The following is a 71,318-nucleotide window of genomic DNA, read 5'->3' on the forward strand; positions in this document are numbered from 1 at the left end:
GGGCTGCTATCAAGAGAGCCTGCTAAGGTGTGGTTTGGCTGGATGTCCTTTGAGATCCTTCCCGATTTTGAAGCTCCATGATGATGATGGGAGAGGGAGGAAGGTGATGAGGAAGAGGATGATAACAATGACTAGGAGGACACTACTGGAGAACTAGACTAGCTCCCTTAGGAGCATTCGGGCTAGATCCTTCCCTCCAGTTGTCTCCCTTTTGGGTCACATAGGATCTATGTCCTCTTGGCTTCCATTCCTTGCCCTGCTTTTATCCTTCCCCGTCAGAAATGGGGATTCCATCTGCTTGAGCAGGCACCCCAAGCCAAGAAGATGAATGAACGGAGTCACCCGCATTGTGCTTCATTTAATTCAAAGGTAATTGAATTCCTTAGTCATGGGCTCCAGTCATGGAGACTTTCCCAGCTGGAGCCTCCGTTGCCCACGCTCGTTTCCTCTAGAGATGAAATCTGGGTGCTGATATCTAGCCCTGCCCACTCCACCGCCACCGCCACCGCCACCACCACTGCCGCTGTCTTGCTCTCCCCTTCCCACGTAGTGAATGCAAGGACGAGCCCGGCTCCTGCAGCCCACCGATGGCCCCTTCTCTCTTCCCAGGACTCGGCCAACCCCACACGAGACATTCAAGATGGAAACAGCTTCTTCCCAGGCAATCTTTTACCCCAAAGTGCCATGTCAGCTCTGAGATGCCATATGGCGACTCCCCCCATTGAGTAATATTTAGCAGTTTGATGAACAAGGACTGAATCATATCTTAACCATCTTGGCCAAATATTGTGTGTGTTTTGAAATAGCAATCGCATTAGTAATATCCATACGCTCGAGCTAGCTATATGTTTTTTACACTCCTACTTCCTGTTCCACCCACTGCAAAGGAAGATCGAAACCTCCGGCAGCCTGTCGAAATTGACTCAGTCCAAGAGAGCAGCTCCATCTCATTAGGGAAATTCAATATTGTATTGTAAGTCGGATACAGAATGTCTGTTTTTATTTCTCCGGAGCAGCTGTAGCGTATTGAGCAATCGTCCCTGGGAGGAACTCAGCAGGGGAAAACCACTCAAGTGTTTTATTCATAAGCAGGGCTGGCCTTTACCTGGGGTTGTCAAGAAACCTGGGAGAGTTCCAAAACCCGGAGAACAAAGGCTGTTTTCTGAGAGCCCCAGACTCGGAGCCAGGACCCTGGCTTGGAGGCTGAGCCCTGCCCAAGGTCACCCAGCCCTGAGCCCGACTTTCCATGGTCCCCTGAGTCAGACCCATTGCAATTGAATTAGGCTCCATGACAATTTATGAAGGATCTACTTGGTGGAAGGTTGGAGGCTCTGCGGCATCCAGATTAGACACAGGGTCAGTCATGGAGTCATGGAAATCTGGATCTCGGAACCTTGCGGGGCCCTGAACGATTCTCTGAAACCAGAAGTTACGGGGGAGGTGCCCATCATTGGCATTGGTAGAGGGATGATCCATACTGGAAGTTTCCCACTGCTACCAATCAGCAACAGAAGCAGAGGAGTCTTTCTGACTTCAGGCCCTGCTCTATCCACTGAACCACCTGGCTGCCCTAGTCATCACCCCACGACTATTCTTTTATACTTCATGTTCAGAAAATGATTGCCCAGATGAGTCCACAAAATTCCTACTTTGGGGGATTTATTTACTTAAACTCCTCTTCTGTGGGTTATTTAATACAATTGGAGACTGGAGAGCAAGGATTGTATGTATCCTCTTCCATCCCATCAGGCTTTGAGTTCTTTTGCTAGTTCTCTACATTTTCATTCCTTTTAACAGTCAATGAAGCTCAGAGTTTTGAGCATTTGATATGGCCACAGTGATTCAAACTGTTGATTTGAAACTTTGATGGATCTGGGGCAGTCGGGGAGACTGGGGACCACAGTTTTCTCCATGAGAGTGGTTTGGCTTCAGCAAGAGTTCATTTGTGGAATTCTCAAGGACATTTTGAGATCTAGATTTTAATACAGGATTTTTCATCCTTAAGTTTACAAAGGACAGTATGTTTCTAAGGTAAACACTCAGCCACCCAGTTGTGTCTTGGTTGGTATTCAGTAGTCATCACATTTTTTCAACTTGCAAAGATGCATTTTCTGTGGGCAATGGCCCTCTTACATCACTTGTCTGGTGTTTCTTGATCCACATAGCCATAAAGAACATGGAGGGTTAGGAGGAACCTGACTTTATGGAAAAGGAAAGATGATGTGACTCATCCAGAGTGCCCCAGTAGTCAGTAAAAGTCACGACTTGAATCAAGGTGGCCCTTGGAGGCCAGTTGCTGCTTATCCTTTATGAAAGTTCAAGGGGATGTTACCCACTCGGGGTCTTTTGATTCCAGTCTTGGATCCAAATGATTCTGTCAGGAGGTAAATAGAATACTTGAAGTTCAGTTTGACAGATCCAGTAGAGCAGACATCCTGTCTGTCCTTACTTTTGTTTCCGAAGTGCTACTGTTTGTTCCCCCAAAGATCTCTGGAAGATTTTACCTGAAGTATCCCATCTTCTGAGAACATCAGCGATGCTCTTCCTTGTGTCCAATGAGGAGGGTGCATCTTTCAATCTCTCTGCTATGGTGTTTCTTTAATATTGTTTAGGATTTCTTGAGGGTGGCCTCTAACTCTGTTCATGTCCATTTTACATCCCACAAACTGACTTGAAGACTGGGAAGGGAATACCTTGTTTAATCATACTACTGTTATTACTCAGCTGGATGAGATTTCATCTGGGATATTGTGTTCTGTTCTGTGCATCAGTCTAGGAATGACACCGATAAGTTGGGGTGTGTCTGCAGGAGGGCATGCTGGGTGCCATGATGATGGCCATGATGCAACCGAGGGATGGTGATGGACCTTGAGTTCATGTCATAGGGGTGTCAGCCGATGCCTAGAGAAGCTTAAGAAGGACTTGGCACAGGGCCTGGCACATGGTAAATGCTTAATGAAAAATGCTCTTTCATTGATCCACCTAAAAGCCATCTTTAAGTATTTAAAAGGTTATCAATGGGAGAGTCATTCTGCTTCTCCCCAGTGGGTGAAAGTAGGAATAATAACATTGTTATTGATAATGAGTTATTTTATATTTTCTTTATTTTTTATAAAAATAATGATTATAACTAACACTTATATACTGCATACTGAATACCAAGTGCTAAGCACCACGCACTTATTATCTCATCTGATCCTCACAACAACCCTGGGAGGAAGATGCTATTGTTACTCCCATTTTACTCATGAGGAAACTGAGGAAAACAGATACTAAGTGACTCACTGAGAGTCACACAGCTAGTAAATATCGGAGGCCAGATTTGAATTCAGATCTTCCTGACTCTATGAAACTGACCAGTTTCATTCTTCTTTAATAATCAAGGCTGTCCAACAATGCAATGGATACCTCCAGATGTAGTGAGTTCTTTGCCACAGCATCTTCCAGAATAAATTGGATGATCATTTGTCAAAGATCTAAAAGAGAGTGTTCTTTTTTCAGGTATGAGCTGGGCTAGAAGGCTTCCAGCAATCCTGTCAACTCTGAAATTGTGGTTGTCTATGACAGTTTGGGGAGGGTGGGAAAAATAAGAATTTCCACATCTGTGAAGCTATCAACCCAGTCAGAAGATGCCAAGACTAACAAATGGCAGGAAGGTCCTTGGGACTGAAAGAGGTTCAGGGGCAAAAGGTTATGTTTTAGACAGAAAATAAGACTCAGAAGAGAATGAGTGGGGATCTGGGTCCAGGTTCATGTAGGGGAAACATCAGATTACCAAGCAAGCCAAATGACAGTCTCAGTTCACCATGATCTGCTCATCCTATCTTTGTGCTCTTGGGCATTTGTTTGTTTGCTTTTTTTCCTGAAGCCACTTCTTGTAGAGTTTGGTCCTCCTGTTCGTGGTGATAGAGGAGAAATATTCTAACTGCTCAGAGTCCCCTCAAACCCAGAGAAGGGCATCGAGTGTCCTGGCTGTGTAGACTGTAGATTTCTTGAAAGCAGGTTTTATAGCAGTTGAGCATTGCTCAGGACATTGCTCATGATAGGGCTTCAGAAAAGGCTTGTTTCTCGGCTTCCATGATATCACTTTGACTTTCTATCCAGTTGCCATTTTCCATAATTTCTATCTGGTTATTTCCATTTAAGTCTCAATTTCTTCATCCATAGAGTGCTTGGGTTGGAATGAATAATGTCTAAGCTCCTCCCAGCTCTGACATTTTATATAATCCCTTCAAAGGTCCTTGTAGCCAGGGCCTGTTCTAGGTCCCTTCCTGCAATGACATAATATATCGTGTGTTCTAAAATCTATTCTAGCTCTGGCATTTGTATTCAATGGTCCCTTCCAAATGGAGACATTCTGTTTCATGAGATAATGTTGGTAAAAGCTTAGCACAGCACTTGGCACATAGTAAGTACTTCATAAATGATTATTCCTTTCTTCTTTCCTTCCTTCCTTTTCCCCTTCCTTCCTTCTTTCCCCTTCCTTCCTTCCATTTCCTTTCCTTCCTTCCTTTCCTCCTTCTTTCCTATCCTCCTTCCTTCCTCCCTCCCTTCCCTTCTTTCCTTCCTTCTTTCCTCCCTTTCTTCCTTCCTTCTCCTCTCTTTCTCCCTCTTTTCTTCCTTCTTCACATCAGTAAGAGATTGTGAATTCCTCGAGGGCACTGATGGTTTTTGTCTTTCTTCATTTCTCCAGTCCTTAGTCCAGAAATCAGGGCCCAGTAGATGTTTAATAAATGCTTGTTAACCTATTGACGTGGCCAGTATACTAGTCAAGTTTGACATTTGGACTTCTATACTTGAATACCCCTCCTACACTCCTAATCCTGGAATCCTACTTTATATTCTCTATTTTATACTTCCTGTCTCACAATGACCCTATATATTCTGATTCTCTGCTGTTCAGAGCTTACTGATGAATTTTGGAACAAGATTCATCCTTTCCAATGGCATTGAAGAATACACTTGTCCTTCCACCAAATCTGCTGCTAGCTAATTTCTGGATCTATGAATATTCTACCTCAGTTTGGCCCCATGGAGAAAGGGGCTGCCCCATTTCTGACTGTAAGCCCTCTTAGTCGAGATAGCAGGGGACCATCATTACAGAACCAAGCGTTTCTTATGGAGACAGAAGGAACATTGAATCATCCTATGTCTTAGAGCCCAATAGAAGCATAACAGTTGGGAAATGGCCATCTTCAGAAGTCTGAGATTCATTGTAGAGATGTCCACAAAGCATAAGGAAATGTTTGCACAAAATTGGCCTCCTCTCTTCCCTCTGGTAACTCTGGTTTAAGGCCCCACAGAGTACAAATTCACTCAGTCAGTCAACAAAGCCTTAGGAAGACTTCAGAACCAAGCCCTGTTCTAGTCCTGGAGAGAGAAAGCCAAAGGAAAACCAGACCCTCCCTGCCCTCAAGGTGCTTACATTCCAAGTGGGAGAGACAGCATATAAAAGACTAGGTTCAAAAGAGACATAAACAGAGCTGAGGTGATCTGAAAAGCCTAGAGGAGGGGAGAAAGTCCTCTTGAAGAGGGTGGGACTTGGGATGAATCTTGAAGGAACTGGGGATATATGAAGAAACAAAGGTTAGGGGGCTGGAAATTCCAAGTATGAAGGACAGCAAGGGGAAAAGTAGGAGATGCTATGTTAAAGGTTGTATTCAGGTAAGAGGAAGGAGGGAAGTGCATCCAGATCCTAGAGAGCATGAAGGAGAATGATGGAGAATTGGTTGGTTGTCTCTCAAACCGAGGATGACGATTGTCGTTGTGCATTTTTGTGCACAAAGACACCTGTGCATGAAGATTTAAGTGGAAAAGTCATTGCACAGAGACAGTCCCACTCTCTCGGCGTTGGAAGCCTGGGTCCAGTGGCACGAAAAGTCGTTACACCTGGAGACTTCCTCAGCTGCACTGGATGGCCCTGTTGTCTTTTGTGCTCCAACACGCCCTGAGCACTCCACAGTGCCTTGCTGCGTCGCCCTCTCAGCCATTGAAACTTCTTGTTGGTTTCTTCCGCCTGTTCCGCCGAAGCAATCTTCACATGCTGGGTGAGCAAAGCCCTGGTTCACCAGGGGTCGACGTTGACCCGATGGATGGCTACCCTTACAAGGTTTAGCCGGCCTGTCGAAGCCATTGCCCGGGGTGTGGCCGCTGCCTCATGCTAGCAGCTACTGGGAGCCACACGTGAGAGCTGGGTGTCAGGTGGGGGTCAGAGGCTGGAGAGCTGCCCTAGAAGGGCACGACAAGCCTTCCATACCAGAGATATTACCCCTCCCTGAGCACCCCATACACCCCAATGGAGAATTAGACAACTGGAAAGATAGGGAGGAGACAAGCAGTAATAGCTTTGCAGGTTGAACAAAGGAGCTGGAGAGGTAATAGGGAGCCCCTAGAGCTGAGGGAGGGGATGATGTAGTCAGGCTTGTTTTTAGAAAATCACTTTGGGACCAGAGAGACAGGACAGAACCAATTAGGAGGCTGCTGCTGTAGCCCAGGTGAGAGAACGTGGGCATGAGAGATGTGAGAAGGGTCAAGACTTGCTATGTGAAGTAAGAGAAGGAAACTGTGCTAGGACTGAAAGAGGGGTTGTCAAAGAAAACCAAGGAAACCCTTGTCTTTGCTACAGTAATGTCCCAGCTGCTATTTGAAGCTGTATGAAAGGAGAACATATTCTCTTCTCCCCATTCTACAGATGAGTAAACTCAGACTTAGAAGGGAAAGGAGCAGGGAACATGACATTCTCTTAAATGGAACAAATAGGGGGCAGCTGGGTGGCTCAGTGGATTAAGCGCTAGGCCCAGAGATGGGAGGTTCTAGGTTCAAATCTGACCTCAAATATGTCTTACACAATACACGGTATTAATTTTAAGACAGACGGTAAGGGTTTTAAAAAAAGAAACAAATAGAAAGATGATGGTTTACCCATTAATGAGGCTGCTATTTAGAGCAGGGTGGCATAGATCCCTGGCTGGGTCTATTAAATGAAATAGAAAAGTCCTAACCCTGAAGGCTAGGGGGGCCCAAATCTCATTCTGTTTATAGCCTTAGAATCAGACTTGTGCTGGAACCAGCTCCAATGGGCTTTTGCTTAGAATTACCTTTTCGGTCGGAGCATTTACACCTCTGCAATTGTTTGTTGATTAGATGACTTAAGAAAGTGAGGAAGGATACTACTAATAATATAGATTAAACTGAAAAGTGTGCTCTGTAACAATTTTTTAATGGAGGGCTGATTGTTAAACATTTTTCTAACCATTGCTGCTTAGAATCACAAACTTTCACATCTAGAGTCTAAAAATACAGAAAGCAGAAGATCCTTAGAATATAACAAGTCAGAGCTGGGAGGGGGATTAGGATACATAATATTGAGTACCAGGGCTCTTGCCTGCCATTTTATAGGCCCAGAGAGGAAGGGATGGTGTGGTAGGAAGGATATGGGCGTGCATTTTGAATCACAGGACCTGACCTCAAGGATGCTGGGTTTGAAAGGTCTCTCCCAGCCCTTGGTCCTATTGGGAATTTGAGTAGAGCCTGGAACCAGGGAAGAAATTCCACCTCAAACACTTACTGGCCATGTAAGTCTGGGTGGGTCACTTAACCCCCCTTTGCCTCAGTTTCATCACATGTAATAAGTGGAATAAAACAGCATCTCCCTCCCAGGGTTGTTGGGAAAAGCCATTGAAATAATGCAAAAGCACCTAGCATAGAGTAAGTACTATTTTAATGGTAATTATTATTATCGTTTCTTCTTTAGAAGAAGTGATCACATGTATATGTCACTTTGGCTTTGTCATGTGAGGTGGCCAGTTTCAGGGACTGGATGTTCTGGCTTCTGTTCTTTCAGCCAGTGAAATCATTCCTTGCATCTGAGTGACTATATTATCAAGGCGTCAGTCCAGGGTCACCACTACAAAACTATGGACCTCTTCTCCCCTCTACGCTCCCACCAGTAATCCTCTCCACTGACCAAATGACTTAATAATGATAGCATTAGTCACTCAAACTGAGCTCATTCCTGGACTATTTCCCTTTCTTCTTGCAGAGATTCCTTTCAATACGTTAAACTTTTCTAAAAAATGGTGAAAAATCTAATGATATATATATATATAATGTACATCTATCTATCTATCTGTCTATCTATCTATCTATTTGTCTGTCTGTCTCTGTCTCCATCTATCCATCTATCTATCTACCTATCCATCTCTATCTGTCTGTCTGTCTGTCTGTCTGTATCTATCCATCTCTATCATCTGTCTCTCTATATCTATCTGTCTGTCTCTACCTATCTATCTATCTGTCTGTCTGTCTGTCTGTCTCTCTCTCTGTCTGTCTGTTTGTCTATCTGTCTGTCTCTATCTGTCTGTCTGTCTGTCTATCTGTCTGTCTGTCTCTATCTATATATCTATCTGTCTGTCTGTCTATCTATCTGTCTGTCTGTCTCTGTCTATCTATCTATCCATCTCTATTATCTGTCTCTCTCTATCTGTCTGTCTCTATCTATCTGTCTGTCTGTCTGTCTACCTATCTGTCTGTCTGTCTATATATCTGTCTGTCTGTCTCTGTTTATCTATCCATCTATCTATCCATCTCTATTATCTGTCTCTCTATATCTATCTGTCTGTCTCTATCTGCCTATCTATCTGTCTGTCTGTCTATCTATCTATCTGTCTGTCTGTCTCTGTCTCTATCTATCCATCTATCTATCCATCTCTATTATCTGTCTCTATCTATCTGTCTGTCTCTATCTGTCTATCTATCTGTCTGTCTGTCTCTCTATCTATCTGTCTGTCTGTCTATCTATCTGTCTGTCTATCTATCTATCTGTCTGTCTGTCTGTCTCTGTCTATCTATCCATCTATCTATCCATCTCTATTATCTGTCTCTCTATATCTATCTGTCTGTCTCTATCTGTCTATCTATCTGTTTGTCTGTCTCTCTATCTATCTGTCTGTCTGTCTGTCTCTCTATCTATCTATCTGTCTGTCTATCTATCTATCTGTTTGTCTGTCTATCTATCTATCTGTCTGTCTGTCTGTCTCTCTATCTATCTGTCTGTCTGTCTATCTATCTGTCTGTCTGTCTATCTATCTATCTATCTGTCTGTCTGTCTATCTAACCTATGCTTCAGAACCAAAGTTTGGGGTTTTCGGGGGTTTGTTTCAATCTTGAGGGGGAAGGGGCTCCCTACTTCATAGTCTTTGTACTTATAGCCCCATTCAGGATTTCCTCTAGGCATTTTCGAATTTGGCTTGTGTCTAAGTTCCTATAAAAAAGGTAAAATGACCCTTTGCCCCTATGCAAGTACTTGGGTTAACAGCCCATTGAATCTAGAAACATTCTATTTGCTCTGACAACGAGTGTAAAATGACCATCGTGTGAGTCCATAAAGACTCATGACATTCTCCTTGGGATTATTAAAGACTCCAATAACTCAATCTTTAGTGAGATATACCTCCCCTAGGGATCTATGCAGATTTAGGTTGCTACCCTGAAGTTGATGTTTTTCCATTAGGAGAAAGCACGTGGGGGCAATGGAAACACTGCCCCTCTCTCCAGCCCTGCACAGTCTATACAAGTCATATTACCAGTGAAAGACAAGGTTCGGGATTACTCCTCCTCATTGTGGCTTTGTCTCCTGCTTTTCCTTGCTTTTAGGTTGTATTGGCCCAAGAATTCTTCTGTTGAATGGGGGGGGAGTGTTGGGGGGGTGATTGATCCAGTAATTTCTCATTTTCTCTGCTACTGCCATTCCAGTGCTACTGGTTTCCATTCCCACACCTCCCTACTAGAACTAGAAACTGGTCCCACATAGTTGTTTGTATGTAGATTCCCTCATTAAATCGTGAATCCTTGTGAGCAGGGATCTTCTACCTTTCCTTGAATCTCTAGTGCTTAGCATAGCGCCTAATGTTTAGTAGATGTTTAAGAAATGTTTGTTGACTGCCACTGTTTCTCAGTTCTGTCAGTTCTATGATCGTATGTTATGGATCTTATAGATGTGAAGCTTTCTCTTCCAGAAGACTAAGCTTGAGTCTCTGTGTAGTTCCTCCCTCAACGTCTTCATCTTCATTTCACTGGCTCCTTGTATCGCTCTGCTGGGCCTTATGAAGACCAAGTATAAGAGTGTAGTTGGGGGTCAGTACTAGCTGTGAATTAATCCGCCATGCTTGATGAATGAGCCTGCTTAGGCGTGTTGGTGATTGCAGACATCAACCAATGAAGACATCAAGGTTTCAAGGTTGGGGTTCTAGAGCTGCAAGTGTTAAATCTTTTAGGGCATAGTCTATGGTTTATGAAGCCAGATGTGGGCCAAAGATAGGGGGGCATTACCAAAAAGCAGTCCATAACTTGTGGAAGAAACAACTTTGCCAAGGACACTTTGACATAGAGTTAAGTAGGCTTCAAGAAGGCAGCCAGAAGAGCTGAGGTCGAGAATCCCAGACTAGAAGCTAATCGAGTATTCCATGGAGGTTAAATTACACTTAGACTATTTTGTTCAGATATAAAGGATGGATAGTCTGACTCTATGCAAATAATACCAATCTAATGGCAGAAAGTAAAGAACTCCATTGGAAAAGACCCCAAGGTTAGCAAAGATTGAAGACAAAAAGAGAAGTGGATGGCAGAGGCTGAGATGGAGAAATAATGTCATGGAAAATATGAGCATGAGCTTCGACAGACCTTGAGAGATGATAGAGGATAGACCGTCCTATCATGCTACAGCTCCTAAAGTCCCAAAGAGTCAGACATGAGTAAGAGGCTGAAAAAACAACAACAAAGATCTGGCTCTGCAAAGATAACTGACATGCAAATGAGTCTTACATCAGTAAGCAGTCATTGCCTGACTGAGACACAGTCAACTTGGGGGGGGGGGGTGTCTATGATATCACCAAGCATAGAGCCTTCTGATTTTTCCTGAAGGAAGCTCTTGTGGCCTCTTCCATTTCTTTTTTCTTAAATTTCACTCTATTTCCCATATAGCTTCTACCACCCTCCCATGTGCCATACTATAATTGAAGTCACTGTGAACCTCAATTGGTGGCTTGGGCGACTTTGTTTAGTATGGGGTAGAAAGTCTCTACTCTGTCTAAACCTGCTGGGATTCCATGAGCTGCTTTAATCTTCATGATGATCTTGTGTGTGCTCATCTAGTGGGTTGAAGGGCAGCTGATGATGGGGATATTGACTCACATTGAGAAATAAGCTTAAAATTTGCAAAGTACTTCACTACAGATTATCCCATTCAATCCAGAGTGGAGGTGGGGAGACAGTGGTTCATTAAGTAGTGGACCTGGAAGCAGGAAAAACTGAATTTAAATTCTGAGTCAAACAAGCAGCAAGTAAGTCACTTCTCTTTGGACATCAGTTTCCTCATCTATACAGTGACAGGATTGGACTCAGTGATACCTGAGGCACCTTCCACCTCTGTATCTGTGATCTTCACAAAAACATGGTGAGGTAGACACAACCATTGTCCCCATATTCATGTGAGAAAACTGTCCAGAGGTGCAGAGATGTGCCCAGAGGTATCTGGGTTAAGATTCAGATTTAGGGCTTCCAATTCCAAGTCTAACTCTCTTTCCATTATGCTTCCACAAAATACTTGTGGTTGTCCTCAGACTCCACTAAGTAGTTGATTCAATTCAATTTTTAAAATAAGGCAGCTTCTGTGTGCTAGGCTCTGTGCTATGCCAGGTTCAAGAACTGGACAGGCTTTGCCCCCAGAGAGCTTACATTTTTCTGAGAGGTGAGAAATGTAGAAACAACATGTACACAGGTGAGCATGAGTCAATTAATCAGCAAACATGCAATTACTGAGCACCTAGTTTGCAATGAAGTTCTCTGAACAAAGAATGAAACATCTATTCATATGGAGCCTGTTGCTCTAGTGGGGGAAACCAGGATATAGATAGAGAAATAGAAACTAGATATTCAGATAGACATAGATGTCAGCATAGACGTAGATATTGATACAGATACAGATATATATTAATGTAGAGATGTCAGTATTAATATAAACATAGCTATAGATATAGGCACAGATAGCACTATTGATATAGATATAGAGACTGATGTAGATATAGACACAGATATAGATACAGATTTAGACCTGCATAGAGACATAGACATAGATATAGACATGGATACTGACATAGGCAATGATTTAATAATAGATATAGACACAGACATTGAAAAAGAGAGATACATAGATATAGATACAAGCATAGCTATAGACAGATCCTGACATAGAGAACTTATAGATATGGACATGGATATTGACATAGACATAGAAACTGAAACAGACAAAGATATAGACACAGATATATACATAAATCTATACAGCTATTGATACATGAAATACACACATGTAAATATATATTTGTGTATCTGCATTATATATATGCACATACTTATCTATATATATATTCATATACTTCTCTATAAATATATCTAAGACATATGAAAAGAGTAAATACAAATAAATACAAAGTTGTTGGAGGACAATAAAGTTAATCTGAATATGGTTCAATGTCATAGAATCATAGAATCATTACTTTGCAGTATTACAATTGACCTTAACAACCACCCAGTAATAATCGTAAAATATTGGTCTGCCCTTATCACTTTCTTCTTTACTTAGCAACCCAGGACTTGGAGATCTCTTCAATTTTTTTGTGGTTGCTATGGCCAAAGCCTCCATCATTTAGTGGCCGACCTAAGAGGGGTGAGTCATTTCAAGCTCTGCTAGTTGACATTCAGAACAAAGATCCTATCTGTTTTTGTATTGTGTCATAGGATGTGGGTGAGATATATATATATATTTTTCAGGGCAAGGGTCAGTGGCATGCTTAACTTAGGGTCTTTTTACTTGACCCATATTCTCTGCACACCTATCCATTCTACTGGGCAGAGGAGGAGAGGCAGGAGTTTCTAGAGCTAAGAGTCTTCTCACAGAACCTTTAAGAGCTCAGTGTCACCCCTGACCAGTGTGAGATGTTAGGTATAATCCATATATTTTTTCAGAATTTTCTTCCTCTCCCCACCACACACACACACACACACACACACACACACACACACACACACACACACGGGGGAGGAGTAATGGGAAGAAGAAAAGAAAAACTTGATAACTGAAGTAAATATATTTAATTATATATATGTATATATTTAAAAATAAACAGTATCATCTCCAAATATGAAACTGGGTCAGGATGTTCGAAGAACATGAATGGAAGTAAGCAATGCCACATGGAGGAGAGCTCAGGTTCGCCAAGAGAGTGAAGCAGGACTGAAGCAGGGCTGAAGCAAGGCTGCTTCCCATAGGCATGGCAATGGAGCGTGGCCACCTTTGTGAATGGGTGGGATATGATTTTGAAAGTTAGTTTCTTATGACATACAATGGCTATAATCCCTCCATAGAATCACATAGCAAGCAAAGAGGAAAATGTTTTGGATTTAGAGTCAGCAGACTTGGGTTTAACTACTGGTTCCATTCCTTAACATCCAAGTGACCTCAAGCAGGTAATTTCTCCTCTCTTGTAAGTCTTCACTGGTTTACCTGAGAAATGAGGCAATTAGAGATATTCCTTCCAGCTTTAAAATCCTAGACTCAAAAGTTGGAAGATATTTGAGTCATCTAGTCCAATCTGTAGGGCACAGCTAGATGGTGCAATGGATAGAGTACAGGGCTGGGGATCTAGGAGATTTGAGTTCAAATCTGACTTGAGACATTTAACTGGGTCTTACTAGATGTTTAACCGAGCAAGTCTCTTAACCTCTGTTTGTCTCAGTTTCTTCATTTGTAAAATGGAGATAATAATAGTATCTTATGCCCAGGATTGTTGTGATGTTCAGACAGAATAATAAACACAGTGCTTGACACATAAAAGGTGATTAATAAATCTCTCCTCCCTTCTTTCCTTCCCTCCTTTTCTCCTTCCTTCCCTACTTCCTTCCTCCCTTTTCTCCTTTTTTCCTTCTTTCTTTCCTTCCTTCCTGTCTTCTCTACTTGAGCAGGAATATCCTCTAACATTCTCATGTAAACAGATATTCTCTACTAGTAGACCTCCAGTTCTTTTTCTTATTTCAATAATAATAATCTCTTTGTGTGTACATGTACATACTTATATACATACACATAAATGCATATGTCAATGCATAGATTTCTAAGGTATTTTATTTGTATGTGGACATGTGTGTGAATTTGCATACATACATACATATAGGTATGCACATATATATGTCTATATCTATTTTCTGAGGTCAAGACCATCCATGCGCTGGTAGGAGTTCAATGATTAGCTAGGACTTGTGATCAGGAAACCCTCAAGGAAACCCTGCATTTGATGGTCCGTCCTAGGACTAGATTCAAAGATTTTGAACTGGAAGGGACTACAGAGGTCTCTTGTCCAGGGCTCTCCTGGTGTGGAGGAGAAGCCTGAGATCTAAGCAAGTAGAAGTAGCCAAACCAGGATTATCTGCCCACCCCAATATGCCCCCATCCCTTTCTCTCCCTCTAGCGCTCCAAATCCAGGGCTTGCTCCTGTTAACTAGGAGTAGATGGTATTTCTGTCTCCCCGTGGGGGCTGTTTGCTTGGTTTCTCTTGTACTTTGTGACCTTAATCTTTTGATAAACCAGCAGTTTAGCTCAGGAGAGGGAGGGAATGGAAAAAATGGGCATGAGCATTCCTACAAATAGTTGCACTTGTATTTCATACTTTCCAAGTCTTTGTCGTTTGAATCCTCCCAAACCAAGGGTACCTGAAGAAATTTTGAATACCCTGGGCCCCTGAAGTCATCAGAGGACCTAGAAAGGTGTCAGTGCCTGCGGCTCTACAGTGCCAAAAGGAAATGCAGAGATAAATGGTGAGTGAGAGTAAGCTGCCCAGCAGGCAAAGTGGCAGGATATGCTTTGAAGGAGAAAGCATCAGAAAGATACATGACTTTGGGCAAAGGAGGAGGTAGGGGCTATGGATTATGGATAATGAAGAATTGATGCCAGGCAACCCATATGACCTGGATATACATCCAAGGGACTCAGAGTCCCTAAGGAGGAGCCACAGAAAGACCTGGACAAAAGGCTCATGGGATGGGCAAATGTGGGGGTGTTATTGACCAGAACTGCTGGTGAAAGCATCCATACTGCACAGACCAGATCAGTGCTGAAGCACAGGCAGGGATGGGGATAGGAAGCCTTCAGATGTTCAGTGAGATCCTGACTGACACCCCACCACCACCACTTTGGGTATAGGGAATGTCACTCTGCTGCACCCCAACTTGTCCTTCAGTCAAATTCATGATCACATACCGGCAAGGATTATTCTTTCTGTTTTATAATTGAGACATTTCAGGGCCAAAGAGGGAAGGATACTTATTAAAGGTCCCACTCCAGATCCCAGGTAAGTAAGGATAAGAACCCAAGTCTCTAGTCTCTTCATCTGTAAATAGATTGTAGGCTATTCCTCAGTGGTCTATCCAGGGCCTTACATCATTGTTGAATCATTTTGTTTGTTGCTTCTTTTAAAACAACAGCATTTTACAACTCTGAAAGCCTCTGACCCAAGAAATGTCCTACTTTGACTGCTGAGGACCTCCAGACCGGCAAAGTGATAGACTGCAGGTACAGAGCAAAATACACATATATAGTGGTATCTGTTGGTGATGGAATACTACTGTGCTCAAAGGAATGATGAACTGGAGGGACTCCATGTGAACTTGAACAACCTCCAGGAAGTGATGCAGAGTGAGAGGAGCAGAAGCAGGAGAATGTTGTACACAGAGACTGATACACTGTGGTACAATCGGATGTAACTGACTTCACTACTAGCAGCAATGCAATGATCCAGGATAATTCGGAGGGACTTATGAGACAGAACACTATCCACATCCAGAGAAAGAACTGTGGGAACAGAAACACAGAAGAAAAACAACTGCTTGATCACATGGGTCAATGGGGATATGATTGGGGATGTAGACTTTAAATGATTACTCTAGTACAAATATCAATAATATGGAAATAGGTCAGGATCAATGACACATGTAAAACCCAGTGGAATTGCATGTTGGCTATGGGGGGGGGGAGGGGGAATAAAAGTACATGAGTCATGTAACCATGGAAAAATGTCTAAATTAATTAATACATTTTTCAATTAAAATTTCACACATATAATATATGTTTGAAAAAAGTTTAAAAAATAGTTGTTTTGCCTGACTATACCAACTTGTTATAAGGGTTTGTTTTCTTTTCATTAAAATATGAGTGGGGGGGGGTAAGAGGGAGAGAAAACTGATTTTTGTTCATTAAAATAGATTTTTAAAATAATGTTTTATTGATGCTTTATTGCATATTATTGCCATTTTCTAATTATCTCAACCCCTCTTAGCAACCTCCTAAGTTACAAAGAGAAACAACAAAGCAGAATAAACCTATTGACCAACCTTGGAAGTGTATACAGAATTGCGTATCCAGAACCTCATCTCTTTATTGAGAAAAATGGGTTCCATCATTAGCTTTCTGGAATCAAAATTCATCCTGACAGTAATCTGAATTGTACTGCTTCTTGGAGATGCTTTTCTTTGCTCTGTGGTCACTGTGAAATGGTCTTGTTGGGCTGGATGTTGCATTGGGTGCTGGAGGCTTTCCCAATTATTTATTGTTCTCCACAGCATGACACCTCCTCATTATATCCAGATACCATAGACATTTGTACCTTGGAGAAGACTGGCCAGAGCTGAGGATGGGGGAAAAGATGTCTGTGCTCAAGTATTAGAAAGACTGTCTGGAAGAGAGCAGGGCTTAGCTTTGCTCTGCTTGGCCCTGAGGGTGTAAAGAGGCCAATTTAATTCAGAGAGGGAGGAAAACCTCTTAACCAGAACTATCTGCAAGTGGAATGAGATACCTCTAGAAAGAATGTATTTCCCCATTTAAAAAATCTCCCAGGTATGTGACTGAGTATGCCTGTCACAAGGGAGTCTGGCTGAATTATAGGATCATGGATTTGGAGAGACGTCTCTCTCTGTCTCTCTGTCTTCTCTCCATTTTTATCTTTGTCTCTTTTATTTGGTGGAGGGGAATGATGCCACAGAAAATCATTTTATATTGGCAGCTTTCTTTGAATAATAATGGCACCTTTCTCTAACTAAAGCCTCCTCCCCTTGATAGCCCCTTGGAATAAGTCATAAAACTATTATTTGCCCTAGTATGTATAAATTCCCAGAAGTACCAAGACTTGTGGTCAGTTAACAAACATTTATGAAGAGCTCCATCATGTTCCAGGCTTGTGCTGAGTGCTAGTGATAGCAAGAACAAAAAATTAAAATCAAAAGGAGCTCACATTCTAATGGGTCGCTCCAGCTAAGAACTGTCTGTCTGAATTTGAATCACTGTCCTAACTCCAGCTCCTAAAGAGCTCTAGGACACTTGGCAATTTGTGGCAGCCTCATTGCTTTGTAGCTCACTGTGGCACTTTTCAGGGAATGGAGGGTTTTGGATCTGGTTCTGCAAGGTCAAAAAAGCAGCTCCTTCATCTTCTCAGCTAGGCTGGAGCCTTCTGCTCTGTGGGAGAGTGAGCCAGTGCATATGGGGGAAAAAAGAAAAAAAAAAGCTTAAGAGCCCAAGGTCCTTTTGCTTCTCCATTTCAGGAAGGAAGGAAGGAAGGAAGGAAGGAAGTGAGGGAGGGAGGAAGGAAGGGAGGGAGGGAGGGAGGGAGGGAGGAAGGGAGGGAGGGAGGGAGGAAAGAAGGAAGGAAGGAAGGAAGGAAGGAAGGAAGGAAGGAAGGAAAGAAGGAAGGAAGGAAGGAAAGGAGGGAGGGAGGGAGGGAGGAAAGAAGGAAGGAAGGAAGGAAGGAAGGAAGGAAGGGAGGAAGGAAGGAAGGAAGGAAGGAAGGAAGGAAGGAAGGAAGGAAGGAAGGAAGGAAGGAAGGAAGGAAGGAAGGAAGGAAGGAAGGAAGGGGAAGGCAGTAGGTAGAAAGAAGGGAGGAAGGCAAGTTTTGGGACTCTGGAAAATATTCCTATCCTATTCCTAGGTCAGGAAGTTCTAGGGAGAAGCCATTTCTGACATGGCAAGAGTACAGGTTTTGGAATCGGAAGACCTGAATTTTAATTCTGAGTCTATCATTAATTGACAGAGTGCCCTTGACCAAATCACTTCCCTTTTGTGGGTCTCAGTTGCTTCCTCTATCCAAAAAGGTCAGAGTAGATGAACTTCAGCCTTGTGAAAAAAAGGACTTTGATGTTGCTCATTAAGCCTCTGCTTCATCATCTCTAAGATGGGGATGATAGTACTTTGGGGGGGGGAAGGCATAGAAATCAGAGTAATTCAGCAGTGTAGGTGGAATGGTGGAAGGAGGTCTGAAATGGGAATCAGAAAATGAAGGGGAATTCCAATAAGGATGCTTTTACTTGTGTGATCTGGACTAAATGATTCTGGTCACCGAGCAATAGTAGGTTCTTGCAGAGGTGGCACAGAGGAATGAGTGCTGGGCATGGAGTATGGAAGACCTGATTTCAGATGTAACCTCAGCTGCTTACTAGAAGTTGCCTCAGGCAAGTTAATAAAGCGACCTGCCTCAGTTTCCCCCTCTGTAAAACGAGGCTGACAATAGGTCGGACCACCCCAGGTTTTTTTGAAGATTCAATTTATAAAGTGCTTTGTAATCTTTAAAGCATTATCTAGGGTGTCCCCAGGCTTTCTCTGCCCACTCTTCCATTTAGCCAGTGGCCACTCAAGCTCGCTTGCCCCTGAGTGGCTGGGTTTCTCTTGCCTAACATCAGGCTGGAGCTGAGCACAATCGGAATCCCACCTGCTAATTAATGACTTCAGGTCAGCCACAGGCCCCAAAGTGTGCGGGCGCTGGTTGAGAGGCGTGGGCTAAGCCGCAGGGGCTGCGCCCATTTCTGGGTTTAGTAAAGTAAATGGCCAGATTCTTTCTGTCCCCTCCAGGCTTTAAGGTCCTGCTTCACTAGGGCTCGGAAGCCCAACTCCTACTTAGATTACGTAGGGAAAGGCTGGACTGCAAGTTTTCTCGATTCAAGCTGCGGCAAAAAGCCAGTTTCTCCTTTGAAAGGGAAGAGAAAGACAAAGATCTGACAAAGGAAATGGGCTCAGGTCTTTGCAACCCGCCAGCGGCGGGTGGGCTGGTGGTCCCGATACTATGTGGGGAGCTCGGATCTCAGTCATTCACTCTCTTCCGCTCCTCCCTCCAGAACAAATAGAGCCGGTCCCCGCCCCCACTGGGATGGGTCACTGGCACATCTGGCTAGATGGGAGGGGGCAGCCAGTGGGAGGGCAGCACATGTGCCGAGGCCGCACGCCTGGTGGCTGGGTGCAGGGCAGGTGGGAAGACCCCAAGAGGGAATCAAAAGGCGGAAAAGAAAGGCGGGAAAGAAAGAAGGGAGGCGGAGAGGGGAACAGGGTCAGCAGTTTGCTGCTGGCCTGGCCCCGTGGCCGGCCTCGGCTGCAGTCCCAGCAGGACGGGCAGAGCTGACTGGCCAGGGCACGTGGGCCTTGCTGCATCCCAAACATACCCTTTTCGGCCTCGCACAGAACTGGCAGCGGAAGGATACCTTCCTGGGCTGACCCTGCATGGCTGGACCCGATCCCCCAGCTAGAGCCGGAGCCCGAGCCTGAGCAGGCGGCAGAGTCCCAGGAGCCGGGTGACCCCCCCCTCCTCGGAATTGATTGGCGGGCGAGGCGCTCAATGAACGGCGAGGGCGGGGCGGGGTCGCGGCCAGCCCCCTTGTGCCTGGGAAGCCCCGCGGAGCGGCATGGGCGGGGGAGAGAGGAGTAGGGGCGGGCTGTGCTGGTGACATTGACTAGGGAGCCCCTGGGGGGAGGCCGAGCCAGACTCCCGGGTGCGCGCGCACAGCGGGGCTCCCACCGGCGCGCGCATAGCCTCCCTCACACTCACACTCACACATACACTCACACACAGTCAGCCAAGAGATCCCCGGCCACGTAAGTAGCTGTTAATACGGGCCGTGGCTGCGATGCGGGCTTCCTGAGCTAGGGCTCGGCCCCAGCCACAGTGAGTGCCCCTTCGCCTCTCTCTACACCGCACTCCCCAGCCGAGCCCCCCCAGGGCTCTTGTCTGATTCTCTGCAAATTGTGAAGACCCCCTTCCCTTCCTCCTATTGCTCTCCCCCCAAGAATTTCCGCCTCGGGCTCTGCAGAGGGGAAAAGAGAGAGGAGCTGTGGAGCCCGGTGCCCCGCGGCTGACTGGCAAAGCCACCCTCGCTGAAGAAGAGCCATAGAAACAGTCAGAGGGGGCGAGACCTGCCTAGAGACTCGGATAGCCTTCTGTCCCGTGCCTTCCAGCCCAAGCTAGAGGGGTGGTGCGTGTACGGACCCCAGCTGGAGAACCCAGGAGGGGAGCCTCTGGCTCGCGCCAGCACGGACGCACGCGGAGAGCCCCCACCTCTTCCTGACCCACTCCGGGGAGCTAAAGGCAGCAGCAGAGGAGGCAGCTCCGGCGGCCGGAGCTAAAGGGACATGAGCCTTCCCTGACCGCGAGCTCTCCTTCCCTGGCCGAGGACATCCCCTGGAGGGAGTCGACTCTCCAGGCTCGTCTCCAGACGCAGCTTCCCCAGCCGCTTTTGTTAGCTGCGCTGGGAGTCCTAACGCCAGTCTCTCTGTCCGTCTACTCGCCCTCCTGTCTGTCTATCGGTCTGTCCGCCCGCCCGCCCCAAGTTCAATGCTCCCTTGCTACTTGGTGGAGCGTTGGAGGGGAGCCTTCTTTTGCTGGGAAAAGGTGAAGACGCCATCTACAGTCAAAACGTAGACAAGTTCCCTCCTCGCCTCCCCACGCCCCCCACCAAAAAAAAAATAGAAAAAGAAAAAAACCCAAAAGGAGGAGGGGGCCCGGCTGCTCTGCGCTGCGCCTGGAGTTGCGGAGCCCCGCGGGCTGCAGCTTTCTTTGGCTTTCGCTCTCTGGCCTCGGACTTGCCTTCCTTCCTTCCTGCCTGCCTGCCTGCCTGCCTGCCTTGTGCTGTAGCCTGTTCCTTGGGCAGCCTGGACCGGGGGCCCGCCGAGCGCCTGGCCTCGGCCCCTGCCTCCCCGGTGCGATCCCGCCCTCCGGCCGCTGCCGCAGCTTGGGCTCGCTCTAGCCGCCTAATCTGCAGCCTCTCCAGGGCTCCCCGGAGGCCTTACTTGGCAGCGGGCTACTTTGTTCCTCCGCCCAGTCCGTTGGGAAGCTTTAAGCCCAGCGGACATCCGAGCGGCGCTGGCAGCCCATCGCCCGCAGCGGCGGCGGCGGCGGCAGCATTCCGGGCTGGGAACAAAAGGGGCCGCTCGCCCAAAGTGCTCGCGGACTGAGCGGCGGCACCCCGGAGCCTGCCCTCCTAGTCCTTGGCGGAGCCTCTGAGCTGCTAAGTCCCGCTGGGTGCCCGCAGCCCCTTCCCCGCCCCCCTCCTCTCCTCTCCTCTCCTCTCTCATCCACCCCCCCCCCACACACACACACACAATCTCTCACACAAAGGCGCCCGCAGCCGGACTCGCCGGTCAGCGCTGTAAGGCGTCCCCAGCGGCTCCGGGCGTTCGCGTGTGATCGCCACCCTCATGAACATACAAAGGTCCACCCCGATCACGATCTCACGCTATGGCCGAGCGCGGACCAAGACCCAGGATTTCGAGGAGCTGTCGTCCCTGAGGTCCGCCGAGCCCAGCCCCAGCTTCAGCCCCAACCTCGGCTCCCCGAGCCCGCCCGAGGCGCCCAACTTGTCGCATTGCGTTTCCTGCATCGGGAAATACCTGCTGCTGGAGCCTCTGGAGGGGGACCACGTCTTTCGGGCCGTGCATCTGCACAGCGGGGAAGAGCTGGTGTGCAAGGTAAAGCCCTGGGAGCCCCGACCACCCCCCCCCCCCGACCCTGACCGGTGTCCTGGCTTTGGGGAAGAGGCCCGAAGCCGCCACCCCTTGCGGACTGCCCGCTCTCTAGCTTGGGCAGCGGCTTTAGGGTTCTTTCCTTGGAACGCTCGGGGCTAACTTTCCAGCCACTTCAGACAATAGGGCTGGCGGGCGAGCTGGCGGGCGGGCTCTCCCCCCGGGGGCGCTCGGGCGACACTGGCAGGCTGCGGGCGCGAGCCAGCCTCAGCAACGATAGTGCCAAAGTACCAGCAGACGCCTGCTGCAGGACGGAGCCTGGAAGCCAATCCCCCCGCCCCACCTCCGGACACCTTTCCCTCGCCACCTCCATATGGGAGGGAATCCCCTAATCAATGGAGGAATCGGAAGGTGTCCAAGCTGGAGGGGCCCCTGATCACTCTCTGGGCCGGTACCTCGCCTTTTACACCTGGGGAAACCGGGGCATAGAACGTGGGAAGGGACTTGCCCAAGGCTCTGAATTGGCGCTCCCCCCCCCACCCCCCAACACACACACACACACACACCGGTCTCTTGTAGCAGGCAGTACGGGTGGGAGAGCTTTGTCTGAGAGCAGCTAAGAAAGGGAACCCGCAGGGCTGGCTTTTGAGTTGGCCGGGGCCCTCCCTCCCTCCCTCCCTCTCTGGGGAGGGAGTTTACCAAATCCTCCCGTCCCCCCTGCACAAAGGGGCAGGGATGAAAGCCCCAGGCACACCTCCGTTTATGAAGAAGCTAAGGCTGCAGCAGCCACCTGCACGCCGCCTCGCGCCCGCCCGCCCGCCTCCCTTTCTTTCCCATTTTACCCCCCCCCCCGGCCCCCCACTTCTGTTCCCTCCCCTGCCGGGAGCAGTTCTCCCAATTCTACCAGCGCCCTTTAAGGTTTAAAGGGAAGTTAGTGGAAAGCCTCGGCGTGGGCACAGCTGGGGAAAGACTGAGCAGGTCTGGCTTGGAGCTCAGTGGAGGGTTTGACCCTGACTGAGGACTCTGTGTGTGTGTGCGTGCGCGTGTGTGCGCGCGTGTGCCTGCCCCAGTAGTCCTGGAAAATACCGAATCCGCAGAACTAGGCTCAGCCGGGATTAACCTGCTGCCGGCCGCGGGCCAGCCTCAGCATTGCATCGGGGTCCAGCCTTGGATTTTTTCCGAACTTCTCGGTTTGGAACTGGAAGCAGGGCTGGGCATTTAGCACTGGCAAGCGGGGATGAGCACACCCCTCCTCCACGTGAACGTGGCCAAGGTAGCCTTTTGCAGCTTACAAAAGAGCTTTTCTCAGAATGCCGCCGCTAGAAGGTACAAAGCCTCCTGTCATTTTCCCCATTTTTGCCAATTGGGGAAACTGAGGCGCAAGGGGAGGCTTGGGCCTTGGAAGACGTAGAAGCTGATGGAACCCGGGTCTCCAGGCTCCCGAGTCCCCGGGTCTATTCCTCCTGCCTTCTGAAAGGGGTTTTGATTGCTCAGAATGTGTGGATTGTGCGCCCCTCCCTCCCCCCAGCTGTATCTGGAATGTTTAGGCAGGTTTTATTGCAGTTAGGGTTGAACCGCCTCCTCCCACCATCTTTGAGGCTGAGGCTCTAACTAACCTCAGTGAAGAGATGGGGAATGTCTGGGCTTTCTGCCTCCCGCAGCCCCTGGCCTGGCCATTGATTTGGGGCTGGAAGGTGCCTCCAGACAGCCCTATCGAGGGGTTCGAGGCAGCCCAGCTCTGTGAACTCCCCAGAGAGTGGAGCCCATGTGGCTCTGGCAGCCTCGGAGGGTCCCAGGTTCTCCAGGACAGCCAATCAGTAAAGGGCCTGGTTCAGATTTTCAGCACAATCGGGGTCGAGAGCCTCCCAAGGAAAGTTCTGTGTGAGAGTCCTTTGTTTCAACCAGAGCTGACCACGTTGCTGACTCAAACTGGAAGGAGCCTTGATGGTTCCTGCCCCCCCCCCCCATTTTGTACAAATGAAGAAACTGAGGCCAGAGCCAGGAAGGTGGCTTCTCACCTCAGGTAACTGGGTTGAGTCCAGCAGCTCCTGGCTGCTGGACCGGACCCCGGAGTGCAGGCTGCTCCCACTGAGGCAGCCCTTTCTGCTCATCCTTTGAATTCGGTCATTCACTGTCCACTTTGTGTAAACCTGTGCCCTGCCATTGGTCTGAGTCCTAACAATACCCTCAAGCTGGGGCTTGGAAGCACAGGCCAGGATCCCCCCGCCAGTGAAAGGGCTCCTTGGTGCCCCCCCAAGGACAGGATGGGTGTTGCTGTTCCGCAGGAGCCGGGAAGGCACGTTTTCCCTGCCTCCTACCTGCTTCCAGACAATGATGCTCAGGGAAGCTCAGACTCCAGGCAGTGGTGGGGCTGCTTAGCCAAGGCTCTCAGCAGAAAGCCGAGGGAAGGGCTGACACCGCCTGGAGGCGCAGCCCCGGAGCCTGGGCTCCTTGGGGAGAGGGGGGGCTCCTTCTGCCTGATTATTTTGGGCCTGAGAACAAAAGCTCCCCAAATGCAGGTCAGCCAAGCAGGAAGCTGCAGTCACAAAGGATAGGCAGAGCAGGGATAATGACGGCGGGCCCCATAAAATACCAGATCCATTGAAGAGGTGACAAGGGGCAGCAGAAAGACGAAGGGAACACCTTTATTATGTGCCTACTGTGTGCCAAGCCCTATGTTAGACACTTTGCAAATAGGATCTCATTTGATCCTCACAACACCCCTGGGAGATAGGTGCCTTTACTACCCCCATTTTATAGTTGAGGAAACTGAGGCCAGCAGATTAAGTGACTTGCCCAGGGTCATGCAGCTAGGAAGTGGCTGAGGCCAGATTTGAACCCAGGACCTCCTGGTTCTCTGTATACTAAGCCACCCACCCTGCAGATGCTCTTAAGAAGTTCTGATCTGTCATTTACCAGAGAATTCTGTTGCCTTCAAACACCAGAATGAATGAGGGCTCGGGAAGAATGTTGAACATCTTAATTTGGCAGGATGGTTTTTCCTCCTTTTCTGCCCTGTGAGGGACTCTTAGTGTGGAAAGGCCTTTCCTTGGGGCAGAATTATCTCAGAAGCACTTTTTGATCTACAATCTTTCTAACTGTTACCAGACCTCTTTGGGGTACACTAACTCACCATTCATGAAGTATGGGGCATGGAAAGAGCTCTAGATCTGCAACCAGGAGAAAGAAGACCTGGGGGGGGGGTCCTGTGGGACAACAAGGACATGCTAGGCCCTTTGGGGGGACACAGAGATAAGAACCCAACCAGATCCTGAATTCAGGGAGCTTACCTCATAGTAAGAGAAAGCAGGGGGCAGCTAAGTGGCTCAGTAATGGAGAGCCAGACTTAGAGGCAGGAGATCTTGAGTTCAGATTTGGCCTCAGGTGCTTCTTGACTGTGTGACCTTGGATAAGTCTCTTAACCCCTTCCTGCTTTTCTTGAATGAATACAAAGTACTGATCCTGAGATGGGTAGGAAGAATGTTTTTAGAAAGCCAGCAGGTACTCTGAAAATGACTTATAAGCTAGATTTAAAAATACAGAAAGGAATTTCTAGCAACTGGTGAGAGAAGGCTAGCCTTCCTGTAGGAGGGGGTGGCCAAGTGGGCCCTTGAAGTAAGCCAGGAAAAGGACTTGGGGGGACTTCTCAGGGCCCTCCCTCTTCTCAGTCTGTGACCCTGTGACTTCCCTCCTCTGGATCTCTGATTCTTCCTCTATAAAATAAGTGGCTTGGACAGACTGGATGACTCCTTTGGGCGCCAGCATTTGGAGAGAGGCCACTGGTCGCTCTCCACAATTCAGGACCCCAAATGAAGAAACCAGACGCACCGAATGCAGGGCCGGGTTTCCTCTTCAGGGGACTGAGGGGGATGGATTGGCAACGCAAGCTCATAAATGGAGTTATTTCCTCTAATAAAAATTGGGCTCTTGCTCCTTTTGGGCCACTCTGTTTTTGTAGACTGCCATCTTGGACTGGGACCCTTCCCTCCTCCCCGCTCCCCCTTCCTGCTGGACTGGCCGATGCTTCCATCTTTGATTTTAGGAAATCTCTCTCCTGCCAAGAGGGATCCCTGCCCCAGGCAGGAAAAACAATGGGCTCCCTGAGCCTTGTCAGATGAGAGGAAGCCTTGGAAGGGACAGTTGGGAGGCAGGCGCTGAGGGCGGCCCGCCAACGTCACTCTCCCACCATCGTCCAGGGGCTTTTTGACCTCATCCGAGCTAGTTCAATCCCACAAACGGGGATCAAACCCTTCATGTCCTAACAAGAGTCGACATTTAATCTCCCAGCCGAAGGCCTGTATTAATTATCTTTTGGATCCTTGTGCTGGAAGCTGTTATCATCATCCCTGTTTTACAAACGAGGCAACTGAGGCTCTGGAACTAATCAAGGTTTTTCTTTTACATCCCATCCTTGCTTTCTGACCTAGTAACTTCTCTCGAGACAGAAGGGCAAAGGCTCAGTGGATGGGGTTCAATAACATTCCCAGGATCATACAACTAGGAAGAGTTGAGGGCATGGAGATTCGAACTCAGGTCCCAGATCCAGACCTGGTGAGCTATTCACTGTGCCATCTAGTTGCCCCTGCAAAGAAAGATATGAAAGGGGAAGGGGGATTCAGCCTGAGCTTTCCTTGACTCCCCTCTGGGGGAGGTCCCGAGGGTCCGGGGTACAATCCTCTAAGCAGCTTCCATCTTTATAAAACGAGGAGATCCTCGGTTCAGAGCTCGAAGCGATGCTAAAGGCCGTCCAGTCTGGTTCCTTCATTTTATACATGAGATCACCCAAAGAGAATCAAGTGACTTGTCTAAAGTCTCTGAGCCGAGATATCTGTCTAGGTCAGCCAACTTTTCTACTGTTCTAGGCTGCTTCATAGCAGAGTTGCTCAGATCCTGGAAAGCCCCCAAACTCTGTTCTCAGGCTTTTCCAACAGCTCTGGCATCAGTGGACAGAACCACAGAGAGAACCCTGCATCAAGTCCAAGGGCCTGAGTTTGAATCCTCCATGGCTACTAACCTGGGTTCCAGAGGCCCAGGTTGCTTCCCTCGCAGGCTGTGCCTCAGTTTCCCCATCTGTGAAATGAAGGTGTGTCATTTTGATTCTAAATCTATGATCCTAAAGTCTTCTCATTCCACCCCTTCATCTGAGAGAGAAGGAAACTGAGGCCCAAAGAGGAAGTGCTAACTGCCAGGCTAGGAAGAATGGCAGATACAGACATGAATGAGCCCAAGGGTTTGGATGCCCAAATTGAGGGTGTTTTTCTACCTTCCCATGTTCACTCCACATTTCTCAAGAATCATCTCCAAAAATTGCTTTTATTAAAAAAGTCCAAAGACAGTCTGCCCCCTCGGAGGGGACAGTCGATTGTAGTCCAGTGCAATTAGGGGGGTGAACCCGAAGCTGCCCACATTGGCCCTCTGGCACTGGCTGGTCCTGTCTGCCATGGCAGAGCTGGGAGTCCCCTGAGACATGGGTGAGGCTGTCCCCAGGTCCCGGAGCCCCATTTGGAGGGTTGCCTCTGAGGGCAGAGCTCCGAGGTCTCCCTGGGTGATTTGTGGTCCTGGCAGGGATGTCCCTGGGTTCATTCTTAAGTTCTTGGGTGGCTTTCCTGAGGGGTACTTTTTAGAGCTTATTCCCCCACAGCCTGAGCCCCCGCATGCTGGCTCGGCGATCTTCGGCTGTCTCAGAGCCTCTGCCCCCCTGGACTGACATCATGGTTTCTCCATTTATTACCCGTGTGCCTTTGGCTAAGTCCCTTCCCCACCATAAGCCTCAGTTTTCTCATCTGAGAAATGAGTACATGGGTCGGACTCTGGAGTCCCTTCCCACTCGGAGTTGAAATCCCAATGCTGATGCTCACCGCCAGTATGACCTTAAAGAAGTCATTTCACCGCTCCCTGCCTCAGTTTCCCTGCATGGTATGTGAATGAATGAGCTCTCTGAGCCCTACATCTTGTCATCTCAGATCCCAGGGAATAACCTCAAAATGCCCTGAGAATCTCAGTGCGTCTTGGGCCAGAGCCACGGACAGACGCCCCAAGTCCTGACTGGCCAGCATTGTTTAGAGGCCCTTTTAGCAGGGCTGCTTTCTAAGGAGCCGTTCCACCTGCCTCTCCTTCCCAGCTCTCCCATGAACGGCATCGCCAGCCTCCTTCCTGGCCACATCTGCCAGGCGCATGGCGAGGCTTCCGCCGGCCTTCCTCGTCTGCATCCCTTCCCATCTAGCTCAGGGCTGGCACGAGGGAGGCGCCGTCTGGCAAGTAGCACCGGATGGAAGCGACACGAGCTCCCAGCCTTGGTCCTGGCCCTCTGCTTCCCTCAGGGGACCCCGCCACGTTCTCTGCCTTCTCCGGCTGTCGGCCTCCGGACCTCCAACGTTCCGTTCAAGGCCAGCATTTTCCTTTGCTTTTAGGGCTTGTTTTCCAGGGTTGCTCCTAGTTAGAACATATTTGTGTTCTGTGTTCTAAGAGACTTCCTAGAGCCGACAGTCCCAGGGTCTTCTCAATGCTCTGAACAGGCTGTGTCCAAAGGCCCCCCCAGCTCAGGTGTTCTGTGTTCCCTGATCAGGTAGTCCACGAGGGGTTCCACAGAGCCTCCTGGCCGTGGCCCCTTCGGGTCCTTGTTCTAGAGCCTCTCTCGGGGCTGACATTCCGCGTGCTCATCCCTCCTGCTCCGACATCCCTAGTCTGGGCCCGCTGACCCTCGGCTGGGGGTTCCACAGAGCCTCCTGGCCGTGGCCGCTTCGGGTCCTTGTTCTAGAGCCTCTCTCGGGGCTGACATTCCGCGTGCTCATCCCTCCTGCTCCGACATCCCTAGTCTGGGCCCGCTGACCCTCGGCTGGGGGTTCCACAGAGCCTCCTGGCCGTGGCCCCTTCGGGTCCTTGTTCTAGAGCCTCTCTCGGGGCTGACATTCCGCGTGCTCATCCCTCCTGCTCCGACATCCCTAGTCTGGGCCCGCTGACCCTCGGCTGGGGGTTCCACAGAGCCTCCTGGCCGTGGCCGCTTCGGGTCCTTGTTCTAGAGCCTCTCTCGGGGCTGACATTCCGCGTGCTCATCCCTCCTGCTCCGACATCCCTAGTCTGGGCCCGCTGACCCTCGGCTGGGGGTTCCACAGAGCCTCCTGGCCGTGGCCGCTTCGGGTCCTTGTTCTAGAGCCTCTCTCGGCGCTGACATTCCGCGTGCTCATCCCTCCTGCTCCGACATCCCTAGTCTGGGCCCGCTGACCCTCGGCTGGGGGTTCCACAGAGCCTCCTGGCCGTGGCCGCTTCGGGTCCTTGTTCTAGAGCCTCTCTCGGCGCTGACATTCCGCGTGCTCATCCCTCCTGCTCCGACATCCCTAGTCTGGGCCCGCTGACCCTCGGCTGGCCAGTCCAGGCGGACCCTGACCCTCTGCTCTTCTGCTTCTGCCTCTCCAGGTGTTCGATGTGGGCTGCTATCAGGAGTCTCTGGCCCCCTGCTTCTGCCTGCCCGCCCACAATAACATCAACCAAATCACCGAAATCCTCCTCGGGGAGACCAAGGCGTACGTGTTCTTTGAACGGAGCTATGGGGACATGCATTCCTTCGTGCGGACCTGCAAGAAGCTGAAGGAGGAGGAGGCCGCCAAACTGTTCTACCAGATCGCTTCGGCTGTGGCTCACTGTCACGACGGGGGGCTGGTCCTTCGGGACCTCAAGCTTCGGAAGTTCATCTTCAAGGACGAGGAAAGGTAAGGCTCTCCCTGTCCCCTGGGGCCGGCCGTAAGGCTGCTTCTGACAGAGGACCCAGAGGTGGGGAGGAGTTGGAGGAGGGCAGGTGGGTTCCCGGAGAGGCCAATCCAGTGGCGAGAGGGCTGGGCTTGGCGTCAGGGAGACCTGACTTGTCTCAGCCTCATCTCAAAACCTCACCAACTACGGGCCTCACTTACCTCCTCTGTAAAAGGAAGAGGGGCGGCTGGATGGCCTCTCAGGCCCCTCCACCTCTACTTAGATCCAGGCTTCCATGAAGGTAGAAAGGGTTAGCGTGATGAAAGGGTTCCAGAAGACGCTGGAGAACTCTGCAAGCGAGGATTTCATCAGAAGCCTGAAAGATGAGGGAGGCAAAATAATACAACCCATTGGGATGGGATAATATTAACAGAGGCAGGGATGGGGGCCAGACGGCTGAGTTCAAGGCGGTGGGGATCTCCCAAGTGAGTAAACACCTTCTACTGGTGCACCTCCGAAAGAAGGTGGAGAAACTGAGGCTGAGAGAGGGCTGGCCCCAATGTCACACACACAGCTCACAAGGAGGGGAGTGTGGACTGGAAACCAGGCCTTCTGAGGCAAAATCCTGGGATTTTCCTACTGTAATGGCTCTCAATCCTCAGTCCCAAACCTTTATGTTCTCTCTTTTTACTTGGCAAATCCAGGTCATCTCCTGTTCTGCTCCTAAATATCCGTGTGACCACGGCACATGCTTGCCCTTCTCTCTAACTTTCCTTATCAGTAAAACAAGGAGGCCCGATCAGGAGGTCTCTGAGGTGACCTTTCAGTTCTCAAGTCAAATGAAATGTGGCAGGCATAGAGCTCAGCAGGACTCACACGTCATCCTGGGTGTTCTGCCAATTAAATGTATTTATTTATTTATTTATTTTTAAGCCCTTACTTTCTGTCTTAAAATCAATGCTGTGTATCGGTTCCAAGGCAGAAGGGAGATAAGGGCTAGGCAATGGTAGTTAAGTGACTTTCCCAGGGTTATTCAACTAGGAAATGTCTGAGGTCAGATTTGAATCCAGGACCTCCCATCTGTAGGCCGCTGAGCCACCTAGCTGCCCCTCTGCCAACTAAATTTAAAGAAAAAATGTTACTTGGTTGAAAAATCATAGTATTTTCAGAGGATATCCTTTGGCTCAGAGGAGGAAAGAATAGAGTGATCAGAGATGCCCTGTTTGTGTTGTGGACCCCTCTGGCAGTCCTTCTGACAAAGCCTCCTCCTCAAATGATGCTTTTAGGTGCCTGCAATAAAACACAGACGCAGCCAACTATGTTTAAAGAGTCCTCAAATCATAAGAAACCAAGTTTGGGACCCCCAAATTCAGAGCCCCTGATTTCATTTAATATTTTCATTTTGGGAAAAGTGTCCTAAAGATGGGAGGTCATTTGCTCAAGGTTCTTCCTCTCAGAACTGACATTTGAATCCTAGAGTCTAGTTCTAGAAGCAATCATCAATCAAGAAACATTCAGGGCTCCCAAGGTGCCATCGGCTGTACCTGTACGATCTTGGGCTAATTGGATGCCCTCTCTGGCCAATGATGGTCAGAACTAAGTGATGGATGAGGATTCTCCTGGCCTGAAATTCCATGGTCTTTGTTCTAAGGCTTTATCATGCTCTTTCTGCTTGGGACAGATCACCCCACCATGGTTGGTGTTGTCTCTTCCCTTAAAAAGATCTGCCCTTACAGGTCCCCCAGAAGTCCTGGCAAAGAGGCAGCATTGTGGCTTATTGGGGTTTGCATTGGGGGATGCAACTGTGGAAGGAGACGAGAGTGGCTGTGTCCATTCTGATGAGCTCACGGCTGCCTTTGGAGCTGCCAAAGTGTTTCTCCGCTTCTCCTTCCATCCCCCAATTGGGAATGAAGCAAGACTTTGGTCCCTGGGGACCACTGGGGGTTTTCGGAGAGCTAGAGATAAGGGGGGCAGGATTCTCTGGAGGCTCAGCACCAGCAGATGGTGAAGCAACATCTGGGACTCTAGGCACTGGCTCGCTTCCGTTTTAGTGGAGGGAAGTGAAGATGCTTCCATGCTACAGCTTCTTGGTGTTGGCAGCTAGGCTGGCGCCTGGAGATCTGGGACGAGTGTGCCCTTAGGAATGGATGCGGTGGTTCAGGAGTGAAGCTGTGGGGAAGGGGATCTCTAAATGGATGGCTTTGCCAGGCCACCACGGGCACTGGAAAGGCTTTTTCCATGGGCTTCAAAGAGCTGGGCTTTGGGAGCCCCGTACGAGGACGGGGAGTTCCCCGCTGTGCAGACTTGTGCCTTGGTCATCGTGCGGAGCCCCAGTGAGGAGCTCCCCTTGTCTTTATGGGCGGTGGGCAGGGATGTGCCCAGTTGGTGACTCTGAAGGGTGTTTCTAGGGTGCATTCAAGGCCTCAGATAAGACGGAGGGGTGTTGTTGTCTGTGAAGGACCCAGACCTGAAAGTCTTATCACTGCAAAGGACCTTGCGCGATAGCCGGCACCCTCTCCTAACTCTAACACGGATGGAGTCAGACCCTTCAGAGAGACAGAGAGAGGTTAGAATTCGGAGTCAGAGGCGCGGGCAGAGCCCAGTCTATACTCAACCTTCTCCGGGTGAGGAAACGGAAGGCTAGAAAGGCTAAAGGCTTTGGACGTCCAGCTATTAGCATAAGAGCCAGGATGAAAACCTGAGCCTCTGTGCCTCCCATTCCTGGGTGCCTCCCCCTCTGGTGCCCGAGTTGGGACCCGACTTTTCACTGGATGTAGGATGTGAGCCATAGGGGGTTTGTGGGATGGGGAGTAGCTGGCCCATGTCCCAACAGGTCCACAAGTAATATCCTCACTGACGCTGCATGCTGTGTGGATACTTCTCACCCACACCTTGTCTCCCACCCATCTCCCACTCTGCTTGGCTTTCTGGGGGCTGGTTTTAGCTTTTCCTGATGCATTCATCCTCCAGGAAGGCCCCTGTTCCTTGTGGCACTGGTCATTAGCCCAGGATCCTAGATTGCTCCATTGGAAAGGAACCTCTAACTGTAGCGTGAAACAACTAGAAGGGAACCTTAGGAATAGAACACACTCCAGGAGAGCCCTCGCAATATAGATTTAAGTGTCGGGCAGAAATCTGGGGTGTGGGATGTCCAAGCTTGGGGGGACCTCAGATCCTCCAATCTCTCCTCTTTTGTCACAGAAGAGAAGAGCAGCTTAGAGGGGGCTCAGATTCATGGACTACATTAATAGCCATGTTTTTCATGCCCCCACTACAGCTGAGAAGACCTGAGTTCAAATTTAGCCTCATCCACTTACCATCTATGTGACTTTGGGCAAATTACTTAGCCTCTGTTTGCCTCAGTTTCCTCCACTATAAGATAAAGATAATAATAGCACCTTCCTCCTAGGGTTGCTGTGAGGATCAAATAGTGCAATAACTGTAAGATGCTATCAAAGAGGGCTTGCTGTCTCAGGAAGGGCAAGAAAGGGAAAGAATCGGTCATTTCAAATTAAAATAAAAAAAGGAATTTTGGGGGCAGCTGGATGACTCAGTGGATTAGGAGCCAGGCCTAGAGATGGGAGGTCCTGGGTTCCAATCTGGCCTCAGACACTTCCCAGCTGTGTGACCCTGGGCAAGTCACTTGACCCCCATTGCCCAGCCCTTACCACTCTTCTGCCTTGGAACCAATACACAGTATTGACTCCAAGACTGAAGGTAAGGGTTTAAAAAGAAAAGGGAATTAAAAAAATTAATTTTGCATGTGATTGGGGAAAAATAAAGTACTAAAAACGAGTTGTAAAATGCCTAGCATGGTCTTTAGTATGTAGCAAGGGCTATATAAATGTTATCTGCTCTTATTAGTATTCTTATTGATTATAGATAGATAGATGGTGGACAGATAGATGATCAGCAGAGATGATAAAATAGATAGATTGATAGATGGGCGGGTGGGTGGATGGATGGATGGATGGATGGATGGATGGATGGATGGATGGATGGACAAATGGATGGATGGATGGATGGATGGATGGATGGATGGATGGATGGATGGACAAATGGATGGATGGATGGATGGATGGATGGATGGATGGATGGATGGATGGATGGACAGACAAATGGATGGATGGATAGATGGACAGATGGATAAATGGATGGATGAATGGGTGGACTGATGGGTGGATGAATGAGTAGAAAAAGACATAGACAAGGAATTTCTCTGTCCTAAGCAATGGAGATAAAAATCCCAGCAAAAGGAAAGCTAGGCTCTGCCCTCCAGGAGCTGGCATTCTAATGGGGAAAGACCACCCATACGAAAAGGTAAGGGAGGAGAAGACCAGATAAGGAGATGTCCACATAGTTAGCGGTGGAAGCCAGAGAGGAATGAACACATCGTGTTGGGTGCTTCTTCACAGGAGGCCCCAGAGAGGAAGATGGGCTGGAGGCATCTTCTAGGGTGAGACAGCTACTGGTTTCCCATTGGACCAGTCCCTCCACCAGACTGAGGGAGCTGCAGAGGCCAAGCTTGAGAAGAAAAGGCTCAGGAGAAACATGACTGTTTTCTTAAAATATCTGAATGGAGATCATGTGGAAGGGAGAAGGGGAGGGAACCAGTACTTGCTAAGTGCCAGGCATTGTGCTAAATACTTCCTAGATATCTAACTTGATTGTCGAAAAGACTCTGGGAATTAGATGCTGGCATTGTCCCCATTTTACAAATGAGAAAACTGAGGGAGTCAGCTGTGAAGTCATTTGCCCAGGGCTACATAGAAACGAAGTATCTGAGGTCAGATTTGAACTCAAACCTTCTAGATTCCAAACCTACCTACAGGGCCAGCTAGCTATTTCCCCAGTAGAGGCCCAGGAACAAAGAGGCTGATTTAGGCTTGTTGTGAGGGTGGGGAGTGGGGAGATCCTGAGAATTACCTAGCTGTGGACTCAGCTTCTGTGGGGGGTCATGGAGCCCCCTTCCTTAGACATTGGCAATCAGGGGCTTCTTGCCCACTTGAAATTCCTTGGGCACCCGGGATGGGGTCCCCAGCTACAGAGGCCCCTTTGGGCTTTCAGATTCTGTGATTCTGTGCCCAAGCGCTCCTGGTGAGTAAAATGGGTCTTGGGTAAAACACTTTGAAGTCCAAAGCCCCTTGCAGGCAGGCATTATCTCATTTCAGCCTCACATCTGGAGAGTGGGTTGACATTTCCATTTTACAGATGAGGAACTTGGAAAAGAGAATGCCTTGCAGCTACTTAGTGCTACAAGTTAGGATTTGAACTCAGGCTTCTTCTGGCTTCCAGTCTGGAGTTTTTGCCCTACAAAGTGCTGGCCTCTTGATCTTCTGTTCTTTTCCAAGCAACTGGATGGATAGAGCACTGGAATTAGGAAGGCCTGAGTTCCAATCCAGTCAGACACCTAATAGCTGCATAACCTGGAGCCAGTTACTGAACCTCAGTTTTGTCCTCTATAAAATGGGTTTAAAATAGTAGCTACCTCCCAGGGTTGTTGTAAGGGGGAAAAAATGAGATCATTGTAAAGTACCTAGAAAGTACCTGACACATAGTAGGTGTTCTGTAAGTATGAGCTGTCATTATTTCTTATTGCTTTTCCAGAGGCTGGAGCGCACTCTGAGGGGGGTGGGTGCTTGTTGGGACCAGTTAAATGGGAAATGTCTCCTTCCTGGCCCCAAACGATGGCCTGATTCTTACCTAAGTCCCGTGCATGTTCCAGGATGCAGGATGAGTGAAATACCTTCTATTAACAGGCGTGCCTGGCAGTCATGTAGGCACTTAATGAATGGGCTTTGGATGAATGGATGAATAGATGAATAATTCATTTATTAGGTGCTTCACATCATAAATTTTGGCGAGCATGCGCTGAGCTGTCATCCAGGCCGATTGTGCCCTCCGGCTGGGTCAGGCATGTGTAGCGTAGCTCAAAAACCACCTTCCCTTCCCTGATGTGGAGCCGCTCCTTCCCGTGGCAGCCAGCGGTGGCTTTGCTAGAAAACTCTTCCTCGCTGGCTGGAGGTGTTTGTTTCTTTGTCTCCTCCCCTGTTGCTCTGTCATTTGCCTCTGGGCGCTTTGCCACATTCTTGGAGGTGGGACTCTGAACCCAGGCAGCCCCCTCCATCCTTCCCCCAACCACGGGCTTCCCCAGGGCTCTGCCTGACCCTTCCGAAGCTTCCGAGGAGGGAGAGCCCATCTCAGCAGTCATTCCCTGGGGGACGCTTTGGATTTTTATCCTTTTTCTCTCTTTGTAACGTCCTCCGGTTGCCTTGGCTCTCTCTTCTGCGGCCGGTCAGGGCAAGGCGAATCCCTTTCAGCCTGGGGGGCCCTCTGGCTCTTACAGAGTAAATGGAATCGGGCTCCTTTAATTCCTCAAAGACGGTGATCGGGCCTCTTGCTTAGATAGTTCTGGGTACGGAGTCGAAAGACACGGGTTCAAATTCCTCTTCTGCCTTTGCTGTATGTGTGACTTTAGGCACGGCCCTTCACCTTCCTGGGCCTGAGTGTCTTAGTTTGGCAGATGCTGGTGGCGGTGAATTCCAGGACCTCTGAGTCTCTGATCCCTGCCATCTTCTTTAACCCAGGTGGAGCATCCCCAGCTCCTTTACAAATCGTTCCTTTGATGAAATGGTGTTGAACCCCCTCACCATGCTCTTGTTTTTCTGAATGTGCTTCAAGGCTTCAATGGGGATCATCTATGGGGAAGGACATTTCCATTCCTTTCAGCATGCTCAGAGAGATAATGGTAGTATAATAGAGCCCTAGCATTGGAGTCAGAGGTCATAGATTCAGATCCTGACTACTTGGGTGATCTTTAACAAATCACTTCCTCTCTCTGGGCCTCAGTTTCCTCTTTTGGAAAATGAGGGGTGGGACAGGATGAACCCAAAGACTCTCCTACCTGTAATATTGGGGCAGCCAGTTCAAATCCAGACTCAGACACTTTCTAGCTAGGTCATCCTGGATCAGTCCCTTAACCCTGTTTCCCTCAGTTTACTTATCTGTAAACGGAGCTGGAGAAGGAAATGACCAACTGCTCCAATGTCAGTCTCAAAGAGTTGGGCCCAACTAATCAACCTAAAAACAACCACCAGAAGCGCCAATGGGACATGAGTCCGAGTCCTTTCGGACATCTCTGCTCTGAAGTACTTTCTCACTCCCGAATTCCGTGTTCTGAGGCCTCTTCCAGCTGGGCATCCTTTCTGGGTCCTCTGCTGGCTCTTCCATCGGGCTGGCAAGTCCTTCCAGGTCTGCAGCACGGGTCCCAGGGGAAGCACTTCACGCCCCCGTCACCGGTTCTAGCACCGCCTTGCCATGTTCTCGGGTTCTGGTGGCTCTGCTCTTCCGGGCTCCGGGGTCCCATCCGGCCCCGAGTCCTGGTCACATGAATTGTGTCCTCCATGGCCAACCCTCGAAAGACTCTGCCTCGGTGCTGTTTGGTCTGAGAGCTGCCCAGGGACAATCTGCCCATGACATCTGTTCTTGGTGACCCTAATACGCACCGCCTCTATAAATAGACCCGGCAGCCTTGGGTAATGCCGGCTCTGCATTCCCTCTCTGGGCAGCTAACGTGGGAAACTCAAGACAAGGTGGAAGAGGATGCAGAGAAAGAGGTCCATCTGCCCCCCCCGCCCCCTCTGCCTGTGCCCGAGCCCTGACCTGGGATTGGGGAGTGCTGGCCCAAACAGCCGCTTTGGGGGTGCTGTGCCTCAGCAGCTCCCTGCTGGCATTCAGTGGGAAGGCCTGGCCAAGACCACCCAAGACCGCATCACCTTTGGGAAAGCCCCCCTGGAGAACTCCCAGAACGTCCCGCCGGACCGTTCTCGGGTGCCCTTTTAGCTCCTGCCACTTTGCTGCTATTCCCTTGAATAAGTTGGCCAGCTACAAAGCTCTCTGGCTGTCTGAGAGGCTGACGGCCTGCCCTTAGTCAGGATCCGGCTTCAAATCCTGACTGATTGATGATCCAACTCACCAAGTCCCATCGCTGCACCCCCACCCCTTAACCTTCCATCTTAGAATCAATACTATTCATTAGTCCCAAGGCAGAAGGGCCATAGGGGCTAGACAAGGAAGATTAAGTGACTTGCCCAGGGTTACACAGCTAGGATGTGTCCAAGGTCAAATTTGAACCCAGAACCTCCAGGCTCCAAGTCTAGGTTCCTATCCACTGAGCCACCTGGCTGTCGTGAGTCCCATCGCCTCTTGTGAGGTGCACTTGCCTGGTCTGTAAAATAGGAATGAGAATACCTGGATTCTCAGCCAGGGAAGCACTTCATCATCCTGACGCATTTTAGGAATTCCATGCAGCAAATATTTTTTAAGTAGCTGCAGGGCTGAAAGAGTCGTGAAGAAGCCTAGTCTGTGACACACGTGAGGCGTGCTGAGCACTAGAATGCCAATGCTGACTGTATATTAGTGCATTGTACCAGGAATGTAAATGGTCACTCCAGGCAAGCCTCTGTTGCCTGCTTACTGGGAGACCTTGGACAGGTCACAGCCTCTCTGGGCCCAGGTTTCTCCATCTGTAAAATATGCGTCTGCACTCTGCGGAGGGTGGGAGCGGAGGGGGGTGGATACAGAGTTCAGGCTAGAAGCTCCCTGCCTTCCGGGGATAATAGAATCCAGAACCGCAGTCCAGCAATCGAAAATCATATCATTCACTCGTTGCCATGTGCCAGAATTGCAAGTGGTCTCCCCGGAGTGGCCAAGAGTCTCACAGGATCGGGAGTCTAAGGTTGGCAGGCACCCCCTGGCCCGCTGGTCCATCCCCCTCCTCAGCACATGAGAGAATCCTGGCCTTGGCATCACAGGGGGCAGAGGAAGGATTTCGGCCCAGATCTCTCTTGCCAATCAGAGGATCATCTATGTCCAATGTGAAGGGCGTCACTGCCTTCTTTTCCAGATGAGGGAGATAGTCCAGTGCTTGTGGCCACATAGGTAGGGACAGACAGACCGGAGATTTGAACTCCAATCCGACTACCTGGCGGATAAGCAGTCGCTGAGACTTTGCTCAATGATGTTCCAGAAGACGGAGCTCCCTCCCTCTGGGGGCAGCTTTGAGCTTGTTCAAAGGACAAGCATTCCAAATCTAGTGAGCCACCATTCTGGCAGCCTCCTCTCGGAGAAGACTCAGGAGTTCAGCCCACTGGCAAGCCTCGGGCCAGAAGCCACATGGGTTCTTTTTCTAGGCACTCACTGCTCATCCCTTGCACAATACGTATCAGGATGTTTCCCGGAATCCAAGTCAAGTTCACTGGCCTCTGGTTCTCAGGCTCTGTTTTCTTCCTCTTCTTTTTCGATTTGAAAACAAATATTTACACTTTTGTTCTTCATCCCCTTCTCCTAATGTCTTTCCCTTTCCAACAGCATGGGGACCGAGAGTGGGATGTGAACCAAACATCTGTGCCAAGGGGAGAAAGTGCATTAGAGAGATGCAAACCAAAGTGCCTCAGGAAGCCTGAGGTGGAAGGTCAGGGCTTACGGAGGGAGGGCTAAGGATGGGTCCAGGAGGAAGTGATCTTGGAGCTGGGCCAAGCTCACTTGGCAGGCAGGGATGGTGGAAAGTAGATCCCAAGGAGGCACAAGCAAAGAAGTAGGTTAGGGACCGAGAGGGCATATATGGAAGGTGTCTTCCCAGGGACTGCTTCCCACCAAAGTACTGGATGGATGATGAAAAAAAGGATGAATAAGGCTGGGGCAAGGGATGCTGGTGCTGTAGCCTGTAGGGCCTTGAGTGCCATGTTAATGGGCCAGGACTTAACTTGTGAGGCAATGGAGAGGCACTGAAGGAAGGGGTTTGAGTGAGGTGTATATAAGGAAGAGGTATCTTGTAGTCTTGTGAAAGATGGAGAGGAGCAAGGAGAGAGGAGAGCCAGGGAGATCTGTGAGGAGGAGGATACTGAAGAAGCAGAGAAGGGAGCAGAGGAGGGGATGCTGGGTTTGGTATCAGAGAAAAGAGTTTGAATTCTCCCTCTGGCACTTCTTAGTTGGGTGAGCAAGTCACTGAGCCTTAGTGTCCTCATTATCAAATCAGAAGACATGTGGATTCTTTTTCTAGGTATTCACTGAGAATCCCTTGCACAGTACATATCACCCTTAGTCTATTACTCCTGCTATTCTTAGCAGCTTAAGTGGATGTAAAGTGAGTGGTCTGGACTGTGCATAAGCAGCCATGTCCTAGCAAGTCCTGAGGATTTCTGTGTTTGGGTCTGGAAAGGCACATCATTACTTACTTAATCTGTAGATTCATCAAGTCATTGATTTGAAGGGCCTTCATATCTCATGTGATCCTGGCCTGTGGGTCAATCAATCAATCAATCAAGTGTTTATTAACCATCTATTATGTGTCAGTTGTGCTCTATGCACTGGCTTACCAAAAAAAAAAAAAGAATAAAATAATCTGTGCTCTCAGCCTGCTTAGCCTCTTACAGGAAACGAATGCTCTGACATATTGGGAGTCAAGAATGAATGAGGTTACCTACATTTGCTGATTCTTCCCTCAGTGCCCAGAGTCATAGCAGCTTACCTTGGGAAGGAGCTGCACAATTCTATACCTAAAACAGGAATTCTCTCTCTAGCATTGCTGTTAGGAAGTAATTGAGCTTCTGCTTGAACTCCTTAAGAGCTAGAGAACCCCCTCCCTATTCAGGTAGCTCATTTGAAGGCTAGATAGCCCAAACTATTAGAAATTTCTTCCATGTAACAAACATCTGTTTCTTTGGCACATCCCTTTATCATTCTTTGTTGTACTCTGTTGGATTAAGCAGGAGACTGATCCCTCTTTTTCGAGATAGTTTTAATATTGCTAGTAGACAGTGCTCTCTACTCCCTCCCCCCACCCCCAAAGGGTTCCTGTTCTCTAGGCAAAATAAACTTCTCTCTTTCCTCTCTCCACAATAGTTGCTCCTGGTGGGAGTGCTTGGGATAAATTTATCCTGCCACTCTCTGGAGGACAATCTCTCAATCAGGGATTGCTTGTAACACCTTCAGGCTTATAGGCAAATAGGATTCCATTTAAACCATTAGTTTTCTTCAAAGATCATCTCTGGCACCACCTCCTACTTGAGAACTTTCCCTCTCCCTTCTAATTGTTAGTGTTTTACCTTCTCTCCCCACCCACCCTAGAGCATGGGGATACAGTTTATTTACTTTGTATAGACTTACATGTGCCCATATTATCTTCCTCCCTAAGCTCCTTGGAGGCTGGGTTTGTTTCATTTTTGTCATTGTATCCTTGGTGCCTATACCTGATGCCGGCTCAAAAAGAGTTGCTTAAAAAATACTTTTCAATTGTTTGATTTATCTATGTAAGAAATAATTTCCTAGAAGTAACATGGTGACAAAAAGAAGGGGAAAAGTATAATAGTCTAGAAGGCCAGAGACCTGGGTGAATGCTTATGCTGTTTTGGCCATTCCCTAGATATGTGACCTTTGCCAAGTCACTTCAGCTGTCTAGCCTTGTTTCCTCATCTGTAAGATGGAGCTTATAGAACTCCCACTATCTTTTCCTCCAGATCCTTGGGAGAAAAGTGTTTGGTAAACCATGAGGGACCATGAAGGTATAACCAGTGCTGAATGAAAGGAAAATACTGAGTGTAGAGCCTGGATAATGTGCATCATAATCTTGCTTCAGACATGGGGAAGCCACTTAATTTTCCTAACCTCACTTTACTCACTTTGACACAGAAAACCTGATAGCTTCTATCTCTGAGTGTTGTTGAGAGAAGAAAATGAGATAATTTTATAAATTTCCTTGGACATCTTGAATCACTATGTGAATATTAATGACTGTTATTAATAATCTAGAGGTGCTCAATGATAGAAGGGACTGTCTTAAAAGGTAGTGAGTCCCTCATCCCTGCAGATATCCAAGCACAATGTGGGTGAGCACTTCACAGGGCTGTTGTGACCAGGATTCCAGTTTCACGGCATAGGACCTGTTGGGTCTTTTTAACCCTTGAGAACCTGTGCAACACTGGACTGTCACCACTCAGCACTCTGCTCCTGGTCCTTCAGGCAGCCTGGTTTCTCTTTGGCCTCTGAGGATGAGGACGGAGTCTGTGAACACTTTATCTGGGGAGTGCTTCCTGCTCCTTGTCCGAAGTTCTCGGCTGCTCACTTTGGAATGTCAGCTGCTCGATTTGCCTTCTTGTCCCCCTGGTCCATGCGTGGAGAGGTCTTTCGCTGGCAGAGTGACTGCCCCTCGCCCTTTGACTGTCCAAAGGGAATCAGCCAGGAAGGTGGGCATCAGGAGAATGAGACCATGTCCTGAGGCCACGGGGAGATAGAAGGCAAAGCCTGGCAGAGATCACATCCCAGAGGAGTCTCCTTTAGTGTCCCCCTCTGTGGGGGAAATGCCTTACTACTGTCTACCTCATTCCACCCGGTCCTCAGAGCATCCTCATGAGGGAGGCAGAGAGTGTTCCACAGGCAGGCAGGCAGGAAGGCAGTCCCCAAACACTGAATCATCTTTTTTTTTGGACTCTGGGCTAAGGGCTTCGGATCCAAAGAGGAAGTGGGAAGGGGGAAGGAACAGTTCCGGTTATCATCCCCATTTCACAGGTAAGAAGAGTGAGGCTGAGAAGACTTTTAAGGTCACAATTCTCAAACTCAAATGGACTTTGGAGGCCATCTTGCCCAACTAACTTATTTTATTGGGAGGCTGAGTAACTTTGTCACAGTTACAAAGCGGGGAATTTGAATCCAGACCTTCTGACCCCAGGACAAGGATTCTTTTTTGTGGACTATAGAAGATGCATCAAGATCACAGAGTTGCCTTGAATCCAGGCCTCTGATCCCCCGTCATGCTCTTCCCACCATACTGTCAAGCCTCAACGTGACTTGTATCATCATCACTGCTATTTACAGAGAGATTTAAAGTTTGCAAAGCGCTTTACATGCATTATCTCATTTTGGCCTTCCGACGGGCTGCTGAGGTGGGCCTCAAAGCTGGATTAGATTGTTTTACAAATGAGCTAGAAGCAAAAAGGTAGCCCCATGGCTAGAGAGCCAGGTCTGGAGTTGAGAAGACCTGAGTTCAAATCCAACCTCAGATACCTCCTAGCTGGGTGATCCTGGACAAGTCATTTTATCTCAGTTTCCTCCACTATAATAGAGTGGCATCTACCTCTCACAGTTTGAGGTTTGAGGATTAAATATGCTAAACTTTGGTGATGTGCTTAGCAAATAACCAACACTATATAAATGCTCCTCATGATTATTCTTATTTAGATGTGTGATCATGGAGGAGTCTTCCTCTGCAGGATGGGGTTAGCCATCCTGCCACGACCTGCCTCCCTCACGAGTGCCTGCTGAGAGCCCAGAGGCTCTCTCCCAATGGCTCTTCCATCTCCTACGAGGCTTGCCCATTGTGCCAGTTAATGAAGAGACTAAGGCAAATTGGAAATGATTTCCCCATTAGTGGGATGGTTTGGGGCACCTTAGGCAGCTTCCTCTCCATCTCTCAGCAGACTGCCCCAATCAGAAAAAGGGCAACAGAGCTCGGTGCCTTCAGAGGTCCTTCCATTGGTGACCATCTCAAAGTCTTGGGCCAGCAGGCTGGAGGAAGAAGGGGCCTTCGAGGTTATCTCTGAGCAGGTTGTAGGTTCAAAACGGACCCAAAGCTGGAAGGGGCCCTTCATATTCCAGATACAAAACTGACCCCCAGAAAGTTTGGAGTTACCTGATCAGGGTCATTCAGGGAGATCACAAAGGCAGGATTGGAACCCAAGTCCGGTTCAGTATCTAGTGGTTGGTCGTCACATAGCCCTGTCTCCGGATCTCATTTTTTTCATCCAGTAGAAGTGCATAGTTATCTGAGATGGAATCATTTAAAAATCTTCTGACACCGAAGTTTGAAGGGGCCGGAGGGGTTGAAGGAAGAGCTAACAGTATTTCACAGAGAGAAGTGGAGAGAAAATCAGAAGGTCCATTGGGAGAGGGTGAGAGAACAGGAAAAACTAAGTCGTCACTCCTTGAAGAGCTCAGGGTCTCCAAGGTCTTGGTGGTATGAGAATCACTCCTGCAGTAGCTGTTTCACGGGGATGGGGATAGTGAGTACACAGAACACTGGACTTCAGGAGCAGGAAGACCTGAGTTCAGATTCTGCGGCCCTCAGGATATTAGGGTAACTTTTTTGTGTCCTAGGACAAGACTCTAAGCCCTGAAGAGATAGAGAAAGGGCTGATCTGTAGAGAATCTACTGGCCCCCCTCCACCTGTATCACAAGAGCCCTGGTGGTCCGGGGTCACCTTCTGTCCCTAGCCCCATCAGTGAAGCCCAGCTGGAATGGCATGGGTGATGGAGAGTGAGAGGACAGATGCTTTCTCTTTCTCTCCATACAGATTTTATCAAATAATGGCATCCTCATCATTCCTGTAATAGACACAGCCCCTCTGAGAGGGAGCTGGGGATTATGGCTCTGGCCTGGAGGTGGAACAGCCAGAATTCCAACAGCATTCCTCCAGACGGGAGTCTAGTCCATGTCCTGGCAGAAAGAGGGGCTCCATTACGTGGTGGGATGGCTCGTCCTCCTGTCCATTCATGCTATCCAGCCTGAGCTAGGCCCTCACCGCAGAAGAGCAGGCCTTTCCTTCAGTCTCCTCCCCTCGCTGGCTGCCTCCCTCCCAGAATCACAAAATTTGGGAGGTAAAGACTAGCAGCCAGCTGGCCCAAAGCAAAGGACTCTGCTCTCTAAACTATGAAGAGGAGCCACTTCCCAAAGGGGTCCTCTCTCATCTACCACCTCTGGGGCAGCCCCTGCTTCTGGACCGCTGGGAATGGCTTCGCCCTCTGATCCTCCATTCCTTATGGGCCAAATGAGGGGCTCTGTAGCTTCCGAAGTCCAAGTCCAAGTCAGTGTGCCTAAAAAGATCTCCTAGCACCTTGAGTGAGAGAGGAGGCTAGCTTTGAACTGGAAGGAGCTTTGAAATAATCTGTCTCGCCCTCTCATTTTGCACATAAGAGAGACCCAGAGAGAGGGACTGATTTTTCCCAGGTTATACAGGCAGTAACAAGAAAACAAAGGCCATATCCCATTTCTCTGATGACCCATTCAGAGATCCCCCAATGGGTACCATATTGCCTCCTAGATTATGTCCTTGAGGGGTAAACACATGGGAATTGTCACATCCATTTTATAGATGAGAAAATCAAGGCCTGGGGCAAGGCAGTGACTTGCCCAGGATGACAGGAAGCTGAGAACAGAAGGAATTTGTGGGTCCTGCTCTGCTTCCTGGGTTCTTTCTGGCACATTGCGGCCATTCTCAGATCCGAGGACTCCCGGCTCTGATTTCTTTGGGGCAAAGGAAGCCTACGGGGCTCGGGCTGGCTTTGAATGAAATTCTGAATCCCTTGCACTGCTTCTCCCAGAAAAGAGCTCCTTTCAGAGCCCCAGGACACAGTGAAGGGGGGGTGGGATTAACTATCCCTTCCACCCTCTGAGAAAAGATTTCTGGGAAAGTGAAGTGTGCTGTGGAGTGGGGGCGGCAGGTATATTTCCCTGGGGAAGGCTCTTGTCATCCCAATTAAAGAGGGGAGATCTTATTCTGAACAAGCGGAAAAGTCCAGGCTAGTGGCGAGGTGGCGATGGGGGCCCAGAGACAGGAAGGCGCTTTCCCAAGGACACACAGCTAGTCTCTGGTCGAGCCCTCCAGCCATTCCACAGACACCTTTCATACATTCCCCGTGTGCCAAGCAGGGAGAGGACTACCTTTTGGACTGGGTTTGAGGTCTTGTTCACGTCCAGTGAGGAAATCTCCTTACCCAGTGTAGACTGGCACCTCCCTGCGGCAGGAGGGACAGAAGAGCGATCCCGTTTGTAGAGTGCTCAGAGTGGTCCTGGCCCACGGGAGGTGCTCTGTGAGGGCTCCTTCCCTTCCCCACCTCCTCCTCTATAGTCTGGGTCAGTGACAGGTTCTGAAGCAGAAGGAATGTTCGGATTACAGGCCAAGTGAACCAGGCGGTGAGGGAGAAAGGAGGCGCTTGAACCCTAGACTTGTGCCTCAGAGGCCACTCCATGTCCTGTCACTGCCTCTCTGGGCCATGCTGGACTCTCCTGGGGGACACAGTCTCCCCAGAAAAGTGGATATAAAGTGTGTCCAAGAGAAAGGTGAGGTGGGGCAGAGGAGAGAGGGCCGTCCCGGGAATTGAGGGGAGCTCGGGGTCAAGCCTTGCCTCTGACCTCTCCGTTTTGGGACCCCAATCAAGTTCTGTAACCTCTCGTGGTTCCTCTGAAAGTTTTCTTAAAGCAGCTTGTCTCTGCTGGTGAAATCACAGGGAAGGGTGAAAAGGCGCAAACTGCCAGGAAATTTGGGGCAAGAGCTTCTCGTGCTGAGTGAGTCTGACCCATTTGTACTTGTCTCCTTGATTGTGGAGGTTCTGTGCCGAAATAAATGACTAGCATGAAAGGTCTGGGGTTGACAAGCTGGATCCTCCCTCCACTGACGCCTTACATATCTAGGCAAGAGGTGAGGTAAATTTGAAGCCAGAAGGCACTAGGTTCGAATTCCAATGTTGCTTATTTAATAGCTGGATGATCCCAGGGGATTCATGTCTATCAATCTCATTTTTCTCATCTGTGAAATGGGGATGATAGATGACATCTGCCTTTCCTCCCTCACTTGTGTGAAGGGTGTGCTTTGGAATCTGGGAAGGGCTGAACAAATAGGATTCACTCATACGTCTGGCTGGCCTGTGTCCCCTGTGTAAAAAAATGAGCAATGAATTAGTGACCTGGGAGCCCTGTCGGCCCCTGATCATAAAGGGATTCCGAATTCCTCTGAAAATCTAGCCCTCAGGAAACCTATCCCCCCCCCCAATCTACTCTGCTTGGTGGGGGATTTTGTGTCTCAGCAGTGAGAACATGCACAGTATAGAATGAACCAAAGACTGCCTAGATGGTCCTAGTGCAGGAATAGGGCGCCTTGAGGAATGATCCAGGGAGGAGACCCACAAAGAGATCTTCACGAGATCCTGAGGCCATGAAGGACAGACAGCATTTCTTGGGAATCCTGGGATCTTTCTGAGCCATGAGCCCAGGCACATGAGATAATCAGTGTGAAGCGCTCAGCAAATTTTAAAGCTCACTCTCTCTTTCCTCTCTCTCTGTCTCTGTTTCTCTCCATCTCTCTGTCTGTGTGTCTCTCTGTCTTTCTCTCTTTTTCTTCTTTCATAGATATACACATGCACAACACATATGCATATATGTATATGCATGTGGTATACATGGATTTGTGCCAGCCAACAAGTACCTATTAAGCTAAACAGTGAAGGCAGTAGCAGCCCTTGCCTACAAGAAGCTGATGGGTTTATCATTGTTGTTGCTGCTGCTGTTCTAAGTGCCTGAGCTCTATTTGCTGATGAATGAATCTCCTTCTTCCAAGCTTTTGCTCATGCTGTGCATCCCCCCACACACACATACACAAACACACACACACACACACACACACACACACACATTCCTAACACTCTCAGCTTGCCCTCCTTGCTTATTTCAATTGTCTCCATCCCTTATGGCTGAGCCTCATTCCTATCTCTTTCAGAAAGTCTCTCCACCCATTCTAACCCACATTGATCTCTATAATAAAAGCATCATAAGAGTCTATAGCACTTACTGTCTGCTAAGCACTCTCTAGACACAGTCTTATTGGAGCCTCCCACTAGCCCTGTGAGGTTGGTATTTTACAAGGCTTTTTACCTCTTTTATATGTAGAGAAATGGAGCTAGTTAATGTTACAGGTGGGATTTGAACCCAAGTCTTCAGAGTCCAAGGCCAGTACTCAGTAATATGTGTAATGAGACCTGACCAGTGTAGGCATTTCTTTTATTTGTTTATATGTAGTCAGGAAGGAAGGAAGGAAGGAAGGAAGGAAGGAAGGAAGGAAGGAAGGAAGGAAGGAAGGAAGGAAGGAAGGAAGGGAGGGAGGAAGGAAGGAAGGAAGGAAGGAAGGAAGGAAGGAAGGAAGGAAGGAAGGAAGGAAGGAAGGAAGGAAGGAAGGAAGGAAGGAAGGAAGGAAGGAAGGAAGGAAGGAAGGAAGGAGGGAAGGAGGGAAGGAGGAAAGGGAAGGATTTGGGGTCAAATTCCATCTGTGCTGTTAACAATAACTCCTTTCTGTGGCTAACAGGGTCTATGTACCGCTGAACAATTCCCTTCACCTCAGTTTGCTCTTCTGTTAAGGGCTCAGGTTGAATTCTATACCTTCTCAGGCCCCTTCCTGATCTAAAGAAGAAAGTTGAGCTAGTCAGAGCCAAGGGGATCCTGGGGATGCTGGAAAGAGCATCTGTGAGCTAGAAGAGTCCTGAGGGCAGAGCCTGAAGGGGCCTTGGAGCCCAGCCCCCCTGGGGGCCCAAGGCAGCAGGAGCCTTCTCATCGGTCTGCAGTGCCTTAGCTCAGTTTTTCACCCCTGCTCACCTCCTGACCATCTCTGCCACGGCTGGAGGGTGGGGGAAGACCATTCTGATCCCCTCCCCCGGGCCCCCTTGGGTGCCAGGAATGGAGGTGGGGGCGATGCCTTGGGGCCCCTGCGAGATTCCATTCAGCCTGGATGCCCTGCATCAGTGAATGGCATATTGATAAGCCCTCGGAGCAGCTTTGCTTTTCCTGGGTTTCCCTGTCTGTTTCTATGGAGACAGCCACGCATTTCTGTCAGAGGAAGGGCCTCCACCACCCTCTGACTGCCTCTGCGGCTCCATTCACCAGCCAGGCGAAGGCATTCGCTGGTCAAACCCCAGCCCCCTCCTTCCCTTCCAGAGCTACAAGGTGTGTGTGTGTGTGTGTGTGTGTGTGTGTGTGTGTGTGTGTGTGTGTGTGTGTGTGTGTGTGTGTGTGTGTGTGTGTGTGTTGGGCAAACAGTTGTCCACCCTAGACAAGTGGCAGAGTTCGGGATCAGTGACCAGACCAGGGTCTCTCTCCCTGTGGCCTCCTTTGCTGTTCCCATGTTATCATTTGAAGGAGGAGCGGGCAGGCGGGCACAGAGCAGGGACATCCTGCGGCGCCCGAAGCTCGCTGGGGTGGGAGGCGGCCGCGCAGCCTCTGAACCTAGCGGAGCCTGTGGTGCCGGTGCCAGACCGCCTGATGGAACTGAGCCTGGAGGCAGCCGTGGCCCGGAACACAGCGTGTGGCTGGGGTGACCTTGGGCTGTGGAAGCTGAAGCAGCGCCGGAGGGCTCAGAACCGCGTCAGACCCAAGTCTGGCACCTAGAAAATGCCGGTTGGAGCGAGGCGGATGGCGAGCTGGAGAAGGCAGAGCGTCAGTCGGACTCTCGGGCGGGGGTCCTGGGAGCCTCTCCTCGGCGAGGCGGCCCCCAGCGTGGGGAAGCAGCTCCAGGCGGAGGCCTTCTTCTCCTTCATCCTCGTGGATGGAGGCCCCAAGAACAGGGTGTTTGCAGAGCCCAGAAAGGGCAGAGAGGGACCTGTGGGTGGGAGCAGCAAGCCCGCCTCCTCCGCCGCCGCCGCCGCCGCCCCCGGCCCTGCTCTTCCGGCTCTCTCCCGCCTCCTTCTGCCTTATTCCTCTCATCTTGGCCACCGGAAGCCCGGCGGGGAGAGCAGCAGCGGTCCGGGGGGCGGAGGCAGGCTGCCACCCGCTGCCCCCAAGGCCCTTTGTGGCTCCCCCCTGCTCATCCTCAGCTTCAGGCAGAAAGGGATGCAGGGGAGCGGCAGGGATGGGGGTGGGGAAGGAGGAGCCGGTGGGCCCGAAGGAGCCACTGAAGGAGGCTTGAGGGGTGCAAGCTGGGCCGGGTTCAGGGCGTCACCCACAATCCCTAGTTTGGTAACATGCCTGTATTCTAAGCACAAGCCGTTGAAGGTCCATTTAGAACCAAAAGGCCTGTAGAGATGGGTCGTCAGGCCTCAGAGGCGCAGGCCTGGAGTCAGGAAGACCCAAAGTCAAATCCGGCTTTGAACTCTCCTAGCCATGACCCTGGCAAGTTACAGCCTATTGATTTGCCTCAGTTTCCTTATCTGTAAAATGGGGGTTATAAGAACTCCTACCTCCCTGGGCTGTTGTGAGGTTCAAAAGAGTTTGTATTTATAGGATGCTTAACCCAGAGCTTGGTGTTATGTAAATGTTAGTTGTTGTTGTTATTATTATTTCTCCACTGCAGCATGGTTGATTTGGGGGAGGGGAGGCTTTATGCCCCAGGAAGTAGAGCCAACCCCGAAGGCTCTGTATTTAATCCATCCAGTTCCCAATCCCGCGTGGAGCTTCTTCCTGTAGCTCGGGGAGGGGAGCCATGCGGATATTGGGGTCATTCTAGAGCCGGGGTGTGCCCAGGGGCTGGATTTCACATAGATGGAATGGACATATTTAAACATATATGTGGATAGAGCTGGTACACATTTAATGAACTCTGCATTGAACATAGAGACGTGTGTCTTAACACGCTTGTGATATGTGCATTAGATAGACCCTCTGCAGCCACGTATACAAGCACACATACACAGGGGCGATCAATCTGAAAGGAGCCGAAAGAATCCTCGTGTTGACCTCCGGCTGTTTCAGGAGACAGAACAGAGCCTCCAAGGTCTTACGAGGCTGGTCTGCAGGCCTGGAGCCTAGTGAGGTCAGAGGCAGCCCCGGCCCGAACCTCCTGGCCCTACCCATGCCCCTTCCTGTCCTCCGTGCCCCTAAGGAAGGGGAGGGCATTGGAGGCTTAAGGGAAATCGACAGGATGCCATCGCTGCTTGTAGACCATCATGATGGATGGCTGTGTATGAGGTGTGGGGCGGGAAAGGACCAAACCGCTCCCCACTTTCAGCTTCGCCTTTTTGGGGGGCTTTGGGAGCCGGGCGGCTTCTTCGCACAACAGTGTGTTCTCAAAGCTGGGGTCATGGCGCCTCTCCAGCCTAATCAGCAGCCTTTCTTTGGGGACTTTCTGTACTTGGTCCCGAGAATGTCGAGATAAAAAAATCCACCCTTCCTGCCCTCCCCGAACGTACAACCTGCACGTCTTCACTTTCCTGGCTAGGAACACCAACCCTTCATCAGCAGGGTCTGGGCCAGCTCATGAGGCTCGTGTTGCCTCAGGATCATATGGGACCCCTTGCTCTGAGTATCCCTTGTTAGCATCTAAGCTATTCTCTGGGGCACACGTGGCTGCTATAGGCAGGTAGAGGGGCTGCACACTCAGGCACTGCATGTCTTCTATAGAGAAGGATCTTAACCTAAGGTCTTTGACTTGTTTAGATGGATGGAAGGAAGGATGGATGGATGGATGGATGGATGGATAGATGGATGGATGGATGGATAGAGGGATGAATGGATGGATAGGTGGACAGATAGACAGGTAAGGAGATAGATAGAGATGGATAGATGGATGGATGGATAGATAAATAGGTAAAGAGATAGTAAGACAGACAGACAGACAGATGGATGGATGCATGGATGGATGGATAGATGGACAGATAGACAGGTAAGGAGATAGAGATGGATGGATGGATGCATGGATGGATGGAAGGATGGATGGACAGATAGACATATAAGGAGATAGATAGAGATGGATGGATGAATGGATGGATGGATAGATAGATAAATAGGTAAAGAGATAGTAAGACAGAGAGATGGATGCATGGGTGGATGGATGGATGGATGCATGGATGCATGGATGGATGGAAAGATGGATGGATGGACAGATAGACATATAAGGAGATAGATAGAGATAGATGGATGAATGGATGGATGGATAGATAGATAAATAGGTAAAGAGATAGTAAGACAGAGAGATGGATGCATGGATGCATGGGTGGATGGATAGATTGACAGATAGGTAAGGAGACAGATAGAGATGGATGGATAGATGGATGCACAGACAGGTAAAGAGATAAATAGACAGATGGATGGATGATGTACAGATAGGTAAAGAGTAAGACAGAGAGATGGATGGATGGATGGACATATTGAAAGATAGACAAATTAATAGATAAAGAGAGAGGTAGAGGGACAGATAGATAAATAATAGATAAGTAGATAGAAGACAGACAACTAGTTAGAGATAGGTGGATAAAATATATTTCTATAAAATTAGTTTCTCTTGAAACTCTATGGACTTCTTTTAGACAATTAAAAACATTCTGAAAAAAAAGGTCCATAGGTTCTCTATATTGTTAAAAAGAGGGATCCATGCCATGGCATGACAGACACCCGCACCCCACCACACAACAAGAGGCTAAGGACCTCTGTTCTACAGTGTCTCTACCATGAGAAATTGGAAGTGGGAGAATTTTGAATATAGGAAAGGCAGGTCTGGAGTGAAAAGATCACTGGGCCAGGTCTCAGGCAGCCTGGATTTGAATTCCAGCCTTATCTTTGGCTCTGCAACTTTGGACAAGTCACTTCCACCCTGTGCCTCAGTTTCTACATCTATAAAATGGAATGTTGGGAATCTGTAATGTTAAACTGCTTTGATTAGAACACAAACAGTATGGCAGAGAAAGAAAGAGGCAGAGACCAAATACAAGAATTTAAAACATTTTTTTCTTACTTCAGTTGGGAACAGATGATAGTATTTATGAAGTGAGATTTATAGAAGGTGTGACTTGTACATTTCATGTCACCTTTGTTTAAAAAAATATGGTGAGGTAGAGGGGACCCACTGGAAAACAGAAAGTGAAGAATTGTGTTGGGAGGGGAGGGTTGTTGAATTATTTTCTCAAATGCTCCTAAAACCATTCAGCTAATTCAGGAAGGGAAATCAGGAGACATTCTTTCCAGGAAAGAAGTGGGATGAATGGGTAGCATATTTCAGTGTAGCACAGGTGATCAGCTCTGCTGATTTGGAGTCAGGGGCCCTGGGTTCTTGTTAATCTAAGTTACCTTTGTAATGGTGGGCAACTCACCTCCCCACTCCAGATCTCAGTTTGCTCAACTATAAAATGATAAGGTTTGAGGAGATGATCCCCAGGGTGCCTGTCAAACCCAGAAAAGATATCTAGTTTAGACTCTACCACCTTTAATGTTCTATACTCTTGGTTCTCAAGCCCTTTCCAAGTTCTGCCCTTCTCTGTTCAAAGAGTCCTTTCTTTCTGACATTCTCTTATCCTATTTCTAAGGTCACTCACACCTCTAACAGTCCATGTTCTGTGTTCTAAAGCCCCTTCCAGCTCCAACACTGTGGTCTAGATTCATTCCAGGTCTGATATCTTTTCTAAGGTCCTTTTTTGGTCATTCTATGCCCTAAGGATATCTTTCAGCTCTAACATTACTTGCTTGAAATTTTCTTCTAACCTAGTAAGTTCCAAACTCCTTTCTGACATTCTCTGTCCTAGATTTTAATCCAGCTGTGGTCTTCTCTGTTTTGAGGTCCCTCCATGCTATGGCATTGCCCATTCTTTAGTCCCTCCATGCTCTGACGTTCTAAGAGAAGAATGGCCTGTGTCCTCATTTTGGATGATGTTGTCCAGAATGACTCTATTCATTTAGAAAAAGGTCATGGCTGTGACAGATTCATTCCAGGTCTTCAGTTTGGGGTTCACCGGGGCTGGCATAGGTCATGCCTAGTTGATGCTTGTAACTTCCTTTTCTTTTTCTGTTCGCTCCATTCCATGGTGCTCTCCTGAAGGTGGTGCTCACATCTCTGCCTCTTCTCCCTCCTGTCTCTGTAGGACCAGAGTAAAACTCGAGAGCCTAGAAGATGCGTACATTCTGCGAGGTGGCGACGATTCCTTGTCTGACAAGCACGGTTGCCCAGCCTACGTGAGTCCGGAGATCCTGAACACAAACGGCAGCTACTCCGGCAAAGCTGCGGACGTTTGGAGCCTGGGTGTCATGCTGTACACCATGCTGGTTGGACGTTACCCTTTCCATGACATTGAGCCCAGCTCCCTCTTCAGCAAGATCCGGCGTGGGCAGTTCAACATTCCAGAGACACTATCGCCCAAGGCTAAATGCCTCATCCGTAGCATCCTGCGGCGGGAGCCCTCCGAGCGGCTAACCTCACAGGAAATTCTGGACCATCCTTGGTTTTCGACAGATTTTAACGTCTCAAATTCGGGATATGGTGCTAAGGAAGTATCTGACCAGCTTGTGCCAGATGTCAACATGGAGGAAGATTTGGACCCTTTTTTTAATTGAGCGCACTTAAAGACTCAGTGTTTCAAAGGTACGCGAGTCACATGAAGGATCCCTTCTTGACTGAATTCTACCTACCACCCACATCGGCCTAGCTTGGTAGCAAAAGAGGGACATACTCACGAATTCTTGGGTACAAGGAAGGAAGATCCACCCAGAGAGAGCTGCCCTACCCCACCACATGTAGCATGGGGCGGGGGGAGGATAACTGAGGTTGAGCCGGGGTGGGGTGGGCCAGGGCAGAACTCTGCTATCAGGGTAGATCGCTGGGAGCAAAGGCAGCAGGGAAAGGTCATGACTCCCTTCGACGTACCTTGGCTCCAAGGAGACGGCACATGTCAACTCTCAATTCTAGGGGCAGCTCTTGACCACTCCGATTTCTGTTTTGTTTCGCAGATCTCGATGGGATAGAATCTTTCTTCTTTTTTTTCCCCCTTTTTTGCATCAGACACACATCTTGGCATCGCACTGTTAGTATTTAATTCCTTGTCATTTTTTCAGGGAAGGGACAATTGGCCGATGATTTTTACTTTTAAAGAAAACAACCAACCTGTCCAATAACTAAAAGGACTCACTCTGACACAAAACAAAAGCCGGTGCCAAATGGGCCGGCGTGTGAAAAGTGGGTGCTAAAATTGAACACAGGAAGAGTTCAGTTCATGTCTGATCTGTTTCTTCTAAGTCAACTAGTTCATATTCCCATCGAGAGTTGACATTCGAGGGCTTTGTTCCCCTTCTGGGGAAGGATCTCTCCTTCAGCAGACCCTTCTGTTTTGTGTTGAATGGGTTGTCACAGGAAGCTATTAGGACTCTGAACTTTCAGGAGCATTACTGCTACGAGAGCTAATTATCGTTTTTTAATAGAAAAAGAGAGGGACGTTGCAAAAGGTTAGAGAAGCTCATATACTTTGTTAATGATGAGAAGTGTTGGGAACGTGGGTTTCCCTCTTTGCTGTGCTTATTGGCAGAAGGGCCAGAGAGATTGGGAAGCCATGAAGTCACTGTGTGACTGTGGTCCAGTCATGTCTCCTCTCGACCTCAGTTTCTTCCTCTGTAAAATGAAAGGGTGATGATTGATAAAGTCCCTTCCGACTCTACCATCCTAGGTTGCAGGCTCCCTCCGGGTCTCACATTGGACTCTTCTGTGATTCTCCACATGACTACATCACAACTGGTTGACCCCAGGGTAAAATACAAGGTCCAGTCCTTGTCGTCTTTCAGAGAAGAGCCCAGCTCTGGTGGAGCCTGTCTGCTGGCCGCCCCACTGGAATGGGGGGGGTCAGTTTGCCTGCAGCTTCTGATTAAAAAAAGAGCTCCTCCTCCTAATACTCACCAGAGAGGAAAGATGCACCTTCGTTTTGTATTGTATTGTCCGGAATCACGCTATTTATTAAGGAAAAAGTCACAGTCATGATCTATTAATGCCAGTATGTCCCTTACGGGTTCCCCGGGATGACGCGTTCCATGCTGTAGCTGACAGTTATCATTTTTTCTTTTCTCCTTTCTCTGGTTGGGTCTTTCTGTCCCTGAAATGCCTGTCCATTTGGCTTTCCTAGGTAGCGAGCTCTCTTTGATTTCGCCTGGCAGATTCCCGCTTTTCTCTTTCTGTATGATAAGGAACTCCCTCAGCCCCCCGTCTTTGTGTTTCCAGTATGTACCTCATTGTTGGGACTTGACTGCCTGTATGTGTGTGTGTGTGTGTGTGTGTGTGTGTGCCCGTGCGTGCGCGCGTGCACGTGTGTGCTTTGTGAAATGGTCACACTTTCTGGGTAGGTAGGATGTAAATGTTACTTGAATTTGTGTTTTGTTAGAGTATGTGGCATGTACATGCAGATGCTTGGATGCTACTACCAACCTGCCCGGCAGGATATAACACAGTCACACTCGCAAGACAACGGTTCCCAGGAGACAGAGCTGCCGCCGACCTGCCCTCGGTTTAATTTGGGTCACTGAGACTCTACAGGAGGATTGTTTTATTTTATTTTATTTTTTACACTCTAAAGATGGTGCTGTGTCAAGAAGGACTTCCCCACCCCACCCCGTCCCCATTTGTTTGTCTGTCTGGTTTCTCCCTCCCCCATTCCCCCCCTGCCTCATTTTTTAAGTCCCTTGTAGGAAGAAAGATCAGTGATGTGCATGGCGGGGCTCTCCAACCTCTGGTGCTCTGTCACAGATTTCGATTTCATGTTTTTGTCCTAATCTCTTCAATAAATAAAGTTGTGCATATTTAACTAAAAGCCATGGACCAGGCTGAAGGGCTCAGTTCTTTTTCTCTCATCCCCTGGTGTGTTAAAGTGTCAGGAGCTATTAAAGATGTGTTTCTGTATCCCTAATGCCTCCTAACACAGTGTCCTAGAAGTCACTCCACAAGTGCTCATTGAAAATGAGAGGCTCATGGGATTCCAGAGCTAGATGGCATCTCAGATGCTGTCTACCCTTGTTTGAAGGAGCAGAACCCCTCCCACCCTCAGCAAATGTCCATCCAACCTTGACTGGAAGGCCTCAAGTGAAGGGGAACCCACCACCTTCTGAAGAAATCCCTGCTGCTCTGGGACAGGTCCACTCGTTAGGAAGGTTTTTCCTGACATCAAGCTTACACCTGCCTCTTTGCAGCTTCTGCCCATTCCTCCACTGATGCCCTCTGTGGCCAAATAGAACCATTGAACTTGGTCCAGTGGAAATAGCGGCACCTTTAGAACTTGTGTGTAGTTCCAAATGTGACAGCCCTTAAGACTTTCCCCTCTTCTGTGTGACCACCCTTCAGTCCCTAGGGGATGGCTCTCTTATTCCCTCTGAGCCTTCTTCTTCCTTGGCAGAACATCTCCAGTTCCTTTGATGTGATTCAGAGGGAAATGAATCATTCGGTTTCTATGGAGGAGCAGGGACAAGTCAGTCGTGATCATGGCGTTCTTTACCAATGATAAATTGTGGCCCTTATTGTTCCAATTTTGGACCATTGGATCAATGGTTTCCTCATTCTACACCTTCTTGGTAGAGAGTTATGGGGATTATCCCCCCATCATGCAGGTAAGGAAGCTAAGGCTCACTGAGGCGACAGGATTTGCCTGAAATGGCCCAGCTAAGAACTGATGGGTAGCAGGATTCAGAGCAAAAAGAGACTCTTGAGCCCATCTAATCACATCTCACATTTCACAAATGAGTAGACTGAGACCCCCAAGCATTTAGCTAACTTGCCCAAGGAGTCATGAGCAGAATGGGACTTGAGACACCCATCTTCTAACTTCAGCTGCCCTACACTAAACTGGGCCTTCTCTCAAGTTCAAATAGTCCCTCCATTAAAGCCTTCGAGGGGGCATCAACATCAACCCAGTGTTGCTCAGAAAAGCTTCCAAAAGAAATACTGCTACTAATATTTGCTGATATTGGTGTTCTCCATTGGACCCAAGAAATCATGGTGAGAGGAAGTATTCTTTCTGGAGGTACTGTGAGATTTAAAATGGTGAAGCCCATAAACTGTAGTGAGTTAAAATGGTGGAAGATATAAATTGTGATAGATATAAGAGAGGGTAAGTAAATTTGACTGCAGAAATATGTTTCACTACAGTGTCTTGGTTTTAAATCAAATATAAGGTGGTCGCCAGGGAAATATTCCCAATTATTCAAATACCCAAGTCAATTGGGTTTTATAGAGATTTTAATTAACAATACAATGAGTAATCAAAGAAAGAGAGAGTAAGAAAGGAATAAGTATGAAGGGCCTCAAGCCAATATGGCCTAGACCTGAGTCTTAAGAGAGAGAGAGAGATCAGTCAGTCAGTCTTTTAACACTCACCACAAGGTCTGACTAAACAAGGATTCTAGTGACACCAGGCCAGCTCCATCTCAGTTGACTTCACCAGAGAGCCTTCCGGCCAGAGACTGTTCCAAAAGGCCTCTCTCCAGAGCCTCCAGAGGGACAGAGTCCCCTTAGAAGAGCTCCAGCGAGACCTCCTTAGAGATTGTCCTCCAAGAGCTTCCCTTCTCCAGAGCCTCTTTCAAGAGATTCTTCCCAAGCGGTCCTCATCAGAGATCCTCCAAAAGGATTTCTCCAAAAGGAATATCCTCAAGAGATTCTGCTTTTCCTTATTTAGGGGTTTTTCTCCTATGTCACCTCCCCTAAGTCCCTACATCTACCAATCACTGTAGACACTTTCGAAAGGACTGCCCATCTAAATTCTTGCTAAGTCGACCAATCTCCTCAGTAAGTCTGAATCAGAAAAAATGCTGCTGTGTTGACCAATCTCCTCAGTAAATCTGAACGAGAGAAAACACAGCTGAGTCAACTAATCTCATCAAGAGAAAACTTGCCCGACCCTTTTAGGTACCTAGCATCCCATTGTATCAATTTTAAAAACAGGCCTGGCTCAAAGAACTCCTTGCTTTATTATAAGCATGGGTCCAAGTACTTTCATTCTTTAGCAAGGAGTTTTCTCTCCTAAATCAGTCTTAAGTATGGGTAGAGTAGGGGTCCACCCATAGCAAGGAGTTTTCTCCCCTAAAGCAGTCTTAAGTACGGGTGGAGTAGAGGTCCTCCCATTTCTGATCCTGGAGAGTTCTCACATCAAAATGGGGAATGTTTCTCAGTAGGGAATTTGTTCCAATTAAGAATTCCCTTAAAAAATGGGGAAATTTTTAACATTCACAAGTCTGAGAGATTTCAAGATTTACAGTACCAATCACCACCTCTCCAAATTTGTACATCCCAGGTGATGTCTCTCCATGATTCCAATAACCTTCCACTGAATGTCTTCTATCATTCAGGCTTTTTAGAGACCACAACTATGAGGATAGCTCTCAAGCTGCCTATGTAACCCTAGTTCTAACTATAGGATGGACCCACTTCTATTTCTGATTCTACATTTCCAAAACAAGATCACAAATGATATTCCTTGGTAGATGGCAGGTTTTGTCATTGCCCTGTTAATGGGAAGATGTAGGAAATACAAACCACTTTGTGCTCATTTCTTGATTTTTTAAAATAAAAATATGATTCCATAGAATAAGATACTGCCATGAAGGCTCTTGCACAAAGATGCCTCCCACTCTTGTTTCACAAAGATTACTGGTTTCCTTGATCCAAAAGCAGACAAAGTCTAGTTTCCCATCTCTGTGGCCATTCATCTAAGGCTAGAACACCAAATCTGGGCAATGGAGGCGCCCCAATCAGGTCCACCACTGCTATTGAGGAGATCTAGTATGAGGTTCAAGCCACAAATGGGCAACCTACAATGGTGAAGTCACATTCAGAAGCTCCTGATGTGAAACTCATGACACTGGTTACCACATACCCTGGTATGGCGCAGAGTCTCTAGAAAACAGAACCACTCAAGAACAGTTAAACCTGACCGCACACAAGGCAAAATCTAAGTGGGTTAGCAATATATGGTGCCCACATTGCAACATGCAGTTACATGGATCAATTACAATGTTCCTTCATTAATAGATACATACATTTGCATACGTATGTATGTGTGTCTAATTAGGAGTAACTGTCCAGGGTGCTTTGGTGAATTGTGAAGCTCCTTTTATGAGTTCTGATTTTTACCTAAATCAAGAATTTCTCTCTTGAATTCTGATGCTGTACCAGAATCATGGCATGTCTAGAAGTCATCCAAGTGGTAGTCTCCAAAGAACTGCAGTTGAGTATAGCTCAACAGGTTAATCTCAAAATACCTGATGGCTGTGAGCCAACTGCAACCTAGAGGTAAAGAGGAACTTCAAAGAAACAAAATAAAGGTGTCAAAAGGGAAATACTGTGGTAGACTCAGAAGATAGGCTGCTCTTCTGTGGCAAAGGGGAGGAAGGGCATGCAGCTATCCTGTATGTTCTACTGGCATCCCCAGCATCAAGAGAAACTGAGGCAGGGGGGCATGGAGAACCCACTGGGTGAACCCACCCGGAGGACCTGGGCAGAAGTTATAGAGGATGAGTTACTGTTTACATCACTGGAGGAAACTCTATGTGCACTGGTGTACCCCTATGCAAACCTACTTAATTAGGCACCACCTGTATATCACCCAGACTTTGGACCTTTTTGTAATTGTGGTGTTATAAGAATCACAGTCACATGGCATTACCCCATTGCATTTTGGACAATAAGATGGGATTCTGATATCAGGGAATAGCTTGGTTTTCTTGAACATATGGCACGCCCTCCAATACAATGCAACCTCCTTTCTTCCTCATGAATACTTGACCTGACCCTTTTCATTTTGCCAGGCTAGTATTTGTACAGAAAGGCAGAGCAGAAGGAATTCTGAAGTTAAAGCTGGAGGACTTGTATTTTGAATGCATCTTCAACATCTCCCACACTGTTTGCTTCAAGCAATTCCAGGATTCGGATTCCTCTTCTCTAAAAATGAGAAGGTTGAACTATATGGCCCATAAGACCACATTCAGGTCCAAATCTATGATCCTGAAAATGCCTTTGATTTAAAACAACCAAATGGGGGAGGGGGGGGAATGCAAATAACACTATAATTCCCATTTTTCAGATGGTAACACTGAGGCTCAATGACTGATCGAGACCCTCAGAGTCAATATTCAGCAAATAGAGGTTTGTAGTGTCTGACTTAATTGCCTTTTCCATCCCCTTGAATTCCTTCCTCCTTATCAAGTGAATAAGAACACCTCCTCCGCCTCATAATCTGATTGGCTCCTGATTTACTTCACATTTGAACTCTCTCCCCTGACTGGCTATCGTGGGTCTAAGGAATCATTTGACTGAATTTGTTTCCTTTCATCCTGCTCCCCCCTTCAGCTTATGGAGGTCCACCAGGAACAGGGGCTCCAGAACAGGGAAGACCCTCTAGATGTGTGCTGGACAGAGCAGAGTCACGGAGGAGCCTCACTCTGGGGTTCTTGCCAGTCGGGCAGCCCAAGATCTTGCTGACATTCTTGGGTGCTGCCTGACAGTCTGTGATCTACATGGGCAGAGAAGGACAGCCTGGCTCCTTGCATGGAAGTAATATCGATAAGAACACTACTAATATTGACCAGGAAATCGTTGGCATTGGGACTAGGATAAAGAGATGTGCTCTGCAAGACCCTCTGCCAGAAATGCTACAAGGTCTTTCTTTGGCCTTTCATTGGGGGCACAGCATGGGGCAGTGGAAAAGGATGCTGGAATTGATCTCAAAGCCCAGCTCTGCCATTTTCTACCTGTGTGACCTTGGGTAAGTCATTCTACATCTGGCAGCTGGGAACAATGAGCAGGGAGGTCTGAGGGAGTTGGCTTCCCAGGCTCCTTCCAGTTCTAAGGATAGGCTCCTACGAGCCTATGAACTCGGGAGAGACTAGAAACAGCAGGAATCTGCCAGGTTCAAGATGGAAATTTCTGCTCCCAGGACTCTGCACTGAGGGACTTGTACAACCAGACACTCTGAGGGGGAGTGTTTCCACACCCAAATTTCAAACAGCCATCCCCATCGGTGCATCACTGTAGGAGTAAGTGGGAAGCAGGGTCACCCCGGAGTGCAACAAGAAGCTCCTTTTACTCCTCATTTTGGACCCAAATAAGTTATGAAGGATGAGGGGAGCCTGGGGGGGAGGGGGTGACATCTGCCCACTTTTCTTTCTGTGGCCCCAAACTGCATCTACTTGGCTTTCAACAAGACATCTCAGAGCAACCCATTTGTTAGACTTCATGAGACTTGACCTCAAAGGACAAGTTTCCTACTGGCGCCAGGGATTAGGGATTCCTGGTGATGGTAGGGAGGTTCCCCAGTGAAAACCTTGGGCTTGGGCTTCTGTTCCCCCTGTGTGCTGCCTTGTGGCAAGAGAGGCTGAGGAGTGGAGGCTCAGAGAAGTCAGGAAGCCCCAGGGAAGCCACTCAAGGCAGGGGCTCATAAGTGACTCAGCCATCATTTCCTCCCAAGAAGAAATGTATTAGCTTGGACAATCCCAGCCCACCACTCCATCGTACACCAACTTTCATGTGTCACAATCAAGAAGAGCTCTACTACCGAGAGTCAGAGGAAAGTGCCTGTATTTCTCTGGGTCATAGTGTCCCCATCCAGAAAGGAAGGCTCTTGAAGTAAGACCTCTAAAACCATTTTCAATTGAGACATGCTTCCCTATTCTTCCTTCCTTCCTTCCTTCCTTCCATCTTTCTCTACTTCCTTCCTTCCTTTACTTCTTCCTTCCTTCCTTCTCTCCTTCTTTCCCTCCTTCCTTTTTTCCTTCCTTCCTCCCTCCCTCCCTTCTTCCTTACCTTCCTTATTTCCTTCCTTCCTTCCTTCCTTCCATCTTTCTCTACTTCCTTCCTTCCTTCCTTCACTTCTTCCTTCCTTCCTTCCTTCCTTCCTTCCTTCCTTCCTTCCTTCCTTCCTTCCTTCCTTCCTTCCTTCCTTCCTTCCTTCCTTCCTTCCTTTCTTCTCTCCTTCTTTCCTTCCTTCCTTCCTTCCTTCCTTCCTTCCTTCCTTCCTTCCTTCCTTCTCTCCTTCTTTCCCTCCTTCCTTTTTTCCTTCCTTCCTCCTTCCCTCCCTTCTTCCTTCCCTTCCTTATTTCCTTCCTTCTTTTCTTCCTTCCTCCCTTCCTCCCTCCTTCTCTTCCTTCCTTCCTCTCTTCCATCCTTCCTTCTTCATTTTAATGTAGCTCTTACGTACAGGACAACACCCTAGGCACTAGGGGTTATGAAGACAATAGTGATGCTCTCCCTGCTCTCCAGGAGCTTCTCTTCTGGGAGGAAGAGCAGTGTATGATGACTCATTTGTATGCAGAGACAAGTATAAATGTATGCAAACTCATCTGAAGGCTATGACAACTATGGGCAGCAGGCTAGGCTTCCTGTTACAGGTGTCATGACCTGAGTCTGAAGGATGTCAGAGGAGGAGAAAAGAGACCTTTGGGGCCTCGGGATCAGCCTGACATCCTGTATGTGGGACCAAGAAAGCAGGGCATTTGGGCAGGATCTCTCATGATGAAAGGAAAGTGAAGGCTAAGGCATGACGGCCTCGAGGATCCTAGAATTGGTGTTTGGTCCTAGAGGTGACTGGGCACAATTCTAATGAGATCCCTGACTCACCCGTGTGTGTGTGTGTGTGTGTGTGTGTGTGTGTGTGTGTGTGTGTGTGTTTAAGGCTCCCAACAACCTTCTGGTATGGTTGCCATTATTCTTGGCCAAATGAGGTTATGGAGGCCCCAGAAGTTGAAGTGATGATCTCAGAGGAATCTCTAGGCAGTGAAAAATGGCTCAAGGTGGCCATTGGCACCCCAGAACATGGCCTGAGGGATGACCTGCGCAGGAGACATGAGAAGCCCTGGGCTTTCATTGGTGAGAGGAATTCCCAGTATGGAAATGCCTTCCACAAGCACAGCCTGGCATGTTTTTCTATAATCTGGGGGTCTTAGTGCATTTCCTAGAAGCAAGGAGGAGGTTGATGGCTTGCCCATGGTCATGTAGCTAGCTGGGTAAACTAAGATCTTCCTGATTCCAAGGCAAACTCTCACATCTATACACCATGTTGCACCCCCTCCCCCCAAAAAGATAACCCTGAATTCAAGTCACAGTTACTGTGTGACCCTGGTCAGGTCATTCAACTTCTATCTGCCTTAGTTTCTTCAGCTGTTGTGATGAAAAAAATGTAAAGAAAGCAGAGGAAATTGTCAAGAGAAAAGGATCTTTAATAATGAAAAGTAAATACCTTCACTCCAGCAAGTTCCTGTTCTCCCATCAATGGCCAGGACAAAAGCTGGACCAAAACCCCCTCCCAGCATGTGATTGGTACATTTATAGACCAATCCCACACTAGGACATAAGGGGAAGGGAACCCTGGGAGGTACAGGGAATGCTGAGGGACTGCATACAGTTTTTTTTTAAACACACTGTAAAATGGGGATAATAGTACCTCCCAAGGTGTTTGTGAAGATCAAGTGAAATGATCTTTGTAAAGCCCTTAGTGCAGTGTCTGGTACAGAAGAGACACTTTATAAAGGTTTCTTCTCTACTCTCCTACCACCTCACTTTCCATTCCCTCAAGGGTCAAATATAAATTTTTCTGATTAAATGTTTTTCCCAACCTCAACCTTTTCTGTCTTCCTAATTTTCTTACACTTCCCTCCCTGCTACACACACTCCAAATGCAGACATAGGAAACTACTTGCTGACATAGTCTCTGGTATCCCAGTCCTTGCCTTGACCTCTGGGCTGCCATGGAGGATCAGCCTAGACCTCCCCTTCCACCTGTAAAGATGATTTTAGGGTTGTGACTTAAAATCTAGATTTAATTGGTCGCCAAATAAAATACCCAAATCAGTCTGGAAATTTATGGTAATTTAATTAATATAGAGGGAAGGAATTTAAGGAGAAGGAGGGAAGAAGTTACAGGATTTCTCCTACCTGGCCTATGACAGGGAGAGTTTTAAATCCCCTCTTCTAGGTCTCTGAAGAAGATTAGAGGCTTCTAAGAGGATAAAGTTGGAAAGTAGAGGAGGAAAACTCAGCCAGAAACTCACCACCGAACCAGACAAATACCTTGTAGCCACACTAAGATGCCGGAAGGCTCAGCACACTGCTCTCGGCTAACTCTCCACCACCAATAAGGATTTTTTTGGAGACAGCAAGGGAGCCAAATACATAGATCTTTCATTCTTGTGTCTCCTCCTCTAAATGCCCATTCCTAGTTCTCATCTTTTTTTTATTAGATTATATCTTTAGAGTTACTTAACACTTCTTTGTTAAGTTCACCTTTTGTGAGTTACTTGACCTTTTTGTGATTAATTTAACCTTTATAGGTACTTAACATCTTTTTGTATTAAGATCTAAAAATAGATTTAGCTTAAAATTCTAGCTTCACTATAAGGTGAGAACAAAGTACCTTTTTATTGTTCAATCAGGAGATTACAACTTTATCTAAGTAGGGTGGAGTAATTTTAATGTTCACACACCCAAGGCCCTTCTCTCTCTTCCCAGATGTTCGAGCCTTCTCCTCTTCTGTTACTGTCCATTCCTACTAGAGGACATCCCAAGCTGTCTATACCCATCCCCTTATCTACCTATTGGCTTCATGACAGGAAGGGAAGCTCCTTGAGAGGATGGAAGGGTTAATTCTTTGTGTTCAAATGCCAGAGCCCAGCATTTTGTTTGAAACATGAGAAACACGACAAATCCTTGTGGATCGATTGAGTACTGAGGGAGCCAGAATGACCATCTGGCGAGAAGGAGAGAGAATGATGAACAGACCAAGGTCTTCACTGTTCTCTCTTCAAAAAGTCCTGGCTAAAAGCCTCCAACATGGAGGTGGTGGCGGGGAGACGTCTTCTGTTCAAGGTGAATGAGGGTCTGTGGACAAAAGCGGCACCCAGAGAAGATACCGCCAGGTCCTAACGTGGGCCAATAGAGGGGGTCCCTTCTTGATCGAGGTCTTCCATTTGCTGAGGGCCTGGAGAAGCGTATCGAGAGGAGTCATACAAGCCTTGTTGGCTCTGTATGAATCCCTTAAAACTCCTCAGCAAAATGGTCATCATCATAACAGTCTCTACCTCACTGGGCTGTTGTAAGGACTGAGTCTGCTAATGCATGCAGTGGGGTTTGCAAACCCTGAAGTACATAAAATTATATATTATTGTGTGCCTGGAATTTGTTCCCCAGAAATCTCTTTCCCAGCTTCCCATGTTCCTTCTCACGCTCAAGTACTAATATAGGAAGATATATTTTGAGTGTAGCTTTAGTTCTTTTTTCCCGGGAACACATTTGTGGAGGTGGGATGAGTGCCAGGCAGGAGAATTTTATCTCTGTGGCTTTTCTTAGGCTTTCATATTTCCGTTCTTTCATTTCTTCTACTTCACGTGATTAATAATAAATCTTACTTGGAGTTATTGGATATTAATTCAAATCTAACATTTTACTATACTCTGTTATACTATATCATAACATCTTATATCACATATGCCAAATCATACTATATAATATTATTAGAAAAGTCATGTCATATCACATATGACATCACATTATATCATCATATTATCATGGTGTATATCACGTCATATCAAATCATTATTACATTGAGATTTTATATTCTGTTGTGTTATGTGTTATGCTATGTTGCTGAGTTTTGTTGTGTTGTGCTGTGTTATATTGTACTAGATTATGTTATATTAAATGTTTATCTATATTGCAGTATAGCATATTATGGTATAGTATATATTACCTTATGTTATATCATATTGTTACATGATATTACATTACATTGTGTTGTATTGTATTGTTGCCTATCATGTCATTTATAGTCTATTTTACCAAGGACTCAATTGGTAGGAGACTGGTTTTAACATACCCTTTTACAGGTGGCCTGAGAAATCCTCAGTCAGCTGATTGACCACATAGAATTTCCCCCTAGAATGGGAAGGAGTGCGATATCCAAGACTGGGAATTATTTCCTCTTCTCTCCTCCAAAGGGAACATGTGGTCATGGCAAGGACAATGGGTGAGGCACCAGGAGAGCTTGTTTTCTGTCCTTGTTTTCCCCAAATCAAAACTAGGTAGCTTTAGGGAGACCAAGAGATTTACTCCCTTTTGAAGTGATGTCCAAGGGGCCCTCTAGATCTCCTTCCAGGTTTGGCATTCTGAGTTCTAGGTTCTAAGTCCCTTCCCAGATCTGGTTTATGTGTTCTATGTTCTAACTTTTATCCCAAGTCTGATATTCTGTCTTTTTTCAGGTCTGTGTTTCTTAAGGTCCATTCAAGCTCTGCCATTCTGTATTCTCTGTTCCAAGTTCCTTCCCAGGTATGGCATTGTCCGTTCTAGGCCCCTCTCACCTTCAACAATGGATGAGCCCATTGGTACCTTTATACTCTGGGTTGCTTCCTGGTCTTGGCCATGCTTCTGTGATCGCTGGCTCCCACTTTAATTTATGTGGTCATCATCCATATCTCCTGAGTCTCTATCTTGAGCTGTGCACAGTACATCTGTAGTTCTTTGTATCTCTCAGTTCAAAGTTCTAGAGTCCTTTAGTGCCCTAGTTTATGTCTTTCAGGCCTTTGTACCTGGAAACTCAGAACAGAACTTTGATGGCTGGTGAGAGAGGTTGGTAGAACTCATTAATGCCCTGTACTGTTTTCACTTTTCTCCATCAGAAATGTCTTTTCAGTGGAGGAATGAGGAATATCAGAACTGGTGGGAGCCTTGGAGGAGGCCATAGAGAGAGCATAGAGGCTTTGGAGGCAGGAAAACTGGATTGGAATCCTGATTATTACTCTCTGTTCAACCTATGGCAAGTCACTTATTATCTTTGAAGTCCACAAATAAATATGCATCCACCTAGAACATCAAAACAGTCCATCAACTCTAGCCACATCCCTCTCCCACAAACAATAGGGAAATGAATGTGGGCTTTCAAAGCTGCTGGTTTCCTCCTCTCTAAAAGGAGGCCATTAGCTAAGAATTCTTTGATCTCCCTTCTAGCTAGCTCTAAGTCAAGTTAACTCTCTGCCTCCTTTTTATCTCCGGCCCGGTTTACTGTCTTGCCTTGCTGGCCCAAGACCTAGTAGTTTAACTCGATGGGCTCCCTCCCTCAGTCAGTCATATCTGACATGGGCTCACTCTTCATCTGTATGGTTTCCCCAATGAGGATGGTTTCAGAGAAGGGGTTCGGCCCTGGACCTGTGATGAAGTTGGTGATAGAGTGGGCTACTACTGCGCCATGAGAGATGATGAGCAGACTGGCTGAGAAGACCAAGAAAGAGCTCCTTGTGGTGATGAACAGTGAAGGGAGTGGAACCAGTGGTATGGAGCCACAAGAACAAACCCTGAATGTTATCTCCAGAAAGTGAATGGAAGGGGGGAACATGAATGGCCTCATTTATATCACACGTTGGTCTCCTCTGGCATGCGGGGAGGGCAGGATCTAGTCTGTAGATGTGAGGAAAAGCCAGTGAAATATACAGGAGATTTGTGATTTCCTTTGGGTCCTCTCTTCTTCTTCCTTGGATAGGAGAAGGACTGTGGGATTGGGTTTAGAAAATTCTGGAATAAGACTTTGGTAATAGAGAACTTGATTCTCTAGGGGAAGTGAGGAAATTCCCTCTCTTCGCACACTGTCTGCAACTGACAGTCTGAGAAACTTGCCGAGAGCATTGAGAACTGGCAAATCGAGGGTGTCGTAGAGGCGAGGCTGGCACCCAGGTCCTCCTCTCTGGGGTTTTCTTGGTATCCTCACTACTACTGCCCCTCCTGCCTTCTTCGGGACCAACAGCGGCAGTACGCCTAACCATGAAGTCCTCCTGGCTTGTCTGTTCATTTCCCTCTCCGGCTTGGTTGAGCCATTCTTGGTTGAGCCATGGATGATCCTCCGTAAGTTCCCCCACATGTTCCGTCCAGACGTGTCCAGGCATCCCCCTCTCTGCTGCACTGTGTGATAGATAATAAGCCCCAGGGGCTCTTCCTCCCAACAAATTTGGAGGGCCAGCCCATGGTTTGGTGCTGGCCTGTCCTTGTCTGTGACTCTGTATATGTGTTCCTAGGTCAGTGCCTAGTGCTTCCTTGTCCCCAATAGAAGAGAGACCCCAACGCTATTCCTATTAGGTCATTCTGGGTGCTGTTGGGGGCAGGATGGAGTCATGGCTGATCTGTACCATAGAACCATGGATTTGGCCCTGAAAATACCCCGAGGGGCCTCTGATCCAACCCCTTCTTTGTCACGGAAGAACAAACAAACAGAATGGTTATGGAATATGCCCAGGCTCACGTAGGAAGCAAGTTAGCAGCGCAGAGATTTGAACCCAGGTCCTTTCACTCTAAATCCATCTTTATGTCCCCGATATCCTATGATGTTGTCTCTCATTATGAGAATAGACTGTAAGCATATCTGCTGTGAAGGTTCTTAGGCCTACCCTCCCAGAGCCAATTCACTTCCATAAGCATTTACTAAGTCCCTTCTATGTGTCAGCTGCCAGGCACGAAAGAGCAGCATGAAGCAGCTCCTGCTCTCTGGCCCCTTCTGTTCCATTGGAGAATGTCTGGAGTCCATCTACTCCTGAGAACTAACCATGGGCTGGACGGTCTCAGGAGGAGCTCATTCCCCCATCTTTGCCAAGGGCAGAAGCCTGAAGCTCTGATCAGGTGGCAAGAAGACGCACTGCGCTTGGACAGTCCCCCCTTCCAGCTTGGGACAGCAGTCACCCAGGAGTGCTCTTCTGTCTGCCTAACAGGGGAGACACCCCTGGGGCAGTGGTCTATCCAGCTGTGGAATGGGATAGTCGGGCCTGAGGAGGAGAAGTGACTGAGGACAGGCTAGCTGGGGAGGGCAGCTTTCAGCCTCCAGCAAAGCGCAGGCAGCAGAGGCTTCCCTTAAAGAGGCCAGAGAAGTCACCGAAGCAAATTGCAGTCTTTGCAGAGATCATTGCATCTCCCATGGATGTCTGCTTCCTAGGAGGCTGGGATTCTGTTAGAAGCAGAATATGGTACTGGAGGGAGGAATTAGAATATCGGATTAAGGGATGTCATAGAGAACGTTTGGGTCCACCTTTGCAGGAGTTTGTCTAGACTCTGGTCAACAGGGACATGCCGGGAATATGCTCCTTTGCAGAGGAGGCCTGACTTTACCATTCAGGTGCCATGTGAGTTTAAGAAGTCCCTTTCCATTCCCAGGGTTCCCTTCTGTAAGCTGCGCTTGTCAATCCTTCTAGGACCTGACATCAGCTGACAATCGTCCATGCACCCTGTTAGGAACAGCGTGGGTCAGGCAGAGGCTCTTAAACGGGAGTCTGTGAACTCACGTGAATGTGTGTATTAATGTGTTGCTATTTACATTCCAATGTGATTGGCTTCTTTTGAGATCCTAGATATTCTATTTTCTGCATTAAAAAAAGTCGGGAGCTTTCAGCAGGCTGCCAAAAGAGTGAGAACAAGGGTGAAACCACTGGCAAAGGTGATCTTTCTCTCACCTGGAAAATGGGTGATACAGAGAAAGAGGATGAGATTTGTAACCTTGTCACCCATCATTCAAAGCCTGCCCTAGGATGGATTGGAGAGGTGGTCCTGGGTAACTTACCTAGAACCCTGAAATCATAACATTAGAACTAGACGGGACCTCAGAATGCATCTGGTCCAATTTCCTCATTTTGCTTCTTTATCTGTAACAGAATCTGGTTGAACCAGAGAACCTTACTGACATTGTGTTGGGAAGGAGGGATCTGGGTGAACCATTTTGCTAGTTGGACATGTATGATCTGAGGTCCAGCCATCTCCTATTGAGCTTCAAAGGCATGCCTTCCCTTTGGATGATGGGGAAGGAGGGAGTTCAAATGGGGACTTTTTTCTTTTTTCTGATATGAGTTGACCTGGATGGTCTTTGAGGTCCCATCCACTTCTTTAATCCCACAACCTCCATCTATGGTGGTGGGTCATTGCAGGGTAAGAGGAGATCTGCAGGATGCTCTCGCAGTCAAGATGGCTAACATCATCTTTGGCATCTTACAAGTGGCCTAGTGTCCAGGAATAAGGGGGAGGAAGTGATGCCCGAATGTTCTCTGCCATGCTCAGGCCTCTTTGAGTGTTCCACTAAGCCTTTGGTGCCAGAAGGACATTGATGAGCTGGAGGGCATTCAGAGAAACCACCAGGCTGGTGAAGGCTCTCAAGATCATGCTGTGCAGAGATCCATTGACGGATCTGGGAATGTTTGGCCTGGGGAAGAGAAGACTCGAGGGGCACAGAACAGCTGCCTCCAATATTTTTAAAGCTGTCATGCAGAAAAAGTAGCAGATTTGATCTGTTTGGCAGAACTAAGAGCAACCAGGCAGAAGCTACAAAAAGGAACTTTTTGGTGTGCTGTAGGGGATAACAATAATGATAACAAAAAAACAATCAAACAAGCCCTGAGTGATTAGAGTCATCCCCAAATGGGACAGTCTGCCTCTGAAACTGGTAGACCGCCTCTTGTTGGACATCTTCAAGTGAAAACGAGATTATCACTCTCCCAGTCTAGTATAGATGGGGTAATAAGTCTCCCATCTAGAGTGTGGATGAGAAGAGGTCCATTTGAACTCATTAATCCTGAACAAGTGGACTTCCCACCATATTACTACTCCCTAGGCTGTATCCTGGAATACAAATAAGTGGAAATTCAGCTCCCTACCTTCAAGAAGTTTAGGGGGCAGCTAGTGAGAGCCAGGCCTAGAGATGGCAGGTATTAGGTTCAAAACTGGCCTCAGACACTTCCTAGCTGTGTGACCCTGAGTAAGTCACTTAACCCCCCTTCACATTAAAGAAAAAAAAAAGAAAAAAAGAAGTTTACCAACTCCTTTCCTTCCTTCCATTTTGGTAGAGGGAGTGGATGGCTTTGCTAAAGATTATACAAGTATAAAAATTGAGCTATTTAATGTTGCTTCCAAATAGTAACTAGTAATTTTAGTTGGCAAAAGCCTTAAAGGGGGAACTGATTTCTGAAGTCAGTAAAATAGTTTTTATTAAGTGTCTAAAGGATATATAGGCTATAGGGGTGAAATGTCCCTGACTTAGAGGCATCAATCATTTGAAGGGATTTCAAAGACCATAGAGACTAGTTCCATTATTTTACACATAAATAAATGGGGGTTCACAAAGGTCAAGTGATTTGCCCATGGACTTGTAGGGGGCACAAGTGGGATTTGAAACTCTGGATCCACTGCCCTTTCCCATTTCACCTCTTGGCTGCTCAGTTGTCTCATCTGTAAAATCAAGACATTAGCTGTTCTGTTAGGAAGAAAACTCACACAGGCTACCATTTTAGTGTCCTCATTATTGTCATTAGTCACATGACAGTAACTAATGTGAT

The 71,318-nt window shown here is 48.0% G+C and overlaps 1 protein-coding gene across 1 annotated transcript; it reads left to right on the forward strand.

The window, feature by feature from the left end:
- Positions 1-21,547: 21,547 nt before the first annotated feature.
- TRIB2 (tribbles pseudokinase 2) lies at positions 21,548-55,804 on the forward strand. The gene is made up of 3 exons (XM_001363326.4): positions 21,548-21,826; positions 29,234-29,526; positions 53,102-55,804. Exons 1-3 carry the CDS (start codon positions 21,557-21,559, stop codon positions 53,568-53,570), a joined length of 1,032 nt encoding a protein of 343 aa, XP_001363363.1. The 5' UTR covers positions 21,548-21,556; the 3' UTR covers positions 53,571-55,804.
- The last annotated feature ends 15,514 nt before the right edge of the window (positions 55,805-71,318 follow it).

The sequence above is a fragment of the Monodelphis domestica genome, chromosome 1 (genome assembly GCF_027887165.1).
Source record: "Monodelphis domestica isolate mMonDom1 chromosome 1, mMonDom1.pri, whole genome shotgun sequence".
Lineage (NCBI taxonomy): Eukaryota > Metazoa > Chordata > Mammalia > Didelphimorphia > Didelphidae > Monodelphis > Monodelphis domestica.

What these genes read in the sequence shown, in the direction of transcription:
- TRIB2 (XM_001363326.4), top strand. Translation starts at nt 21,557, where the DNA reads ATGAACATACAAAGGTCCACCCCGATCACGATCTCACGCTATGGCCGA. An exon ending in GGGAAGAGCTGGTGTGCAAG is followed by an intron (nt 21,827 to 29,233) that starts GTAAAGCCCTGG and finishes CTGCCTCTCCAG; the next exon opens with GTGTTCGATGTGGGCTGCTA. An exon ending in ATCTTCAAGGACGAGGAAAG is followed by an intron (nt 29,527 to 53,101) that starts GTAAGGCTCTCC and finishes CTGTCTCTGTAG; the next exon opens with GACCAGAGTAAAACTCGAGA.